Source organism: Protomyctophum parallelum (genome assembly GCF_964188405.1).
Source record: "Protomyctophum parallelum genome assembly, chromosome: 1".
NCBI lineage: Eukaryota > Metazoa > Chordata > Actinopteri > Myctophiformes > Myctophidae > Protomyctophum > Protomyctophum parallelum.
The window spans coordinates 99,658,825-99,722,316 of record NC_139697.1 but is presented as its reverse complement, the minus strand read 5'-3'; the positions used below and the strand labels follow the sequence as shown (position 1 = coordinate 99,722,316).

Here is a 63,492-nt window from a genome sequence, read left to right as displayed (position 1 = left end):
TGGTGACACGCTGCCTTCACAAACCTCCTGTCTGCAGACTGCATCCTTACCGTATATACACTGGGGGTCCTTGACATGAAAATGGTTCAAGGTTCAAGTTTATTTAGTGTCCCCGAAGGGCAAATTGGGTTGCAGCATAGACAGTACATTAAACAATGAATGAAACAGTACAGACAACAAACAGTTCACACAGCGGATACCAGAGTAAAAGGTGCACACAACCATTAAAGTGCAGGTCATAAAAGTGCATGTGCATAGACATAGGCACAAGATAATACAGTAAAAAGTTAAAGTGCTCATCATAAGGTTATATCCTCGATCTACGCACAGCAGCATTCAGTGTGTGAATAGAGACCGGGACAAAGAAATGTTTGTGCCTGTTTTTTGTGGCACAGGGGGCTCGCAAGCGAGAATTACTGCTAGTAAAAAATCTACTCTCATGGGGGTCCCTGGCATATCTCTTCAAATGGGGGTCCACAGGCTAATTAGTGTACATTTGGGGTCCTTGACATGACAAAGTTTGGGAACCACTGTTCTTCAATGTTTAAGTTATTGGACTGCATGGGGTTCCCCAGGGCTCCATGTTTGGCTCTATATGCAGACGCCAAACACAGTCTCTCTCTCTCTCTCTCTCTCTCTCTCTCTCTCTCGCATGCACGCACGCACGTACGCATGCACGCGTGCACACACACACACACACACACACGCCGGTGCACGCGCCCTGGGTATGACTAATGTGCAGTCTAGGATACACACAGAGCCTCGTGCCAAGCTGTCACACACCGTTTCAGCTCGGAACTAATCCTCCCACAGACCGCTTAACGGGGGAGAGAGAGAGAGAGAGAGAGAGAGAGAGAGAGAGAGAGAGAGAGAGAGAGAGAGCAGAAGAGAAGAGAAGAGTGGAGACAGCACTGACCAAGAAAGAAAATAAACCTGGATTTCAACATTTCAACAGCGCGACTGAATACGGACTTGCGATCGAGGGCCCAATCTTAAAACAAACAAAACTAAAAACAAATGGACCTTCAATTTCAATCTTGAGAATCTGTCTTTAAATTGTAACACAGAAGAAGTTGGATTGACTTTCTAACATAACGCAACTAAACACTATGACAGCTTTTATTCATTTAAGTGTTGCGGTTGTCATTCGGAGTGTGAGCTATAGGTTTGTTTATTTGGGTGACTGTTGTTTTATTTCTTCCTTGAGCCACTTTAGATTTTAGAATGGTGCTGAGTCACCGGCGGTGGTGGTGCTGGTGTTGTTGTTTAACCAGAGGCTGACGTGTGTCTCTATGAAACTCCCTGGACCATGAAACACACTGGAGGACTTTACCTCTCATGAGGCTGTTGTGAACAAACACACTGGAGGACTTTACCTCTCATGAGGCTGTTGTGAACAAACACACTGGAGGACTTTACCTCTCATGAGGCTGTTGTGAACAAACACACTGGAGGACTTTACCTCTCATGAGGCTGTTGTGAACAAACACACTGGAGGACTTTACCTCTCATGAGGCTGTTGTGAACAAACACACTGGAGGACTTTACCTCTCATGAGGCTGTTGTGAACAAACACACTGGAGGACTTTACCTCTCAAGAGGCTGTTGTGAACAAACACACTGGAGGACTTTACCGCTCATGAGGCTGTTGTGAACAAACAGAGGACTTTACCTCTCATGAGGCTGTTGTGAACAAACACACTGGAGGACTTTACCTCTCATGACGCTGTTGTGAACAAACACAACGAAGGACACATTTACAATTCAGGCTTTTTATCAGACGCTCTTAATCCAGAGTGATTTACAGCAAGCAAGGACGACACATGGTAACACATCAAAATACATGGAAATAGTCCATCAAGGATATCATATAAGAAAACTAAGAACTTAAACTAACAAACAGTAGAATATCTGTACCAGTGAAGCTACGAGGTTGAAGGACTTTACTTCTCAAAGGACACATTTATAAAACACAAACTAAACCAACGGAGTGGAACGGAGGGAATTCGTTCCTTTTTAAATTCACTGGACGATCTCATCACTTTTAACCACGAGGGGACATCACGTCTCACACGTCCTGTACGACGCTGAGAGGATTATTATAAAGTGTGGTTTTGTTTTGGATTTGTGTGGAACTGGAACGGGATGAACACGTCTCAGTGGAATGTCATCTTCTCCGACTGGATCCACTCCTGTGTGTCTTGAATCTTTCTTATGCCGTGTGACACGATGAGACTAAATGGATTTGTAAACATCCATAGCTTGGTTCCGTGTTCTCTGAGCAGTTCTCGGTCTAGGTATGGTGTCAAGACAACGGGCATGACGTCTCAGCCAGTTAAGCTCTACATATCAGACATAGCTCTACATATCAGACATAGCTCTACATATCAGACATAGCTCTACATATCAGACATAGCTCTACATATCAGACATAGCTCTACATATCAGACATAGCTCAAATAGCCCATCTAGGAGCTTGTATAGATCGGTCATTTAGGTATTTCTGTTCAGTTTTTTTTTTTTTTGTAATAATTTAAAATTCCTTTGACTTTGTTTTTAATGTCCACCTATAAAGACTCACCCCAAAAATGTTGGGATGCCAGGTGATTAAGGAAATTACAGACTCACTGTGAGTCCCATTGGATTGAACATGAATTGACATTGAACTCCCATTGGCTTTCAGTTTCAGTGACAGTTGTTTCTCATTGGCTGTGAGGTTCAGTGACAGTTGTCTCTCATTGGCTGTAAGGTTCATTGACAGTTGTCTGCCGTTGGCTGAGAGTTTCAGTGACAGTTGTCTCCCATTGGCTGAGAGTTCCAGTGACAGTTGTCTGCCATTGGCTGAGAGTTTCAGTGACAGTTGTCTCCCATTGGCTTTGAGGTTGAGTGACAGTTGCCTCCCATTGGCTGTGAGGTTCAGTGACAGTTGTCTCTGATTGGCTGTGAGGTTGAGTGACAGGTGACTGTGGGAGGGTCTTAGGCAGGATGAGAGAGGGAAGGCAGGCGGTCGGCTCCGCCTACCTGTCTAACTCCGCCTACAGGAAGATCAAGAGGGTGCTCAGCTTCAGACGACGTGAGTGCACACACCCACGCACGCACACACACACACACACACACACACACACACACACACACACACACACACACACACACACACACACGCAAGCACTCACGCACGCGACGCGTCATGCCATGACACGCCCGCACACCACACATGAAAAGGCTGCACTGCCCGGAACTGCCTGTCGACTGTTGCAAAAATAAAAAGAACACTCTCGCTACTCACCAATACAAAGGCGGTTTTGTGGAGTGGAAAGCCTACTTTCCATAGTGGACGCCCCGCCACATTTATGGACAGAAAAGAAAATATTTCACCGGAAGAAAAACAATGTTTTAGTTACTCTACTGTGCGCTCTACAGATCTTGTCAATGGAAAAATTCCATTGACCAAATCAATCAATCAATCAATCAATCAACAAATACTTTTCGTCTCCTTTGTTCTCCAGGTGTGTTCGGCCAGCGTCTGGAGGAGACCGTGCTGTACGAGCGTCGCTACGGGGTGCGCGTGGTGCCCCTGGTGGTGGAGCAGTGCGTTGCCTTCATCAGGGAGCGAGGTCTGCAGGAGGTGGGCCTGTTCCGTCAGCCGGGACAGGCCACGCTGGTCAGAGAGCTGCAGGAGGCCTTCGACGCCGGAGAGAAGCCCTCGTTTGACAGGTACGCTACGACACCGGAGAGAAGCCCTCGTTTGACAGGTACGCTACGACACCGGAGAGAAGGCCTCGTTTGACAGGTACGCTACGACACCGGAGAGAAGCCCTCGTTTGACAGGTACGCTACGACACCGGAGAGAAGCCCTCGTTTGACAGGTACGCTACGACACCGGAGAGAAGCCCTCGTTTGACAGGTACGCTACGACGCCGGAGAGAAGCCCTCGTTTGACAGGTACGCTACGACACCGGAGAGAAGCCCTCGTTTGACAGGTACGCTACGACACCGGAGAGAAGGCCTCGTTTGACAGGTACGCTACGACACCGGAGAGAAGGCCTCGTTTGACAGGTACGCTACGACACCGGAGAGAAGGCCTCGTTTGACAGGTACGCTACGACACCGGAGAGAAGCCCTCGTTTGACAGGTACGCTATACGGCTTTGGGGACCACCGTTCAGCCACCGCTGATAGATTATTATATGTAATCTGGGGGACCTCCAAAATAATCGTAATTGAACTGGAGACCCCCTAAAATAATCATAATTGAACTGGGAAACTCTCAAAATGATCACATTTGAACTGCAGGGGATGTCCCAAGATAATCATATTTAATTGGGGACCCCCCGGAAATTATTATATTCTCAAAATAATCATAATTATTAGGGGTGCACGATTATTAAATTATGACCAATCTCATTATTTGCAGGGTCATATCTGCCGATATTATACAGAGGACCACAATGACGGCTTTGGAAACAAGCCCTGCTTGTTTCCAAAACAAAAAACTATAGGGCTTGGCCCAAAGCCTGTTAATAAAGTATTAAATCAATCAATAAATAGCCAAGTATCTTTTCCAAGTATCTGTTTTCACAACTGAATGACTTCTGAATGAGATCAGTACACAAATTAAATGTTTATTTTTACTTAAATCATTGATGATTTTTTACATTTCTTATTTAAAAAAAAAAACGCTTATAAATTATATAATCTGTATTAATTTGAGACCGTTCCGATACCCATATGGCATTTTTATGGCCGATATAGCCAATTCCGATTATCCTATTGATTAATCTTGCATCCCTAATAATAATCATATCAATTTACAATTTAGGCATTTAGCAGACGCTCTTAATCCAGAGCGATTTACATTTAAGCAAGAACAAAAGCATGGGAATACATCACATAAAAGCATTTATCATGAAACATGCGTAAGCTAAGAAAGTAACAGTGGAATATCTATATAATGAAACTATACATACACTATACATATAAACTATACATATTTACTACTATGCTATACATATGTACTATGGCGTGCTATGACTATATACAATACAATTATAGTGCTGTCTACATAACATGCTATAAGTCTGTGTCAAATGCTATCTAAGCCAACAGAAATGCTATCTAAGGGGTTAGGGTAAGTGCTATGGGCCATGATGGAGTCTGAAAAGGTGGGTGTGTTATCTGACTACAATACTCGCATGAGCTTCGGCTATTTTCACATTTCTTACGTCGCTACATGTACATGCAGCATTCAAACTTGGTGTCCCTATAGTAGACGTGTGGGATGTGTCCCTGAGCCATCAGCTGGGGGAGATGGAACAGAATTTCCCCTGTATGGGATTAATAACTTGATCCCTATTACAGTATATTCCTCTACAAATAGCCAATCTGCATGCTATTTTGCTCTTTTAGAATGAATGAATAAACAAGAAAAAAATACATGTTATTGAACAGTTCTGCCTATAATGCCATGGCCAAAATACCTTAAGAGTGCCATGTTTCAAATGGTTAATAAATATCGACTGTAAAATAAATTCTGCTGCTGAACGTTACGTTGTGTTGTTGTTGTTGTTGTTGTTGTTGTTGTTGCAGTAGCACAGATGTCCACACGGTGGCATCGCTCCTGAAGCTGTACCTCAGACAGCTGCCGGAGCCCCTGGTGCCTTACGGACGATACCAGGACTTCCTGCTCTGTGGACACCAGCTGTCCAATCAGAGGACACAGGTAGGCTTTACTTCCTGCTCTGTGGACACCAGCTGTCCAATTAGCTTTACTTCCTTCCTGCTGTGTTGAACTTCCGTTGCAAGTTGTTCTTTTTTTTTCTTTTTCGTTTTCGTCTTCTTCAGGATTTATATTCCTTAATCCATGTTTTGATCCGATATAATGTGCCGCAACCCACACATGGATCCCAGTCCATTGTTTGGGAAACAGTGCCTTATATGGTTATGTCTGAGTCAGAGTGACATGAGCGTGACAACACTGTCCTCCCATTGGACAGTTTAAATGATCTAGGATAGGATAGGACAGAGCCATTGCAAGGACAGTTCACTCTGAAGTCCATAGAATCCAATGCATTCTATAAACTTCACTCTATAGTCCATAGACTCCAATGCATGATGCAAACTTCACTCTAAAGTCCATAGACGCCAATTAATTATGTAAACTTCACTTTAAGTCCATAGACGCCAATGAATTATGTAAACTTCACTTTAAGTCCAAAGAATCCAATGCATTCTATAAACTTCACTCTAAAGTCCATAGACTCCAATGCGTTCCGTAAACGTCACTCTAAATTCCATAGACTCCAATGCATTCCATAAACTTCACTGCAAAGTCCATAGACTTCAATGCATTCCGTGAACTTACGGTTCAGTCCCTTATCACTCTTGGCCAATAGATGTCTATGTAGAAGAGCCGCCATTGGACTGAAGCCCCATGAGGTGAACAGAGTTTTCGTAACTCTCTCATCTATACGACCCTGGAATAGGATAACCACTCAGATTAGTAGCAGGTCAGTCAGTCATCTACGACACACCAACTTGGCCTACATGTGACATCATGTCTACGTCACACGTAGGCCTGCTAACCTATATAAGTGCTGACCCAGACAGTAGGACTGCATTCCTTCAAGTCATTCATTCAAGGTGTTCAGGATTGCATTATTTTACCGGGAGAAACCCATAAACTACTGAGTGAAATGCTTCGTTGGACGGTGCACCTAAAAGGGCTTCCAGAGACACGGTATGATGCTGCTGTAGCAGTGGACCACAAAGTGTACTGCTTTAGAGGAGACTTTATTGAGTCAGAGCGTCGGACTGAAGTGCATGTCTTCAATACACTGTCTTTATGCTGGACCGAGTTGCCCCCAGAGACACATAGAAGAGGACAACGCCCCCTACAGGTTCACCCCATGAAAACCAGCCGCACAGCTGTGCTGATCGACCCTTTCATCTACATCTGGGGGGGAGTGACTGACATAGGGAACTACAGCAAGGTGCTTTATGCATTTGATGTCGACCACCACAGAATGCTCACACCCAAGGTTTCTGGGACCGTTCCACAGGCGAGGTACGACCACTCAGCCTGTGCTGTTTGGAAAGTCATGTTTATCTATGGAAGATCCAACGATCTGACTGGACATACTAATGACATCTACAAGTTGGACACCTCCACAATGGTCTGGTCTTTAATTAACACCAGAGGAACTCTACATCGTGCTTCATCACATCACTCTGCCTTCGTCATCGGGACAAAGATGTTTGTATGTGGGGGCCTTGGGAACGGGGTCCCCTACAACACCATCAGAGTGTTTGACACCGAGACTAACTCTTGGATGAACACTCCTTCTGCACAGCTTGTTCCAGAAGGACGTTATGTTCATTCAGCCTTTTCCTACAATGGAGAGCTGTACATATTTGGTTACAGTAACATATTTGGTGGCTTCAATGATCTGTGGAAATTCAGTCCAGAGACCTTCACCTGGAAGAAGGTTAAGTCCAAAGGGAATATTCCATGTTTAAAAACAACATGGAGTCACAAGGTATTCTGTTGCATGGTGGGAGATCGTATCATCCTATTTGGAGGACAAAGATCATACAACACAGTCAATGATGACCTGTATGTCTTAGACTTGAGTCCTAGTCTGAAGACTTTATGCAAACTGACAGTTATTCAGTACGGTCTGGAGCAGTCTGAACTCCCACACAACATCAGGTGGGAACTGGCAGCCATGACAACCAACAGCCAATAGGAAAAAAAAGAAAAAAGAAAGAAACAGAGGGAAAACCGATAATACAGCAGATTTCAACACTGCTCTCCACAGCCAGAAACTACATCTTTGATCTAAAATTGAGTTTTTACTAAAATATAACTTATTGGGGTCCAATTTAACTTCCGTGAGTTTAAATTAGTTTTGTTTCGAATCGTTAGCTACCGTTCGTTAGCACAACAGTCAAAGTGGGACAGCGGCCGCGGCCATTTTGAAGATGCGTGCGGCCGTGCGCATCCACTTGCATTGTATAGGCTGCATTCAAAGCCCTGTATGATCTCAGAAACAACATTGAAGCGTCCGTTTCTGGGGAAGACAAGGTTTTTCAACGGCCTGTAGCAGGCGCTGTGATACTCGCGGTCAGGTTTTTCCACCACCGGCCGAGAGAACAACAACCGGCCATGACACCACACACAGTTTGTCATTGTAACATGCCATTACGGATATGTGGCTCTTCAAAGTAAGCGTTACGCGCGATAAAACCTTGGCAATACGCTATCGAGGGATACTGTATGAATTAATGCTGGCGGGAATTATTAAGTATTTGGCGGGGGTGGCTCAATGGTAGATCGGCTGGATGGGAACTATAGGGTTCCCGGTTCGATCCCTGTGGGCTCCCCCAGAGTTAGTGTCAAAGTGTCCTTGAGCAAGACACTGAACCCCTAATTGCTCCTGATGTGCTGGTTGGTACCTTGCATGGTTTCCTCCACCATCGGGGTGTGTGTGTGTGTGTGTGTGTGTGTGTGTGTGTGTGTGTGTGTGTGTGTGTGAATGGATGAATGCAATGCACACTCTATCCATGTATAGCGCTTTGGATGAAAGCGCTAAGTGCACCATTTACAATTTATTTGTGTTGATATACTGTATTATATAATGGGGTCGGACACAATGACCATGATGACCAGAAGACACGATGAGTCATAAAAAGAACACAACGTGATATATAAGGATGAGAACATGACCTTCAGAATATAACGGATCAGAAGCACAGATGCATCTCCTATTGAGCTCATATACAGTAGATGTCATTATAGATGAACCGTCATTGACTGAGCCTATATCCATAACACTATGACCTTCATACGTCACTATGACATATCAAGGTCGTTTCAGTCGGGCAGCGAGTGAGACAGGGCGTTGTCGCCTGGCTATAGATCAGCGACAGGTCTGCTCATGAGGGGCGCCGGCCCGGGACGCATAGCGTAATAATAATAAATAAAATACAAATAAAAGCTCCAGGTCTTAGTCGCCCACGTGCTCGTTCAGGTTCAGGTTCAGGTTTATTTGTCATGTGTATAGATACAGAGTATAGGCCTACATACAATGACATTTATTTTGCTCAGAGCACTCTCCGTCTTACATACACAGGACATAAACAAACATCTACAGGGCAATAAAAGACAAAAAAACAGGAAAAGAAAAGTGCAAGTGAAGTGAAGTGCAATACAGTTCAAGGTCAGCTGTTCAGCAGCCTGACTGCCTGGGGGTAAAAACTGTTACTGAGACGGGTGGTACGAGATTTGATGCTCTAGCACTTACCCTAACCCCTTAGATAGCATTTATGTTGGCTTAGATAGCATTTGACACAGACTTATAGCATGTTATGTAGACAGCACTATAATTGTATTGTATATAGTCATAGCACGCCATAGTACATATGTATAGCATAGTAGTGAATATGTATAGTTTATTATGTATAGTGTATGTATAGTTTCATCATATAGATATTCCGCTGTTACCTTCTTAGCTTACGCATGTTTCATGATAAATGCTTTTATGTGATGTATTCCCATGATTTTGTTCTTGCTTAAATGTAAGTCGCTCTGGATTAAGAGCGTCTGCTAAATGCCTAAATTGTAAATTGTAAATTGGTAGCGTTTTTTGGAGGGGAGTAGTTTGAACAGGGTATTTGCGGGAGGGTGGCTGGTGTCTTCCATGATGTTATGGGCTTTTCTCATACAGCGAGTGGTGTAGATGTTATGGAGACTGGGTCATTCTCCATAACAATGACAGTGACAATTTCACGGGACCGTGCCCACGCATATACGCGTGTGCAATCGCCCCCGTCAACTTCTACACGTGTGTCCAAAATATAAACTCACGCCATATCCATCCATCCATCCATACATACATACATACTGTACATACATACATACATACATACATACATACTGTACATACATACATACATACATACATACATACTGTACATACATACATACATACATACATACATACATACATACATACATACATACATACTGTACATACATACATACATCTTCAACCGCTTATCCGTAGCCGGGTCGCAGGGGCAACATCTCCCCCAGAGAGCTCCAGACTTTTTTTCTCCCCAAGTCCGTATATATACGGACGTCGACGGGAATTCTCAAGCCTCCATAAGTCTAGGATCGGCGGATCGCTGTCTGTCCATAGTGGATTCTCTGCCATCCACATTTCGGATTTAATTTGTGCCTTTGTACCGCCATGTAAAAGCTTCTGACGACATGTTAAAGAGTGTGTGCGTGTTCCAATGATACTAAAGTGTGTGTGGCGAGTGTGGGGGTGGGAAAACCCGGTCTTTTTTTTCCTTTTTTTTTTAAGATATATTTTTGCGGCTTACGCCTTTTATTGGTTTTTTGAAGGGACAGACAGTAGGCTGACAGGAAACGGGAGAGAGAGATGGGGGGAAGACATGCAGTAAAGGCCGTGTCGGGCTCGGGAGTTGAACCCGCGGCACACTGCGACTGGATTACCAGTCGGGTGCCCAAACCCGGTCTTTTAAAGTGAACGCGTATGCTGGCACTGTGAACGGGGGTTTATGCTAACAGCTAGCTGTAGAGAGATAGAGTTAATGACGCACATTCTCTCTCTCTCTCTCCCTGCCTCCTCCTCCTCCACGGCGTTCCACAGGGTCTGATGGAGCTGAGGAGTTTACTCCATGACCTGCCGGTGGCCAACTTTAACCTGCTGCACTACATCTGCCAGTGAGTTAGTTTGCACGCACGCACGCACGCACGCACGCACGCACGCACAGAGTCAGTGAGTTAACCCATTCTGACCTGAGATCAGATTCATACGAGGTTTCCACTGGACAAACACTGGGTCTGATTAACCCATTCTGACCTGAGATCAGATACTAGAAATGTCAGTCGCTCTTCGATTTTTCAAAAATAGCAGACCTACAAGCTCGTATCGCGCCACTCGGTGGCGCGATATGAGCTTGTAGATCTGCTATTTTTAAATAGCTAAAGCATAACATGATGCTAACACCAAAATGGGTGCCCGTTCAGAATCGGTTAAGAGAGAAATCATGAATGCATCAAAAGTAATCAACAAGCTATACTAAGAACTGTTTGAATATCGACCACATTGCCAAATTATTATAAGAAAGTGATTATTTCAGTCTTCACTCTGAACACTTTCAACGGAAATAGTCGATCTACAATCTGAACACGCGCTGACAAGCTTGTAAATCTGCTATTTTTGGTTCATATGGTACCCTGTTTCTGTTTATGGAATCTCTCAACTGTGTGTGTACTGTGCGTGCGTGCGTGCGTACTTTGTGTACTGTGTGTGTGTGTGTGTGTGTGTGTGTGTGTGTGTGTGTGTGTGTGTGTGTGTGTGTGTGTGTGTGTGTGTGTGTGTGTGTGTGTGTGTACAGATTTCTCAATGAGGTCCAGAGTTACTCCGGCTACAATAAGATGAGCTGCCAGAACCTGGCGACCGTATTTGGGCCCAACATCCTCCGGGCCAAGGCTGAGGACCCTCACAGCATCATAGGAGGTAATCTGACCCTCACAGCATCATAGGAGGTAATCTGACCCTCACAGCATCATAGGAGGTAATCTGACCCTCACCCTCACAGCATCATAGGAGGTAATCTGACCCTCACAGCATCATAGGAGGTAATCTGACCCTCACAGCATCATAGGAGGTAATCTGACCCTCACCCTCACAGCATCATAGGAGGTAATCTGACCCTCACAGCATCATAGGAGGTAATCTGACCCTCACAGCATCATAGGAGGCAATCTGACCCTCACAGCATCATAGGAGGTAATCTGACCCTCACAGCATCATAGGAGGCAATCTGACCCTCACAGCATCATAGGAGGTAATCTGACCCTCACAGCATCATAGGAGGTAATCTGACCCTCACCCTCACAGCATCATAGGAGGTAATCTGACCCTCACAGCATCATAGGAGGTAATCTGACCCTCACAGCATCATAGGAGGTAATCTGACCCTCACCCTCACAGCATCATAGGAGGTAATCTGACCCTCACCCTCACAGCATCATAGGAGGCAATCCATATCCTGATAGATAGATAGATAGATAGATAGATAGATAGATAGATAGATAGATAGATAGATAGATAGATAGATAGATAGACACAGACAGACACATAGACAGACAGACCAAAACAAAACAAAACACATGGCGCACTATAAAAGCCAGCAACGCATATAGCCCGTCTGGTCATTTCATAGCAGGCATGGTTGTCTATGTTTATTCTGTCATCTCCGGATGACAGATGGTCAGTCAAAGATAGAGTCTGGATCTCACTACTGTATGACATCATGCTTATGTGCAGGCAGGCCTCGTGGCACTTTAGTGAGATTACACACACATAGTGATGATGACTCAGTAACACTCTAAACTTATACATGAAGGGGCGCATTTCTTTGGTCCGACGCACTAACAGCAGTCCCACATGCAATAGTCCGACGCCCAAACCCTAACCTAACCAAAACCGCATGCAGAAGCCACGGGTGTGTCTTAACCGGCCACGCATGTGTCTTAACCGGGACCACGCATGTGTCTTAACCGGCCACACATGTGTCTTAACCGGCCACGCATGTGTCTTAACCGGGACCACGCATGTGTCTTAACCGGCCACACATGTGTCTTAACCGGGACCACGCATGTGTCTTAACCGGCCACGCATGTGTCTTAACCGGCCACACATGTGTCTTAACCGGCCACGCATGTGTCTTAACCGGCAACGCATGTGTCTTAACCGGCCACACATGTGTCTTAACCGGGACCACGCATGTGTCTTAACCGGCCACGCATGTGTCTTAACCGGCCACGTATGTCGGACTAACGTATGTCGGAATATTGGATATCTCAGACTAATGTATGCACCCCTACATGAGCAGGAGTCATCAATATAATGTCTAATGTGTCTGTGACAAATTTTAGATTTTCCGTTTTACACTTACACACCATTATGATTCATGATGTTATTATTTAGTTATTATGTTATTATACCCAATAAGGGCCTTTCTCGGCCCCACCCCTCTCCCACTGTTTATAATTGTGTTTAGTTCCCAAAATGGCCGCAGCACCAGGAAGGGGGTGGGGCGGAGGTGAGCGGGCGGGGTCGACATATGAGCTGCATTCAAGACACTTGCCTTGTGTCTGACACTTGACTTGTGTCTGACACTTGCCTTGTGTCTGACACTTGACTTGTGTCTGACACTTGACTTGTGTCTGACACTTGCCTTGTGTCTGACACTTGCCTTGTGTCTGACACTTGCCTTGTGTCTGACACTTGCCTTGTGTCTGACACTTGACTTGTGTCTGACACTTGACTTGTGTCTGACACTTGCCTTGTGTCTGACACTTGCCTTGTGTCTGACACTTGCCTTGTGTCTGACACTTGCCTTGTGTCTGACACTTGACTTGTGTCTGACACTTGACTTGTGTCTGACACTTGCCTTGTGTCTGACACCTGACTTGTGTCTGACACTTGACTTGTGTCTGACACTTGACTTGTGTCTGACACTTGCCTTGTGTCTGACACTTGCCTTGTGTCTGACACTTGCCTTGTGTCTGACACTTGACTTGTGTCTGACACTTGACTTGTGTCTGACACTTGCCTTGTGTCTGACACCTGCCTTGTGTCTGACACCTGACTTGTGTCTGACACCTGACTTGTGTCTGACACTTGACTTGTGTCTGACACTTGCCTTGTGTCTGACACTTGCCTTGTGTCTGACACTTGCCTTGTGTCTGACACCTGCCTTGTGTCTGACACCTGACTTGTGTCTGACACTTGCCTTGTGTCTGACACCTGACTTGTGTCTGAACACAGCTTTGATGGTGTTCCCCCCATCAAACAAAATGTTTGGTCAAACTATATGGGCTTCCATTGGAAATGCATTTGAGCGGCCATTAAACACAGACACAAACACAAACACAGACCCCCCCCCCCCCCCCTAACATACCTGTTATGGTCATGTAGGACTGTCTCTTATTGTCCGTTAAATGTATAACACTTATTTTGACAGAAATGTCCACCACAAGCCCACATGGCGATGACCGCTGTACATGTGGACTGCATCTAGTGTGACTTACACAACAATCTTAAAGGTATATTCAGTGATTTCACTAAAAAAAACCTTAGGTTTAGTTTTTGGCTGGGACCTAAGCTTTTCATCCAATCAGGATAGAGAGCCAAAAACGAAACCTAAGGTTTTTCGACCCCCCCAGGGGTTAACTGGGGACAGGGAGGAACTCCTTATATGGTCAGCACACTCTATGGTAGAGAGGATTATCACAACTGTCGTCTCTTTTTCCAGTGTACGGCGGTGGATAACAACGGAAACAGGATAGGATGTGACGAGGTTGAAGAAAAGCTTTATTTTTTGTATCCAAAAGCCGTCCAGCAGTCAAGACAAAACGATGAGAACAAAAGGGAATTCTCCGTGGTTCCTCTGGATTTACGCAACACACAGTACAACTCTTAGCCGAATGATGAGTTTTAACCGGACCCAGGACCCCTTCTTCTTGGCAAACCTGGCCTTAAATAGCATAACTAGGTCCTCCTCTCTACTGGACATGCAGCGGGCGTTTCCTGACTTTTGCCAATGAGATCCAATGGGATCTGAGACCCAGCTCCTTCCGGTCTAGAGAGAGGCGGGACTAGTCACAGAGAGGACAAAGGACCTGATCCGGTTCTAACTGGGCGATGCTCTTTAGCTGATAAACCGTTTTTAAACTTTAACAAAACTTGAACGTAACTGTACACAATTTATAAACATGGTTACTCATACCTTAACAGTATATAAAAATGGAATGGAAACACTTGTAGTCAGAAAATGTTACGAAACTATAACGTGAAAACTGAACACTCTAAATGAAATGAATTAAGAACAGTGTGACCAGTGGAATTTAAAACTAAGCACAAACATGACGAAACCCTATGTTTTTTTATCATACCTTTTACAGGAGACTTTAAACTCCCTACAATTAGTTATAGTCTTAGATTTATTATATAATCATTGAGTTTTAACTGTGGCTTTTTTACCAGTACCAAATGGTTTAGCAACTGTTCCCCTTCTTCTTGTGGCAGACAATAGGATCTGGTTTCATTCACACCTATGAGCTGCTTCAAAGGTTTTTTAGAACAATAGATGTTACATTTAGTCAGAAGCCCCGGAGTGAGAAGACCTTTTGGTCTGTGACCACTAAACCAGTTTACTTGACTCAGTAAAAAACAGTACCATAGATATTTAGTTAGTTAATTTATAGAAAATTATACGACATTCCTCCCTTTTATGGTGCTATATGCTCCATAAACAATTTAACTAAATGAACTGTCAGAAAGGTCCTCCCTTTTATGCTTAAAAATCCCACAAAAAGAAAAAGAAAATGAAAAAAAACCTAAATTGATAACACATTTTTTACCCCCCCCCCCTTTTAACCGACCAAAACTTGTCGGTTAAACCAAATAGGAGGAATGAACAGAACATCAACTAATCAATCTAAACCAAAATACACATAAAAAATATACTTAAAGTAGACATTATAATAGAACACTTTTTTTTTTTTTTTTTTTTTTTTTTTTTTTTAACTTTAAAACTCCAATTTCAACAAAATAACTCTGAACCACAGAATGTCTATTTTCTTTTCTTCTCATGCCAAAAAATGCACAAGAGTCGAGGTGGGCCCGGCCGGACCTCAGAGCACAGATAGAGGGACAGATGTTTAGAATAGAGTTGAGTGACAGAAAGGTAGGGCATGCCATAGTGACACAGACGGGGTTTTTGGGTACTTTGGGCCAATATTTCCAAGCACGAAACTGTGCGGGGGAGTGACAGGGTGAATCTTCCTCAGACTTCCTCTGCGTAGTTACACAGCTCCAGATCTGTGTATAATGATACATCCGTTCCATCGTCCATTCTCGCTTCCATGTCTTTGGTACCCTGGGTGAGAACGGACATCTGGATGGCCTGCAGTGCCATCGTTCCGCTCGTTCCCCCCGTGAGCCCTTTGATCACCAACACTCGGATGATTGGTAGACAGCAACATAACACGATCGCTGCGATGACGAGTAATCCTACGATTCCCAGTCCTGCTGTGGCCAAGTATGCCCCCCATCCGCCTAGATGATTTTCCAGCCACCCAGTCAACCCGACAGTGGCTCCGGCGTGTGCATGAAGTTCAGCCCTCAGCTGGTGTAGATGTCCCATTGCCTGAGTGAACGTACCGTTCACCGCTGTAGAATTTGGGATGTATGTACAACAAAAATCGCCAAACATGGCACATACCCCTCCCTGGGCGGCTAGAACTACGTTCAGCACCTGCCGATTTTGCCACGTCATCTGACTGGTGGTTGCCAGTTGTTTGCCAATCGCCCCCATGGCAGAGATAGTAAAATTCAAAAATCTCTGTTGATTGTAGTACATGTAATTAATCCATTCTGCGTCCACCACGATTCCAATTAGCGGGGAAAACAGGCTACCAAAAGCAATTGCCGCTTCATCAATGGCTTTAAATTCCTTTGGTACGCCATGGGGTGTGCCAAATGCATCGAAATATACCTGGGGGGTAGGCCGCGGCCCCTCTTCTCGTCGGACTCTCCTAGAGCCGGACCCTACCCTAGCGTTGACCTTCTCTGTTGGAATGATGACTACTGGTTGAACCACCTGTACCCTGGCGCACCTACCCGTCCAATTTAAAGGCAATGTTTTGTATAAATGATTTTCTCCGCATAGCCAGAACTGATCTGTGACAGCCCTTGTGGCGTAGTAAAGTGGGCATGCTTGGGGAGCTGGGACCGTAACCTTTCCCTTTAGCATCGCCCCTAATTCAAGTCTGGGCAATTTCCCATTCTTGGGCTGGCACAGATGTTCATAAACCTGGGTGTCCTGGGGTGCATATGATAAATCCCAGATTGCTTCACACCGTTCCTCAGTAAAATTCCCCATCTCCACTAGTGATGCTGTCTGTGTCCCCAGTCTACCCCTTTCAAAGCATTCGAACGTACCCACTAGTTTCAGCACTCCACTAGGGATTGTAGAAGGCTCTGTTTGCACCTGTATGTCCAGTTCACTACACATCTTTCCTTGGGTTGGCAGTGACTCGTCATAATGTTCGGCAGATCCCATATATTGTAAGCATTCTGCCAGGCAGGGAGGCACTAAACTTGGGTCAGATTCATTAGTTAATACTCCATTAGAACTTAGTATAGCTTGTTTCTTTTCTCTCTCACAACTTCCCCAACTGAAACGTGTATTTAACACAGTGAGATGAGTCTGATGTGCCTGTGCACAGAAGTAACAGTCTGACTTGCCTATTGCCATAGTAGAAAAGACGCTCCATTGATACCAAGAATTAGCTCGTGCCATGTGATATAATGGTTCCAGAATGTCACCTGGGTTTGTGTTAAACAAACTACCCACATGAAACGAGCCAGTTGCTTTTGCAATCTTTTCATCGTCTGGAGTGACCTTTCTCACAATTCTATGCTTAGCTATTTTTACACTGGGCTTATTGTTGGATTCTGGAGTGTCGTCCGTTCGTACCCTGGAGGCATGAGTGACCGGCGACGTAATTGTGGAGGTGACAAAACTACCTAAAGTACTTTCCATAAGGGGAAACTCAGTTCCAACCGAGTTGGTATATATTAACGCTGGGCTAGGAGAGGTAACGCTACCTGGGGTGACCGTGCTGAGGTTCGGGGTGGGATGATTCCTAGTAGGAGCATTACGGGGAGTATTTGCCGGGCTGAGTAGGTGATGTGTAATGACAATGGAAGTTACAGGTGCATCAGATATTTCCTGAAGGAATGAAACCACTCCAAAAATAGCATTCAACCTAGACAATGGACTTGAGGGATGCCGGCTGCTGCCGCGTGGAATTGGCTTTACAGGAGTCTGGGTCGGCTTAGAGCCTGCTGACTCCCGGTGAGGCTGGATGATTGGTAAAAAATGAGCCTCCTGTACCGGTTGCATGAGTGTGGAGTACTCGGGCTTGGCCGTGGACATGGGCTGCTGGGTACTGGTACTGAATGGACTAGACATTGTACCTTTGTGGCCGACGACGTTCTCGGACTGGTCTTGGGTCCCTGGGGAGAGCAGTCTGTGGTTCTCTCCCCTGGACCGGAACCCCAGTTGGCTCAGCGCTGCTGTCCTGGCTGTTGCCGTCGGCAGGTGGGTTTGGAGGGACGAAGTCGATGTTGATGGTGCTGAAGCGGCCGCCGGTGTCGAGGTTGGTGTCTTCCATGTCTGCTGGAGGAATGTGAGGCCGATCCATATCATCCTCAGTGCCATCATTGTCATCCTGAGAGCGCGCTGCGAGTGGTGGTTCCTTCCGTCGGATGATGAGGTCTGGGCTGTCGTTTGCTGGTGCCTTCACACAATGGTTTAGGTGATACCACGTGGGTGACCCCTCCACCTGTAATGCTGTACCAGTGCACCTGGTTACTAGGAACGGTCCGGATCTCCGCCCATGGAACCACTTCCTGCGGAAAATTTTTACGTACACCTTGTCCCCTGGCAGGATAGTGTTAGATGGTGTGCGCCCGGCTTCCTCCTTCTCCTCCTGTTCCTGTTTGGTACAAACATAAGAATATATGCTTCTATGCAATTTTGACATATACTTTACATATGCCTTCACTTCATCCTCTAATATTGAGAGGCTTGGACCCTTCCCCCCTACATGAATGCCAGGGGTATTCATCCGTCGGCCCATTGCAAGTTCATGCGGGGTCATGTGCAGGTGTCGAATTTCACTCGATCTGCACGCCATCAATGCCAGGGGTAAGCCTTCCATCCAATTAAGACCTGTTTGCTCACAAATCTTAGTAAGTCGATTCTTCAGGACGCCATTCATTGATTCCACCATGCCTTGGGACTGGGCATGATAGACGGCTCCTAAACGCTGCTTTATACATAGTTTCTGCAGAATCAATTTTACTGTTTTATCAACAAATTCTTTTCCATTGTCTGATGAAATCCGAAGTGGTATCCCGAACCGCGGGAACACTTCTCTGCATAAAAAATTTGCGACTGACTGTGCATCCTTTCTCTTAGTGGGTGTGGCCTCCACCCATCTTGAAAACCTGTCAACGACTACAAGCAGATATCGTTTGCCCGAAATGGGTTTGATCATATCCACATAATCTATTACCAGTTCTTGCATTGGGCCCTTTGGCGTGGGTATGTAGCCTGGTGCTGTTAATACCCCCCTTCTCACATTGTTTGTCAAGCAAATCGTGCATCGACCCACAATATGATCAATTTGTTCTAAGAGATATGGGGCCCAAAATCCATATTCTTTTGTGATTTTCCTCTTAACCTCCCCCCTTGATACATGAGCCAGGCCATGCGCGTCCTGTATCAACAATCCCAATAAATCAGGGGGGGCAATCACAAGTCCCTCGTGGTTACGCCACAAACCTTTTTCGTCTTTGACGGCGCCCCTGTCCCGCCATAGAGCCTTGTCCAGCTCACTAGTCTCTTCTTGCATTAAAATCAAATCTTTTAGAGAAATATTCTCTTCGAACTCCACGTCATGTGTTACTAGAAGAATACTTCCCGTTCGGTTGGCACCTGCAATCGCCTTCGCCGCTGTGTCCACCGCGACATTACCTTTTGTAACCTGTGACATGTCCTTTCTGTGTGCTGCACATTTCACAATCGCGATGGCTTTGGGTAACATTACTGCTGATAACAATTTCAAAATTTGTGCATGGTGTTTGATATTCGAGCCGTTAGTCTTCTTAAAATTTCGGCCCTTCCATATAATCCCGAATGAATGACATACCCCCATGGCATATACGCTATCGGTGTAAATCGTTACACGTTTGTCGACAGCCATCAGACATGCCTCGGTCAAACCTATGAGTTCTGCTAACTGGGCGGAGCAGGGCTGGGGTATCACCTCTGCCTTTACAGTGATGAAGTTTGTACCCTGGGCCTGTACCACTGCATAACCAGCACTCAAGGTTTCACCAATGCGATAACACGAACCGTCTGTCCAGAATACTAAATCTGCATTCGGGAGCGGTTTAGCCTGCAAGTCATCTCGTAATTTTGAGTACATCTCTGCTTCTAGCACGCAATCGTGCGGCGTTCCATCCCCTGGTGCGGGCATGGATCTTGCCGGATTTACCACTTCACATCTAACAAAGGTCACATCCTCTAACTCCATCAACCTGTGATAATCTCTGATTCTTGACATAGTCAGGGTGAACTTGCCATAGTTCAGGAGATTTCTCACACTATGATGGGTGAGAATTGTGATGGGGTAGCCCATGGTGATTGCTGAAGCCTTTTCATACATCAAATACACACCTGCCAATATCCGGTAACATGGTGCCAATCCCATTTCCACTGTGCTATATGCCATTGAATAATAAGCTATGGGTTGGGCTGCTGTGCCTATACCTGTGTGCTGTGTAAGGATGGCCCCTACGTGCTTCTCGTCCACTGTTGAAGACACGTACAACAGAAATTGCTTTGTATAGTCCGCTAATGCTAGTGCTGGGGCCCCTATCAAACAGTCGTTACGCACAGTTCAACTAAAACTACCCACCCATGTGTAAGTAGAGCACCTCAGCCTATGTGGGAAAAACGATAAATATTTTTAAACCCTAACATAACCTCCCTCATCGTAGTTTTATCAACACCGGAAGAAATATAACGTCAAAACCAGTATTAACCCATTACGACACACTTTACGACAGCCGGCCGTGGCCGGACGGCAATCGTAAAGAACCAGGAACACGCACGCATCTCAAAACGTAAACAAAGGCTATAACCACCAAGCAGGACGAAAGCACGTCACACAGAAACTACATTATAATCGCCCGGGCAGAAAGTTTAATTCCACCCCGTTTGTTTTGTCCCGACCCAACCGAGGACATACATACCTTGTTTCCGAGTCAATCACCACCGCACACCGCCATTAAAATAACCCTCCCAGGGTCCATTGTTATGATGCAACGGAAAATTGGCCAGCGATAAATGAAACAACTCACCAATTTTCCGCCTCGATCAATTCACTGCTTCAGGCTCCAATCTGTCGTCTCTTTTTCCAGTGTACGGCGGTGGATAACAACGGAAACAGGATAGGATGTGACGAGGTTGAAGAAAAGCTTTATTTTTTGTATCCAAAAGCCGTCCAGCAGTCAAGACAAAACGATGAGAACAAAAGGGAATTCTCCGTGGTTCCTCTGGATTTACGCAACACACAGTACAACTCTTAGCCGAATGATGAGTTTTAACCGGACCCAGGACCCCTTCTTCTTGGCAAACCTGGCCTTAAATAGCATAACTAGGTCCTCCTCTCTACTGGACATGCAGCGGGCGTTTCCTGACTTTTGCCAATGAGATCCAATGGGATCTGAGACCCAGCTCCTTCCGGTCTAGAGAGAGGCGGGACTAGTCACAGAGAGGACAAAGGACCTGATCCGGTTCTAACTGGGCGATGCTCTTTAGCTGATAAACCGTTTTTAAACTTTAACAAAACTTGAACGTAACTGTACACAATTTATAAACATGGTTACTCATACCTTAACAGTATATAAAAATGGAATGGAAACACTTGTAGTCAGAAAATGTTACGAAACTATAACGTGAAAACTGAACACTCTAAATGAAATGAATTAAGAACAGTGTGACCAGTGGAATTTAAAACTAAGCACAAACATGACGAAACCCTATGTTTTTTTATCATACCTTTTACAGGAGACTTTAAACTCCCTACAATTAGTTATAGTCTTAGATTTATTATATAATCATTGAGTTTTAACTGTGGCTTTTTTACCAGTACCAAATGGTTTAGCAACTGTTCCCCTTCTTCTTGTGGCAGACAATAGGATCTGGTTTCATTCACACCTATGAGCTGCTTCAAAGGTTTTTTAGAACAATAGATGTTACATTTAGTCAGAAGCCCCGGAGTGAGAAGACCTTTTGGTCTGTGACCACTAAACCAGTTTACTTGACTCAGTAAAAAACAGTACCATAGATATTTAGTTAGTTAATTTATAGAAAATTATACGACACAACAAAACAAAAAAAGAAGTGATATTTGAATTAAGTGAAATCACTGAATATACCTTTAACTTAAAGGGATACCATAGGCAAGTCTGTGTGTGTACAAACACACTCCCCCCGGCCTCCTCTCTCTGACAGACATCAAACATGTAGCTGTTAATCACTCAACAAAACAATCAACTCAAGTTCAAAGAGGTCTCTGACATGTTTACGTATTCCTTTACGTAACAGCTGATGTATATATGTGTGTGATTGGTGCAGAGTGCAGCTGATGTTATATAACGGTGTGCGATTGGTGCAGAGTGCAGCTGATGTTATATATATATATATATATATATATATATATATATCCCATTCTGAACGGGAACCCATTTTGGTGTTAGCATCATGTTATGCTTTAACTATTTAAAAATAGCAGATCTACAAGCTCATAGCGCGCCACCGAGTGGCGCGCTACGAGCTTGTAGTTCTGCTTTTTTTTTTTTATCGAAGAACGACTGACATTTTTTAGAATCTGATCTCGGGTCAGAATGGGTTAATCAGACCAGTGTGTGTCCAGTGGAAACCTCGTATGAATCTGATCCCAGGTCAGAATGGCTTAATCAGACCAGTGTGTGTCCAGTGGAAACCTCGTATGAATCTGATCCCAGGTCAGAATGGGATATATAACGGCCTGTGATTGGCTGCCCAGGTGCAGCCGTCGTGCAGCAGCTGATGCTGGAGCTGATCAGGGAACAGCGGTCTCTGTTCAGCAGACCCCCTCCTCCTCCTCCAACGCCCACCTCCTGCTCCGCCCACCAGGAGGGAGGCGGGGCCTCCCACCTCCAGCCCCGCCCCTCCGTCTGCTCCCGCCAGCTGTCGCTGCCCCTCATCACAGAGCGGCCGCCGGGAGGCTCCGCCTCCTCTGCTAGCCCGGCGGCGGCAGCAGCAGCGCATCAGTCCAGCAGCACTGCAGACCACCAGCACGACCCCAGGTTTGGTTTTCAGCATTCATCCATTCATCCATTCATTCATTCATCCATTCACTCATTCACTCATTGTGCACTCGAAAAGCCCCTCAGACCCCTTTTTCCTCCGGTTATATTTTACTCATGATTTAGCTTTTCCGTTGCTCCAAAACCGCAAGACGGAAGCATTTGGAAATTTGCGAGAGGCAACAGTCTGGCAACGCGAGACTAAGGTGGTCTTTTACACGAGAATGGTGTTCATATAAAACGGCAAAATAAAGTATCGTTTGCTGATGTCCTTTTACACGAGAACGGTGTTTTCAGGAGGTGAAAACGCAAAACGGTGAATCCGCAAAACGTATGACATCATGGCTCACGTTGGTTCACAGCAGAGCCATACATAGATATGATATAATATAGTTCCTGAACAAGCCTCCCTCCTCGCCTACAAAGTGCTGCTCATCAGCGATGGTGAATGTAAAACCATGATGTAAATAAATGCCTTGCGATAGGCGGCAGCAGCGTTTATGTAGCCTAATGTATTAGTATTAATATATATCCATCCCGTGGCGCGCTCCGCCTGCATGCTCTGTGCTGCCTGTTGCGTGAAGGCGGAGCTGGCTCTTCTTCTTGTATGTAACGTGGGCGACTGGTGTATTTGGCAGCCCGTTACCGCCACCTAGCGACATTATAGCGTTTTCATAAAGTGTGCGTTCTCGTGTAAAGGGTCAAGCAAAAAATGGGACTTTTGGAATGGAAGCTGTTCCATACTCTGTCCTTTAATTGTCCCCAGCTGTGTTCCGTGGGGCGGTGCTGCTGACACTGTGAGCCAGAAGAGAGGGCACCGCTACACCTCGTCCCACCCCGAGAACTGCTTCAGTCCCCTGCCTTCCACCAGCTACCTCCCGCCCCAGCACCACACCTCTACCCCCGCTGCCACCCTACCGGAACCTTCCACCAGCTACCTCCCGCCCCAGAACGACCACCAACACAACACCGGCCTCCTGGAACCTTCCACCAGCTACCTCCCGCCCCAGAACGACCACCAACACAACCCCACCTTACTGGAACCTTCCACCAGCTACCTCCCGCCCCAGAACCACCACCCCAATACCAACACCACCACCACCAAACAGGACCCAAGGTTAAACATTGTTTTGGAATTTTCATTCAGTTTGAGTTAGTTTACATTTCTTTTCTTTTTCGTTTTTGTTAGCTTTTAGAGCGGGTTCGCCTTTTTTTTTTTTTTTTTTCCTTTTTTTGCTTAGTTTTAGCTTAGTTTTTATTAGTTTTTGTGATAGATATATATATATTTTTCATAATACTATCTGTCAGTTGCAGGATTCAAACTAGTCCTATTGTGTAATAAAAACTCAACAAAGGTACCATTTCAAAAATATATATTCAGCTCAGTCAGATACTGTAACTAATGAATAGATTTAACCAATATTGATTATAGAATGAGAATATAGAGTATGCGCATGCATAAAGTGAATGGCAGATCGAGTGGCAAAGTTAATTTAATGTTCAATCAAAATAAAATAGGACTTTTCTGTTTGGATGTATGAGCTGTCAAGGCCAGAAAGTAGTTTTTTGTCACTCAATACAATAGGCATTCCCGCATAACTTCCGGGTATGATGATGATGTCACGCGCATACCCTCTATACAAGTGTGCATATAAAATTGTAACTTGGCGTTCGGCTCGTCACAATTAAACACCATCATTAAACATTAAACTTTTACCGCCACTTCGGCAATTGAAGCCTAATTTTGATACTAACGCTTGCCGCCATTGCCGAAAGCCCTTCGGCAATTGCTTTTTATAGTGCATTCGATCAAGCGACCCATAATGCTACTCACGTTAGGTCCATGGCAAAATGACCGGAAACGGCGGCTTTTCAAAATAAGAGCTCAAATTAAAACAATGCTGGCGTGAATTAGGTCCTAATTTTTCAATAAATTATAGTAGTAAATGTGTTAAGAGCAGGGAGACAGATACAATAACAACCCCCCATGGGGAACACACACCGGTGGTGCTGGGGTGGTGGATGGAACCAGGAACCATATGCAGAGGGAAGGCAGGAAGAAGCATGCAGTCTAGGTGAGATTAAATACCCCGTGCAAATGGTCAGCTGACTGCCACGTCAGCATATGACATGCGGGTCTTTCAAACACTGATACACCCACATAGTATTAACCCCTTGAGTATATGTATGCGCCCTTGAGCACAGCATGAAGCCGCTCAAGTATATCTGACTATAACAAAATACACACATAAATGGATGCACCTGGGACGTATCCTCAGTGATGTATCCCAAGGTCATCGGGGGTTCGGGTCTCGCAACATCATACCCCTCACTCAGGTGACCCAGCCGGGAGTGATCAAGTCCCAACTTACGTCCCAGTAGCTACCCTCGATAAGTCCCATTAGGGAAAAACCAGGGCCACACAATCCGTTCCTCCTGAACTACTCTGCCGGGACTGGGAGGTACCATTCTGGCACATGGAAGGACTAGGCTCTGTGGGTTGACACCTGTCCGGGCCCCTCCTACGTCTCACCAGGTCCACTCCTGCTCTCACCAGGTCAGGCCCTGTGCTAACTCCGCAAGCTATACGTATCATTTGCTGTCAGTAACAAGAAAAACGAAGGGCGTTCTGTGTACAGTTTCAGTTCGTTGTTCGTTTTGTAAACACACAATTCAGTTTCATGCTAGCTATCTCGTTTTATTTTTATTATAGTTTTTGTTTAGTTCAGTTCACGAAAATGTTTTTTTTTCAAAATCAGTTTTTGTTATTTCGTAACGTTTTCCTTAACTATAATATCTTGCAGACTGGACCCTTCGACCAGCTACCTCCACCACACCACCACCACCACCACCAAACTGGACTACCAGCACCACCTGCCCTCCAGTCATCCCGCCTTCCCTGCGGTTCCGACCGCGGCCCCGGCGACACCCGGCGGCCTCCAGTCCCGAGAGGACCCAGCGGTGCCGCTGGACCGCTCCAGGCCCAGAGCGGCGCTCCGCGGCTGGGCAGAGGCATCGAGGCCCAAGCCCGGGGAGGAGCAGGAGGAGGAGGAGGAGGAGGGCGAGGCCGCTGGTTTCTGGGCCTCCGCGGCGAGAAGGGGGGCGTCCGCGGCGGTCGACGGTGCAATGCGAGAGACGGCCAGTGGGGGCAGCAGCAGCGACGCCCTGGACGACAGTACGCTGTCCGTCTACGACAACTTGGAGGTGGGCGTGGCGCAGAGAGGGCGCTACTCGGAGTCGAGCACGGCGGGTTGCGACCCGGGCGACGCCCCCGCCCCCTCCGTGGAGGAGGCGGGGCAGACTATAGACTCCGCCTCTTCCTGGTCGTCCTGCGAGATAATCCCATTGGACGAGAGCGGCGGCGGCGGGGAGAGTCCCGCCTCGCCATCGCTGTTGAGGTCGCCGGGGTTTCCGTCGAACCGGGGATCGGAAGACGACGACGACGACGATGAGGAAGACGAAGAGGACGATATGTTTCATCCGAACACTCCGGAGTCGTCCTCGGCTCCCACCGACGAGCGTCTGAGCACGGGCAGCTCCGAGGTGTTCCTCCCCTCCGGAACCTCCGACCTCCAGGAGAACTCCGACCTCCGGGAGAACTCGGAGCTCCGGGAAAACTCGGAGCTCCGGGAGGAACTCCGGCAGCCCAGGATGGAGGAGGAGGAGGAGGAGGAGGATGAGCACCCCGAGGACATGCACTCTCTGGTGGCTGAGCTCCGGCAGCAGATGGCCAAGCAGGAGATGGACTATCAGGCCAGGGTACACAGGTGAGAGAGCAAAGAGTTAACTCTATAATTGCGGCTAGCTGTTAGCATAAACCCCAGTTCCCAGTGCCAGCATACGCGTTCACTTTACACACACACTTGTTACACATTGGAACAAGCGGACACCGTTTACCTTTCGTCAGAAGCTTTTACATGGCGGCGGCGTCGCGGTACAAAGGCACAAATTAAATCCGAAATGTGGATGGTAGAAGATCCACCGAGGACAGCGATCCTGGAGTCCGACTTATCAACTGCGTTCAACTGCTTTGCACTGTGACTACTTTTTCAATCCCATAGTTGGAACGTTGGGGTGTTGCCATAGGAACTGGACTAATGTTAAAAGCTTCCGTAGGCCTCAATCATTGGGGTACGTATATATATATACGGACATGGGATATGACGCCACCTAGCGTCGACGTTCGTATACGTATCTTGGGGAAAAAAGAGTTAAAGCCGCACTATATGTAACTTACCTCCTATTACCTTTTCTTATTTGATAAGACGAGATAGATAGATAGATAGATAGATAGATAGATAGATAGATAGATAGATAGATAGATAGATAGATAGATAGATAGATAGATAGATAGATAGATAGATCAATGAATAAAATAAAACATTGTGGAGTGTGCGCAATGTAAAACAATAAGATGAATACAATGAATCAGCAGAATGTCAAATGGTCTAGTATAGTCAGTGGTTGATTATGAAGAAAAAACGATGTTCTCTTTTTTTCCCTGGCTTCATCCTCTCCAGGCTGGAGAGGTGCAACGACGCCCTCCAGGGGCAGGTGAGGGTGCTGCGCGCCAGCCTGGAGCAGCAGAAGCGCTGGCACAGCGTGGCCGAGATCAAGATCCGCAACGTGGAGCGAGCGCGCGCCGACGCCGACCGGCGCAACGCCACGCTGCAGCGCGAGATGGAGCACTTCTTCAGGATGTTCGGGGAGATCAGCGGCGGCGGAGAGGGAGGCCGCGCGGGAGAGCGCTTCGTACAGAGTTTCTGAACGAGAGAGACGGGAGAGAGTCGAGTGGTTTCAGGCCAAGGGGCGGCCATAGCTGAGTGGTTAGTGAGGGGGAGCCAGAGCATAGACATAAAAAGGTAGTTTGCCTCCTTCGGCTCCAGGGAATGTGTATCTCTCTCGAGAGGAGGCAAGCTTTTCCTCGAGATTCCTCAAGCTTTCCCATAATAGGAAGCATGAGTGGCGAAGCTCGCCAAGTAAGCTCCCGCGTGGGGTCGTTAATCGGTAGATGGGCCAATCAGACAGGCAATGTAAACCAAGCGTTTGTTTTCTCATGCCAATAAAGCATCCTTTGGATTTGACTGATAAGTCGACTATACTGGCCAATCACAGCGTGCCTTCCTCGTTACGCTGGACACACGTGGCTACAACGAACTGCAGCGGCCAATGAGGCATGTATTTTATATATATATATATACAGGTATATGTATGGGTGAGTGGTTAGTCAGCCTGCCCTCAGGAGTAGCCAGAGCCCCTGGTTGTCCCAGGTACGATTACAGGCCGGTCGATGTGTGTCCCCGAGCAAGACTCTTAACCCTGAATTGCTCCCTGGGCGCCAAAATGGCTGCTCACTGCTCCTAGTTGTTACAGGATGGGTAGCCTGACCTAAGCAGAGACATTTCTGGTCTAGAGGGGCGGGTCGCGCCTCAGAAATGCGCGCACCCTGATTGGATCTCATCGATCTGTCCGTCACCCCCGGCCCCTCCTCTCCCCCCTAGTGCAGCGCTACGTCACATCATTTAGAGCGACGCCCACCCGGAAGGGTTGACTCCCACTTTTAGACTGGTTCAGCCCACGGCTTTTTCCAGGCTTTCATCTTTCGCGCAGACGAAATGAAAGCCTGGGTATCGAGGCTACAGGATGGGTAAAAAGCAGAGGACTAATTTCACATATGTGTGCATAGTAGTATATACAATATACACGTGACAGAGTGTGGACTATTCACATAGACTTCAGCCTCTGTTCTTTTACCCGTCTGTAAAGAAAATCACACCTGTGTGAACTGAGTGGTGCAACTCCCCTCTCCCCTCCTCTCTCTCTCTCTCTCTCTCTCTCTCTCTCTCTCTGTCATTAGCGGGCACTGTCTCTCTCTCTGTTTCTGGCACAACAGCGCCCCTACTGGTACTAATAGTCATACTCGTGCTCACAGTCACATGGGTGCATGGGTGGGTTAACGTCACATAGATAGGCGGACACGGACATTGCTGTTCCTTGGAGTGGTTGCACCACTCAAAAAGCTCTCTCCATACCATGAACGCAGCATTTACTATGGTAAAAAAAAAACACTAATATGCAAATCCCCCCCCCCCCCCCCCCCTTCACAGCATTTAGGAGAATTGCCTTTTTCCGAACTCTCTCCTGAACTTGAACGCAACATTTTACCTTGAAAGAATGTGTGTCCTGCTGTGTGTAGAAATCCATGTCGTACGGTGCAGCATCTCCAGTAGATAAAGAGCGCAGGGTCGTGCGCAGAAAATAGCTGATCTACAAGCTCGCAGTGCGTGTGTATATGCCTTACCGGCAGTATAGGCCTACTGGGAAACGTGCTTTTCTATAAAGGCCTTCAGACACGAAAGTCAGTGGAGAAAGCGTGGGGAAATGACCACCGGACGAGTACCGGCGCTGGACAATGTGGTGCGTCTATGAAATGGACTGAAATGTGACACTTGGTCGGCCAGATAACCAGTCTTTGGACGTGGCACTGTCTTCTAACTAGAGCCCAGTTTGTCTGGAGAAATAGAACAAAATAAAGGGCCGGTGGACTTTGGATTCCAGCAGCCTTCCGAGAAAAGAGATTGTCCTGTGTCTCCTATAGCTGTGATGGAAGTAGACTTATTGAATGAATGGAAGTAGACTTATTGAATGCAATTCAAACATAATGATGGTGACAGACACCAATATCATTTTTCCCCCCGAATAGTTATATGTCCCATTCCGTAAAAAAAAGAAAGAAAAAAAAAAAGATTTGTGTTGGAATGCCAGCCATTATTAGATTATTTGATCGGTCGGTTAAAGCAAATTTAAGGTTAAGCTATTTTATTTGTTGTACTCCAATGCAATGCATGAGGGAAAGAGATTCCTAATGAGTGAAACCACTGGAAATGTGGAGGGAAAAAAAAAACATGTGGAGAATTGATACGATTATTATTAGCTTGATAACTTTGTTTTGTTTTGCCTGAGTATGGCCATCGACAGTTATTTGGATCAGACTGATTCCGCTGCCAATCTCTCAGTCAAATCGTGCAATAAATAAATGAATACTATTTTTTTTTTGTTTTCCCTGTAGTTGCCTAATATACTCAACTACCAGTCGACTATAGAGGGTATATGCGCGTGACATCATTATCAAACCCGGAAGTTATGCAGGAATGCCTTCTGAGTGGCGAAAAACTACTTTCTGGCCTTGACAGCCCATACATCCAAACAGAAAAGTCCTATCTGATTGCATTAAACAACGTTAAACAATGTTAACCTCACTTTGTATGTTGCTTTGCCACTCGATTTGCCACTCGATGTGCCATGATTCACTTTAAGCATGCGCATACCCTCTATATAGACAACATTTGGCCAATCGTAGTCGACTATACAAATCCGTAGTCGGGGACAGCCCTGCACTGCCTGCTCATGTTTTTTGCCTGACACATTGATGCCATAAAGGTTGGATGAATGGAGAACGCGGCCCGGTCCATTTTCTACTGGACAATGATTAAATGCCCAGTGTGTGCATGTCGTCGTTACCAGAGGTGGTGGAGGTCAAAGCTGTGGACGTCTGATCCACTGGATTGATCAAGATCATAAATGAACAGACTTGTTTTTGCATTTGGGATCACTTTGCAATGCATAAAATAAATCAAGAGAGGGTATATGCGCATGACATCATCATCACATACCCGGAAGTAATGCGGGAACGCCTACTGAGTGGCAAAACAAACTACACTTTCTGGCCTTGACTAGCCCATATACATCCAAACAGAGAAGTCCTATCTGATAGCATTAAACCACGTTGAACTCACTGTGCTACTCGATTTGACACTCACTTTATGCATGTGCATACCTTGCAGGGTTCCCCAATTCATTATCCTCAAGGGCCATATTTTGACTAGGGTACCAGGCTGGGGGCCGAGTCCGCACGCGCGAGGTCGAGGTCTTGCCTCATTTTCAGGGCAAGACCCCATTTGAAAAGGATGCCCAGTTTGACATGCACAGGCCCCCATTTAATGCCATTCATATCTGGGACCCCCCCCCCCCCCCCCAAAAAAAAAAAAAAAAAGATGATAAAAAATGAAATAAAAAAAACGTATTTTTATTATTTATTGCAAGGGGGCGCTCCGCGGGCCGCAAATGGCCCGCGGGCCGCCTATTGGGAACCCTACTTAGAGTATATACATAGAGAAGGCACCCGGAGGAAACCCTGAGGTGAAATGGACATAGTGGCCGAATTTGGTATTGCAGCGCTGGGCCCAAACACATGAACGCGCTGGTCCGTTGACTATCATTGCACACGTTCATGATGACACGTGAACGCTGTTTCAGTGCAATGATGATAGTCAACGGCACAGCATGTTCATGAGTTTGGCCCAATCAATCCCAGAATGCACTCTGTTCCTACCCGGAAGGAGGAGTGAAATCGCCTCATGCGCTTTTGAGCAACTTAATGCAAGTGGATGGGAGGAAATCCCATGCCGACTATTCATATATTCTCTAAGGTGCATACCCTCTATATCCTAAATAAAGGTTGTGTCATTCTCCCTCGTAGAGGGATTGGAGGAACAATGGAATGTCGACAATGGAGCAGGAAAAAATTATAGAAATCTGATCAGATATATTGAGATTTATAGGACTTATATGTCACATTATAAACGAGTAAGAACAGGTTGTTGACACTCTCTAAATCTATACTTACAGACAAACATTTGTATGGCACTTAAACAACCAAGTGTGATTTTCTGAATTTTGCTAAACTGATGCTAAAGCATTATTGCCTGATATAATTATCATTGTACAAATGAAGTGGTTTTCTCCTTGATCAGGGGACTGGCGTCCTCTACTGGCCATTGTAGTGTACTGCCCAGATCAAAACATTGGCAATAAATAACTATGAACTCATCAAGAGTCCTTTTATTTGGAGATGTTTTTAATGAAACTCCAATATTTTACATTATGAGTCACCTGTGTTGTGAACAGTGGTAGATAATGTCTCCATCTAGTGGTACTTCTCTGTTCCTGCGTGTGTGTGTGTGTGTGTGTGTGTGCGTGTGTGTGTGTGTGTGTGTGTGTGTGTGTGTGTGTGTGTGTGTGTGTGTGTGTGTGTGTGTGTGTGTGTGTGTGTGTGTGTGTGTGTGTGTGTGTGTGTGTGTGTGTGTGTGTGTGTGTGTCCATTCATGACTTTCACATCACTCTCAGAACATTATATTGTGTAATCTACTGCAGGGGTGTTCAACAGGGGGTCTGGGACCCCTAGGGGGTCCGCCAAATGTGGTACTTTGGTGACTTGGGTGTTGAAAGAAATATCCGGATCGAAGAAAACACCTAGGTTGCGGGCTGAGTGTGTGATTTTTGCGAATAGGGTGTCAAGTTCAGAGTGAAATGAGTGTGTTGAGTTTGGGGGGCCAAATATGATTATTTCTTTGTCAGAGAGACATGTAAGAAGGCGTGGTACATTTCCTGCAACACCATGTTTAAGGGGGATATACAGCTGAGTATCGTCCGCGTAACTATGAAATTGGATTCCATGGTTCCTAATAATGTTGCCAATTGACAGCATATAAATTGTAAAAAGTAATGGACCAAGGATAGAACCTTGTGGAACGCCACATTTAAAAGGAGCTCGTGATGAGGAGGCTTCCCCAATCACAATCGAGAAGCTTCTGTCTGTTAAGTACGATCGGAACCACTCTAATCGTCGTTTATGCCGACCAGGTTCTTCAGGCGTTCGATTAAAATGGCGTGATCGACAGTGTCAAAGGCAGAGCAAACGTCTAAAAGGAATAAAATTGAACAGTCTGCATTTAAAAGAAGGTCGTTCGTAACTTTTAAAAGTGCTGTTTCCGTGCTGTGCAAGGCCCTAAAGCCAGACTGAAACGTTTCAAAAGCAGAATTGAAATTCATAAAAGTAGATACAGTTTTTTCTAAGATCTTTGATAAAAACGGTAGTTTAGAGATTGGTCTAAAATTGTTTAAAACTAAGGGGTCCAATGAAGGTTTCTTTTTAACCCATTCTGACCGGGCACCCATTTTGGTGTCGGCATCATGTTATGCTTTAGCTATTGAAAAATAGCAGATCTACAAGCTCATATCGCGCCACCGAGTGGCGCGATACGAGCTTGTAGGTCTGCTATTTTTTGAAAAATCGAAGAACGACTGACATTTTTTTAATCTGATCTCAGGTCAGAATGGGTTCATCAGACCCAGTGTGTGTCCAGCGGAAACCTCGTATGAATCTGATCTCAGGTCAGAATGGGTTAATAATAGACCACAGTCATTATGTTCGCCTTCAGAAACCTGGTGGGAGTTATGTCAAGAGGGCATGATGAAGAATTCATGTGTGTGATAGTTTCCATGAATGTAATTCATGTAATTGGGTTGAATGAGGTTAATTGGGAGGGCGGTACGTATACCGGACAAACTCCAGAAACTGTACGTACTGCAGGAAGCTGCATGCTGTCTAATCCCTTCGATATTGCCAATGAAGTGTTGCAGGAACGCCTCACACTGTTCTGGAGAAGCTTCTAGGCGGGGTTGAGTGGGTGGTTGGATTTATAACAGATTGTATAGCTTGAAACATAATCCTGGAGTTATGAGAGTGGGCGGAAATTAGTTTGGAGAACTAATCATTTCTCGTAGCCTTAACGTCTGACTGATATTTGTTCATCAGATCTCTGAGGTTGTTGTGTGGCAACACAGCTCGTCTCTGAGTTGTTTTTTTCTGTATACTCTCTCTGTGGTGCTGCTCTCCTCGGCGACATGACACAAACGCAATAACGAATGCGCATGTGGGGGTGGAACGTTGAGGTTGTAGATAGGTGGAACAAGTCTTGGGACGCCCCAGTGTCCGTGACGCGAGGATTGTGAGGAGTCAAATGTAGTCCGGAAGGAATACGGAAGAGTGTCTCTGACATCAGCGTCAGCTAATATAAAATATCTCTAACCAGAGATTACACAAAAAATAACGCCAGGAAAGTGTTCTAAATCTTATAAAGGTCATTGATATATATACAGTATATTTTTTGCAAAAAGGGTGAAGTGTCTCTTTACGGCCGATTCATACGTCCGCCGGACAAACAGGCGAATCATGTCACACCCAATTCAGACCTGAGATCAGATTGTAAAAACATCTTCTAAATCCTGACAGTTTTCTGAAAAACCTCATGTTTCTATATCAGTCGTTCTCAAACATTTTCATGTCAAGGACTCCCAAAAATATATGTATTTGACCGCCGACCCCCATCTGAATATTTGATGGTCCAGGCACCCCCCCCCCCCCCCCAGAAGCAAAGATTTGAGTTAAAAACTTTCGCTCTGAAAGAATATATATATTCAAAGATGTGCGCCACGTTTTCGCGATTTAAAAAAGAATAGCAGATCTACAACTACAAGCTCGTAGCGCGGCACTACAAGCTTGTAGATCTGCATTTTTTTCCAATAGCTACATAATGCTTTAAAAAATAAAAAAACACCAAACGGGGCAAAACTGTGTACATTGTGGGAGGATTGGCACACCGATGAAATGACACAAGGATAGTCAGGGGAAAACACAATGGATACTGTATTAAGTAACAGGAAAGTGTGTCTATTGAGCGGACCATTATTCACATTGAAATATGATCATGAGATCCTTCACTTAGATGAACTAGAACTTAGATGAACTAGAGAGATGGCGAGGTGTATTTCCCGACATGCTGTATCTAAACATCGCAAACACAATAGACGTATAAACGTATGTAAGCAGTGATCAATGGCGACAAGACACATGATCCTGGTGAAGGTGAGGCGCGTGTGAGATGCGCGTGCAATCATTTTGCTACTGTACGTGTGGAGATTCCCAGGTTTTTGGCTCATCCAATGGGTCCCCCAGTGCAGGGGCCGCTATGGTTTATCTGTCTAGCTCATACTGTACGTGGGCCACTGGCCACATGCGGCCCCCACCTTCACTTAATGATGTGGCCCCGCAGGGTAATATCAGAATATGGATATACATTATTGATTTCAACTGTCCAAACATGACCCGCTTTAATTACTTCAGTTAGAATGTAGTATTAGAATTTTATTCTCTTTTTTTTTTTTTTTTTTTTACGTCTAATGTATTAGGATTTAAGTTCATAAAGTTATCATAACCTTTAACTAAATTCATATATACTTTTCAGGATTCCAAAATAAAAATCTGGTTTTCAATTCAATTATAGCAAAAAAAAACGTGTCAAAACGCGTCACGCTGCCACACGTTTTGAGCTGATAGATCTGCTATTTTTGATACGACAGTATACATTCACTCCAGAGGGACACATTGCATAATACTATAATGTGTCCCTCTGGAGTGAAAGTGTAAATATAGACTGGCCCTGTCCTTTATACCCACCCCTAGCTGGAGAGCTCATGAAAACAGATTCCTTCTTTGTTAGAGGCTGATTATTACGTTTTTAAGTATCTAAGGAGAATGAGTGAGAGTGAGAGTGAGAGAGTATGTGTGTGTGTGTGTGTGTGTGTGTGTGTGTGTGTGTGTGTGTGTGTGTGTGTGTGTGTGTGTTTATGTAATCCTTGGCGCCACACTTCCTCTGCCAACCTGGGGAGGGCAGCGTACAAACCTCATGCTTCCTTCTATGCATGATGAGTCCAAGCTGCTTCTTATCACCTGACAGTGGTACGTGGAAGGAACGCGTTGTTCTGACCAGTTCCTTTCCCCTCCATCAGGCGCATCCATTTATATCTTAAGGTGCGGTCACAAAGGAGAGAGAGCAGGTATTCTGAATTTCTCCAGGGAACACCGGGCCATCTTTTCTTAGTGGCCAGTGGCTATATTTAATAGGTTGAATGGACCCTTGGGGTTTTGTTTGAGCATCTCCAGTTGGTCAGCAGCGAGTATAACCACTCTGCAAGGTCAGGCTCCAAAATCTTATACTGACCTTGTCCAGCGTTATGAGCACATTTCACCCAGACTCATGTCTGGTGGCTCTTCAGAGGTCTGTCCAACAAGGTGCCCTGATGACAGTGTACGTATCTGGGGTTAGACCTCTGCCCACCAGGGACCTGCCTCTATGGGTATAGGCCTGTGGTTTACCCTCCAAACACAATGTGTGACGAAACTTGACACACAGTAAGCCATTGGATTTTATTTTCATGACTGGCAAAATAATACACCCTAACTGCCCTAAACACACATTAAAGTCCATAGACTTGGGGGCACGGTGGCACAGTTGGTATAGTGCTGTCGCCTCACAGCAGGTCCTGGGTTCGATTCCCGCTATAGGGACCCTGTGGGCGCCGGGGGCGTGCTCCCTCCCCCGCGTCATCAGTGCCCATACCAGAGCATGTGAGCGGAGCGGAGCGGCCGATAATTCCGCTCTTCGCTCTTGACGGCTTTTGTTACGCTCGCTCCGCGCTCACGTTCATCTCCCCCCACGCCGCTCCTCGCTCGCTCAGCGCTCACCTTCATTTACGCACGGAGCGCTCCCCGCTCCGTGCTCGCTCCGAGGCTACACTCAGATGCCCGCTCCGCTCAGCAGAAAGAAATGACGGGGGGGGAAAATAAAATGCTGTTTTCCTGAAATTGGCTAATTAAACCTGAAGGCCTTCGTTTCAGACCGCATGTTGCAGCAACATGCGGTCTTTTTTGGAGCATGATGTAAATTAGCCGTGCCGTGTGCATTGAGCGGCTCGGAGCGGCTGGGAGCGGAGGACAGTTCTCGCTCCGGAAGTCAATCTGACACATTTAAAAACCCGCTCCGCGCTCACGTCAAAATCCCCTCGCTCCGCTCCTCGCTCGCTCCGCGCTCCGCTCCGCTCACATGCTCTGGCCCATACCCGAGGCGGTGTTGGCGAAAGGGCCTTTCTGTGTGGAGTTTGCATGTTCTCCCCGTGTCCCCTAGGGTAGGTACCCTCACATGTTCTCCCCGTGTCCCCTAGGGTAGGTACCCTCACATGTTCTCCCCGTGTCCCCTAGGGTAGGTACCCTCACATGTTCTCCCCGTGTCCCCTAGGGTAGGTACCCTCACATGTTCTCCCCGTGTCCCTTAGGGTAGGTACCCTCACATGTTCTCCCCGTGTCCCCTAGGGTAGGTACCCTCACATGTTCTCCCCGTGTCCCCTAGGGTAGGTACCCTCACATGTTCTCCCCGTGTCCCCTATGGGAGGTACCCTCACAAAAACCATGCAGTAATCCTGGTCTCTAAGCTACCTCATGTCTTACAGAAAGCAGTGAGTTTAGAAAACAGGCTTGAAAGGTTCACTTGTGGTCTCTAACATTACACCTAGCTACATGTTTAAGCATGAATATAATATTATATAATTATTGTCAATTTCATTATGTGACATTCATTTCAGACATGCTCTATAGTAGGCTATGTGAAGAGTCTGCCTGTGCTATTAACTCATTTTGGAAAAGACAAAAGTCAGTTTTTCTCCTCTGCTGAGCAGTTATTTTCCGATACTATCTCTGTATAAAAAAGAGTCACATATTTTTTTAACTTGCCTAAACCTGTCTTCTTTCATACATATTATGTATGAAAGAAGACAGGTTTAGGCAAGTTAAAAAAAAAAAAAAAAACTTGCCTAAACCTTCTAGCAGTATTATTTATTTATTTAAAGCCAGTCTGTTTGCTTTGTTTTAATGTTTGAATACTGATAAGATTATGCCACGTATCTGGTTCAGAATTGACCTACCTTACCTATAGCTGAAGTTGAGCTGTTCTCTGCACTAAATGACATCATTGTGAGCTGTTGTGGTAGGTCATTGTCAGTTGAATGGATGCAGCAGGAGTGTTTACTTAATTTAGCTATGCATTGTGAATTTGTGATATGAATACATAGTTTTTGTTGTTTTTTTCCATTGTCAGGATACTGTATCCTGACAATGGATACAGTATCCATTCATCTTTTCCCCTGACTATCCCACATGTAAAGTATTATTTACTCAGTGTGCCAATCCAACACAATGTAACTTATAGTTACATTGTTACAGTTCTAACACCCCGTGGAATATGTGTCGGCCGAGGTGTGAATGTGTGGAGGCATGCGAGGACACAGTAATAAGACTCTCATCGGGGGGCATTTATCATTTCAGGGTCTTACACTGACTCTCATCAGGGGCATGTAGGGGTTCAGTGTCTTACACTGACTCTCATCAGGGGCATGTAGGGGTTCAGTGTCTTACACTGACTCTCATCAGGGGCATGTAGGGGTTCAGTGTCTTACACTGACTCTCATCAGGGGGCATGTAGGGGTTCAGTGTCTTACACTGACTCTCATCAGGGGCATGTAGGGGTTCAGTGTCTTACACTGACTCTCATCTGGGGGCATGTAGGGGTTCAGTGTCTTACACTGACTCTCATCGGGGGGCATTTAGGGGTTCAGTGTCTTACACTGACTCTCATCAGGGGGCATTTAGGGGTTCAGTGTCTTACACTGACTCATCAGGGGCATGTAGGGGTTCAGTGTCTTACACTGACTCTCATCCGGGGGCATGTAGGGGTTCAGTGTCTTACAATGACTCATCAGGGGCATGTAGGGGTTCAGTGTCTTACACTGACTCTCATCAGGGGGCATTTAGGGGTTCAGTGTCTTACAATGACTCTCATCCGGGGGCATGTAGGGGTTCAGTGTCTTACAATGACTCTCATCCGGGGGCATGTAGGGGTTCAGTGTCTTACAATGACTCTCATCCGGGGGCATGTAGGGGTTCAGTGTCTTACACTGACTCTCATCAGGGGCATGTAGGGGTTCAGTGTCTTACACTGACTCTCATCAGGGGCATGTAGGGGTTCAGTGTCTTACACTGACTCTCATCAGGGGCATGTAGGGGTTCAGTGTCTTACACTGACTCTCATCAGGGGCATGTAGGGGTTCAGTGTCTTACACTGACTCTCATCAGGGGGCATGTAGGGGTTCAGTGTCTTACACTGACTCTCATCAGGGGCATGTAGGGGTTCAGTGTCTTACACTGACTCTCATCAGGGGGCATGTAGGGGTTCAGTGTCTTACACTGACTCTCATCAGGGGGCATGTAGGGGTTCAGTGTCTTACACTGACTCTCATCAGGGGCATGTAGGGGTTCAGTGTCTTACACTGACTCTCATCAGGGGCATGTAGGGGTTCAGTGTCTTACACTGACTCTCATCAGGGGCATGTAGGGGTTCAGTGTCTTACACTGACTCTCATCAGGGGGCATGTAGGGGTTCAGTGTCTTACACTGACTCTCATCAGGGGGCATGTAGGGGTTCAGGGTCTTACACTGACTCTCATCAGGGGGCATGTAGGGGTTCAGTGTCTTACACTGACTCTCATCAGGGGCATGTAGGGGTTCAGTGTCTTACACTGACTCTCATCAGGGGCATTTAGGGGTTCAGTGTCTTACACTGACTCTCATCAGGGGCATTTAGGGGTTCAGTGTCTTACACTGACTCTCATCTGGGGCATGTAGGGGTTCAGGGTCTTACACTGACTCTCATCAGGGGGCATGTAGGGGTTCAGTGTCTTACACTGACTCTCATCAGGGGGCATTTAGGGGTTCAGTGTCTTACAATGACTCTCATCAGGGGGCATGTAGGGGTTCAGTGTCTTACACTGACTCTCATCAGGGGGCATGTAGGGGTTCAGTGTCTTACACTGACTCTCATCAGGGGGCATGTAGGGGTTCAGTGTCTTACACTGACTCTCATCAGGGGGCATTTAGGGGTTCAGTGTCTTACACTGACTCTCATCAGGGGGCATGTAGGGGTTCAGTGTCTTACACTGACTCTCATCAGGGGGCATTTAGGGGTTCAGTGTCTTACACTGACTCATCAGGGGCATGTAGGGGTTCAGTGTCTTACAATGACTCTCATCGGGGGGCATTTAGGGGTTCAGTGTCTTACACTGACTCTCATCTGGGGGCATTTAGGGGCATTTAAGGGTTGAGTGTTTCGTTCAAAGATGCTTCACCACAAAGCCAGTAGGAGCTGTGGTGGGAATAAAACCGGAAAGCTTCCAGTTCCCAAACAGATGCATAATGTCGAATGGCTTCACTAAGACACAGGCTTCATCACTGTGTCCATATACTCTTCTAAGACACAGAGGTCATCACTGTGTCCATATACTCTTCTAAGACACAGAGGTCATCAATGTGTCCATATACTCTTCTAAGGCACAGAGGTCATCACTGTGTCCATATACTCTTCTAAGACACAGAGGTCATCAATGTGTCCATATACTCTTCTAAGACACAGAGGTCATCAATGTGTCCATATACTCTTCTAAGGCACAGAGGTCATCACTGTGTCCATATACTATTCTAAGACACAGAGGTCATCAATGTGTCCGTACCTTTTTACATCTTTTTACACAATGTTCTTAGTACTAAGACCCACTTATTGAATGTCTGTCTCCACTAGGACGACACGTGGTTCTCTAACTTTCCATTTCCAAAAGTACCAACATAATAACCGTGAGAGCGTACTGTACAAATGCAACGAAATGGACCAGAGAGGCACGTGGCACATACTCACTCATATTTCTGGAGCACACTATTGTGAGGATGCGAGGAAATGAGCATTATGGATTACACGGAAACCTTGCCATTTACTGTAACAGGTGGGGGGTCATTTCATGGATCAGTTACACCCATATGGGATGACTCTGCACAATGGGGTCGGTTAGGCTATATAAACTCACATTGACATGGGATGGATACTCAAACACAAGCCACTTCAGGTAAGAGAGGCATTTGCATTATTGGTTGGTTTGAATTGATGTGTTGAGGAGGTTTTGTTGCTTTTTATCACTGCGTGATTTAAGATGCTTTTATCTTGAATGTGTGCAACATTGTGTGAATGCTCTGTGTTTTTGCATCTAAGGCTACTGTACATCCGATCTCAATTGGATATATACTGTATGCTTCGCTGTAGTCTGTCTATAGATGTTGTTTTTTCTTCCCCCCTGATCTCCAGGATGGGGATCATAGTGACCGTTTCCGGTGTCCTGCTAGTCCTGTTCATACAGACTGCTACTGGCAGGCCAGGTAAGCTGCCTACAATTCTCCTCATATTAGGGTTTACGGTATTATTATTATTATTATTATTCAAAAAAGTGTTGGGTCATTTTATCGTATATTCAGGCTTTCGTGAAGACTGGCCCTGGGCAGTTTTTAATTCAGTAATTAGATATTTGATATTATATTAATTTGATCAGACCCCCGTATACAAGCCCATAGAGACACACGGGAACTACACATTTTCATGCCACCAAATGAGACAGCGGCTCCACTTCTGCTCCGTTAGAGCAATCTCTAGGTATCATAAAATACCGACTTTTCACTAGTCGATTTTTACTGAGCCCGTAGCAATTGTTTGGGTCCCATATGTTTGATTTCTCCTTTTTAATGTCACATTAACTTACATACCTGCCATCTTGATATACAACCCACTTGTAGGCTACTATAATATACTCCATCAGTGTGTCCAAAGTGCTAGCATCGTACTGTAAATCTCAAGTTAAAGTGGTCGCATGGTCACATCCCTTGAGGTTTTCAGAACCCAGATACATTTGCATTTAGTTTTATAGGCTATTTATTTGTGGAAAATTATCCAAACAGCATCTTGCAAGGGGACCAATTATCAATAATCTTTCACTAGAAAATGTCGGGATGTCACTCCTACATTTAGCTGGGTTATTCCCCTAACTACATTCAGCCAAGTTAAGTTAAAGGACAACTTTAGTTTTTTTCAACCAAGGTTCATGTTTTAGGTTGTTATTAGAGAAAGTAAAAGGTGAGTGTATTTTTTTTCCATTTGCTGCTTTCTTTCGTTTTAGGGATTTTAGCTGTTTTTGACAGGGGGGCGGGGGCATTGGAGCATAGGGCTAAATATGTATTTATTTACAAAGTTTTATAGCGATTTATTTTATTATTTACTATAGTCCTACTAGACTCCAATAAATTACATCTGGCCATATTTGGTGTATAGGCTATATAATGATTCTGACCTTCAAATGCAAGATGGCTGCCAATTTTGAGCTCCAAAATGGATTTTTACAAAGCAAGGGTGAATACCAACCATTTGATTAGGGCAAAATAAAATTGGAGGCGCTACCCACACATTTAGCTGTGTTGCTCATTCATTACACATGGAGGCACTACCCACACATTTAGCTGTGTTGCTCATTCCACGAACACCCGATCCTTACAAGCTATACCTCATTGTAAAGGTAACTAATCAACGATAAAACTATATGAAATACAAAACTAACTAGGTATCATTAAAGGGGAGAAATAACCAACCAATTTAAGTTTCCGAACCTTTTTTAATGAGTAAAATGGCAGAATATCAAATAGGCACCTCCGTCTCTTTGATGGGTCACAGTGAGAAATTGTTGCTCATGAGGAGACATATAATTATGTGCAATGATGTTTCAGGTCAAATGGAACAAGAGTTATGCCTGTTCAAAAGTTATTGTTACGTAAAGTTAATGATGTTTCAGGTCAAATGGAACAAGATAAGCCTGTTCAAAAGTTGTGTTATTCAGCTGATTGATTACTAGCACCTCGCATCTGGCTGGCGGATCTGCCATCCACTCTTGAAATGAGATATGTCCATTGTGTTTTGTTTAGTGAAATGAGATATGTCCATTTTGTTTAGTGAAATGTGCTTTGAATAGAATCACATTGTTCAAATTCATTCATTAATCTGAAAAAACAATTATTATTCTTGTTTTCTTTCTTTTTTCTCATGAATACAGACCAAACACTTCGTGAGCTGCAGAACAATGTGACTAATAACGACCAACCCAACTTGAACCCACCAGGTTCCATCAGCTCTAATAACGACCGACCCAGTCCAGGTCCTATCAGCTCTAATAACGACCAACCCAGTCCAGGTCCTATCAGCTCTAATAACGACCAACCCAACTTGAACCCACCAGGTTCCATCAGCTCTAATAACGACCGACCCAACTTGAACCCACCAGGTTCCATCAGCTCTAATAACGACCAACCCAACTTGAACCCACCAGGTTCCATCAGCTCTAATAACGACCAACCCAACTTGAACCCACCAGGTTCCATCAGCTCTAATAACGACCGACCCAGTCCAGGTCCTATCAGCTCTAATGAAGACCGACCCAATTCGGACCCAGCAGGTCAAAACATGTCTCGCGGGTTTTTCTCTGATCTAATGGACAGTCCATTAGGAGATGTAGTGTACACTGTTTCAGATGTAGTGGACACTGTTTCAGATGTAGCAGTAGATGTAGCAGAAGATGTAGTGGACACTTTTTCAGATGTATCAGTATATGTACGAGAATGTGAGCCACCAGTGGAGCCTGCCAACTACACAGTCCCTAGTCCCTATGACTATGTCACTTATGCTGTGGATGCCTCTACCCTGGCCTTTGTGATCGACGTGACCGGCTCCATGTCCGGCGATTTGTTTCAGGTGAAAATGGCCACCTCTCAGATCCTGGAGAATACGCTCAGGCGGAGGCCCATACCTGTCCGAAACTTTGTGCTGGTCCCGTTCAATGATCCAGGTAGGCTTCCATTAAACATGGGGAAAAAAAGTTTTCCCTGTCCCACACACATTATCTGCATTTCTTTCCACACAGGCCCCAAAATACCTGTATTTGTGTCTCAATATAAGAATCAATATGTACCTATTATAGTGCATACGCAGATAGAAAAGGAATTCTAGACCAACTGACAGACCATAATCGAACAAAATGATGTATGTACAATACCATGCCTCATCAACTTAATGCTTTCTCCTAGATATTGGCCCCGTGTCCATCACGACAGACCCTGAGCAATTCCAGCAGGACCTCCAGGAGTTGTCTGTAGGGGTGAGTACCATGTTTCAGATGTAGCAGTAGATGTAGTGGACACTGTTTCAGATGTAGTGGACAAAGGGCTATGGACGGCTGCAATTTGAATCCCCCACCCACCCCTTTTCCCCCTCACTGTATATGTTTTTTCCCCATTTTTACCTGATTTCCTATTTTTTCCCCCTTTTTACCTTCTCTATGATGATTTCCTATTGTTTGGCTATAGTGTATATTTGTACATCTCTAAATGTGATGATGAATTGAACATGGTGGACCCTATTGTAAACAAGTGTAATGCTTTATGGTGTCGTCCACAGTTAACAGTCTTGTATTGAGTTGTGCTTGAAATGTAGGCCTACTGTAATTCTCCAAAACTGTTAATAAATTCTTCAATCAATCAATCAATCAATCAATCAATCAATCAATCAATCAATCAATCAATCAAACCCATATCGTCCCAGAACAGCTGCTTTATCAATGTGTTTTTTGCCTGAATCTGACAGGGTGGAGGGGACTGTCCTGAGATGAGTATGGGAGCCATAAAGAAGGCTCTGGAGGTTTCCCTTCCTCGGTCCTTCATCTTTGTGTTCTCCGACGCCAGCGCCAAGGACTTTCACCTCCTACCAGATGTTCTGCAGCTGGTGCAGATACGACAGTCACAGGTTTGTACAGCACAAGGCGTTATCCACTGGAACCTTAGCATTATCCCTATTCTGGGAACAGGGTTTCACACGGTCATCAAATTCATGACAATATTTTGAAATTAGTCCTGAAATTAGTCCTGGAAAAGATTTTGAATTTATCAAGGATCCTGGAATTTACCAAGGGTCCTGGAATTTATTCATCAACGGTCCTGGAAAAACATTTGGCACAAACCTTTTCCAAAACATGTATAACAATATATATAAGTCGTTATTCGCCAAACGGGCAGCGGTCATTGTAAGCTAATGTGTACCCAGTACGTGACAAAAAATACCAGATCTACAAGCTATCCTATCCACAATCCTATGCCCTAGGATAGGTGGTGTAGCAAAACATTTGGCACACATTTGGAATAGAATTATAGCATTCTATATTCTATGCTTTATTGTTGCTACACTGCCTGTCTTTGTGCATTGCACACATAGGAATGAGAAACTCATTGTTGCGCTGAATGATTGTTATAGGTGGCTGAGAGCCTCAGCCTGATGGCCTCAAAAGGCTAACATCTTCCCCAGTCCATATAGGGGTATCCCTTTGGTCCAGTGTTACATCAACATGTGTATGAAATATGATAATAAGCTCAAGTTTAGACTGGAACTCACCCATGCTTTTTATGGCATAGGCAGCTCCGGGCAGGATCCGCCGGGAGAAACTATAGGCACAGCTGCTGGACATGATACTAATTAATTAGAGCGACAGAGAGAGAGAGAGAGAGAGAGAGGAGTGTCTGTGTGTGTGTACGACTGTACGTGTGTGCGTCAATTTAACAAAGGTGCAGACGATCAGAAATCAGCAGAGAGTGATCTTTGACTTTATGTTTCTGTGTCTGTACAAGCGTAGGCCAGGAGCTAGACCTGTGTGGAGCCCCTGAGCTGATTCTGTGACATTGTGCTAAAGATACAACTGATTATAATTATATATCTATATGTAGAGATATAGATTATATAATATACGGCGTATGGGAGCGTACCTTTTTGTAAATCTTTGTTAGGCAGTAGCTAGGGTAGACAGCTTAGATAGTTTGAACTTGTGTAACCCCTCTTTTCCTTTTTATTGGTTAGAGTTAGGTCAGAGTGTTGTGTGACTTTAGGGCTAGATAGTTTTGATTGTTTTATTAGTTGCCCCATACAGCCTGCATGTCTTTGTGTTGAATTTGAAAGCTACTGTTATTATATACCTTTATCATTCTACCGTTGAATAAACAACAACTCTTATGCCAGCTGTGTTGCATCCTCTTCTTATACCCCTAGACATACAAAGGGGAATGTAACAGTTGGTAACAGTGATCGATTTTTTTTCTTCCTGGAAATAAAAACGTCTGGGTTTCCGAGGCTATACGCTCAAGCAAACACTGGAGGTTTGTAAGACTCCGTCCTAATCGTCTTCTGTTCACTGTGTGGTTCTTAAGGTGGTGTTTGTGCTGACTGGGGACTGCGTGAGCCGCGCTGATCCTGGTTACACAGCCTACGAGGACGTCGCAGCCACGTCCTCTGGACAGGTCTTTCACCTGGACAGCAAAGACAAAGTCAGCGAGGTGAGAGGAATTCATGCTTGAGGAGGGTGCAGAAAACTGTACCTTATCATTTTGACAGTGGTGTGGTTTCACTTTCCTGGAGGCGAAGCTGTGTACAGTATAGGGTACAGTACCTGACAGGACTTTGTCTTTGACCATTGCATGGTGTTTTTCCCACCCCCCACTTCCCATGTAGTCTTTGACCATGATATGGTGTTTCCCATGCACCCCCACCTTCCCATGCAGGTTCTGAAGTTTGTGGAGGAGTCCCTTCAGGCCCACAAGGTTCATCTGCATTCCTCCAACCACGACGGTGCTCAGGAGAACACGTGGGAGGTGCTCTTTGACCCCAGCCTGAGAGAGGTCACCGTGTCGCTCAGTGGACCGGCGCCGCAGATCGAGCTCACAGATCCTCTCGGTAGACAAAAAAATAATTGATTCATGGCAAAGTTTCTCTTCGTGTTTGACTAAAGAATGTCAACTGTATGCATGGAGCCATGCATACAGTTGCTGCATGGCCACTTTTACTGCATGGGCTATGTTCGCTTTCGCTGGTCTGCTGTTAATGCTTTTGGGTCTTATGATGTCTTATAAACATAACATATACATAAACATTATGGTGATTATTGTCACCATAATGGATAATTATGGCATGCTGTAACACCTTTATCACTTTTTAATCACTTTACCAAACTAGAATAAACGTTTTCTTAATGTTGTCTGTTGTTATTTCGCAGGTCGTACTGTCGGTGTGGAGGAAGGTCTCACCGAGCTGCTGAACATCCCCAACTCGGTTCGTGTAGTCAATCTGAAGTGCCCCAGAGCTGGAACGTGGGTTCTGAAGGTATAAATGATTTAAAACGAAGAAAAGAAACATCCCCAAACTGAAAACTACGGAGCCCCTGAATGGCCATGTAAATATATGGCCTATATGGCCATCTAAATATATTTTATCTCGTCCCTACAAGATATTATCTTGTACGTACAAGATAAAATATATTTTGAATGCATGGCCATTCAGGGGCTCCGTAGGCGTCAGTGTTCAAATGCCCTAATAGTTAGTCCCCTAAGATGCTTCTGTCCCTCCAAATGAACAGTTTGGATCTGGTCATGCCAGTGGCGTGCACAGATAGACACTAGGGGGTGCTAGAGCACCCCCTGCCCTTTTGGCAATGTGCTCTTCTTTTTTTTTTCTTAATTTGTAGTGTGTGGACCATGCGGTGACATTGATCAAATCTTTTTTTTTTTTTTTAAGATATTTTTTTTGCGGCTTACGCCTTTTATTGATTTTTGAAGGGACAGACAGTAGGCTGACAGGAAACGGGAGAGAGATGGGGGGGGGAAGACATGCAGTAAAGGCCGTGTCGGGTCCGGGAGTCGAACCCGCGGCACACTGCGACTGGATTACCAGTCCGGTGCCCAGACCGTTACGCTACGGCCTGGGCCCATTGATCAAATCTTGATAAAAAACACTTCTTATTATTTAGGCCCCCACAATCTAAAGCTATGTTTCTATGTCAGTGGTTCTTCGATAAAAAAAAAAAAAAGACCTACAAGCTCGTAGCACGCCACTATGAGCTTGTAGATCTGCTATTTTTCAATAGCTAAAGCACCAAAATGGGTTCCCGCCCCAAAATGCGCTGCACAAGGTGTCCTTTTTTCACTTGAGCACCTGCCCCTCTAAATGTCTGTGCACGCCACTGAGTCATGCCACAGTAGACCAACTGATGACGACAGGGCCAGTGAATATCCAAGCTTTCTTTCTCCAGGTCAGCTCCAGTGGACGACACACTCTGAGAGTGACGGCCCGCAGCCATCTAGACTTCCGCGTTGGCTTCTCCAGCGCGCCCACTTCTGACTTCAGCTCCACCAGGGAGAGGCCTATGGAAGGTAGGCCTATAGCCTACTGTGCGTGTTGTGTGTTCCTCTGTTCTTGTGTTTGGCAAATCTCATTTAGCTGAGATCCTGGAACGACTTGCAGACTATAGACTCAAATTGGCCTTGAAAGTTCCACTGAGAAACGTTTCAAAAGGATCATCTCAGATCGATGTACACTCAAATGTATGCACATTTTCTAATGGCCTCTGTAGCCTATAGACCTATATATTTATCATTTCTAAATTGTACATTGTGTATTTTTTCTACGCACAACTTTGCACCCTGTCATTTAAAGTGTATCACTTTGGAGATTGTTGTATATTTTATAGGTATATTTTATAGGTGTATCGTGGATGTATTATTGTTTGTTCTGTAACTTGTCATTTTCGAATTAGTACAATGTAGCATTGAAGTTTAATTTGATGTCTGCCTCTTGGCCACTTCCCACATGAAAAAGAGACTTTGTCTCAATGTGTTTTTAATGGTTAAATAAATACCAAAATAACTCATATCATGTTCTTTGGTCCCCCTCCTCCCAGGAGTTCCAGCACATGTTCTGTTGAAGGTCACGGGCTTAAGGCCTCCGGGCCAGCTCAACTGCGTGGATCTGCTGTCCACTTCAGGAGGCTACCTCCTCTCCTTTCTCCGGCCTTCTGACCTGGGCGGACCTGACCTGTGGAGCCTCCCCGGGTTCCACACGCCCTCCCAGAGCTTCTTCGTCAAGGTGACCGGGGAGGACGAGAAGGGACACCGCTTCCAGAGGCTGTCCAGTGTCAGTTACACCGACACCGTTGTTACCACTACAAGGTCTCCAAGCACAACCTCTGTGGTGTGTGAAGGTAACTCCATCTGTCCTGCTATCTGTAAACATAATACATACATGATAGTTTTCCAGGTCAGTCAGTACCCCCAGATATACGGCGCCACGAAAAGCTGCTCGTGGCAGGAGTATCTTCCTGGTTTTTAGACAGCTGGTGGATGGAAATGAAGCTCCACCCAGACAGACAGCAGAGAGCTCTACAGGGACTCAGAGCAGCAGTCGTACCCAGACAGCAGAGAGCTCTACAGGGACTCAGAGCAGCAGTCGTACCCAGACAGACAGCAGAGAGCTCTAGGACTCAGAGCAGCAGTCGTATCCAGACAGACAGCAGAGAGCTCTAGGACTCAGAGCAGCAGTCGTATACACAGACAGAGAGCAGAGAGCTCTAGGACTCAGAGCAGCAGTCGTATACACAGACAGACAGCAGAGAGCTCTAGGACTCAGAGCAGCAGTCGTATACCCAGACAGAAAGCAGAGATCTCTAGGACTCAGAGCAGCAGTCGTATACCCAGACAGAAAGCAGAGATCTCTAGGACTCAGAGCAGCAGTCGTACCCAGACAGAAAGCAGAGAGCTCTAGGACTCAGAGCAGCAGTCGTACCCAGACAGAGAGCAGAGAGCTCTAGGACTCAGAGCAGCAGTCGTACCCAGACAGAGAGCAGAGAGCTCTAGGACTCAGAGCAGCAGTCGTATCCAGACAGAAAGCAGAGAGCTCTAGGACTCAGAGCAGCAGTCGTATACCCAGACAGAAAGCAGAGAGCTCTAGGACTCAGAGCAGCAGTCGTACCCAGACAGAAAGCAGAGAGCTCTAGGACTCAGAGCAGCAGTCGTACCCAGACAGAAAGCAGAGAGCTCTAGGACTCAGAGCAGCAGTCGTACCCAGACAGAAAGCAGAGAGCTCTAGGACTCAGAGCAGCAGTCGTACCCAGACAGAAAGCAGAGAGCTCTAGGACTCAGAGCAGCAGTCGTACCCAGACAGAGAGCAGAGAGCTCTAGGACTCAGAGCAGCAGTCGTATACCCAGACAGAGAGCAGAGAGCTCTAGGACTCAGAGCAGCAGTCGTACCCAGACAGAAAGCAGCAGAGGTTTAGGACTCAGCAGTCGTACCAGCAGTGGTGAGCGCGCTCTGCTTGCACACAAGTAGGCCTACACAAGGCATAGTCATTTTTCTCATTGAGAGTAAATCTTTCTTCTTTTCAGCCGATCCACTAGAAATTGCTGAACTTGTATGTGGCCCGAGGCAAATCCGAGTTGGCCTGCGGCTGGCTAGCTTCGTGTCCTACAGGCTGGATGCGTTCTCCGGTCACCTGGACGAACGCGGCTGCTCAAATTCCACAGAGCATGACGGGATGGTGTGGTACGGAGTGGACCGTCTGGAAGGCGCCTGTGGAAACGCACTGACTGTGAGGATCTGTTTGCTAAGTCTTACGGCAATACTTCTATTCTATATCCTCCATTTCTCTCCTGTCTTCTCCTGTTGCAGGGACTTTTGTATTGCTGATTTGAGTTCCACTCAGATGCGGCTACTGTTGGCCACAGGTAAAGAAATGAAGATGCTCGCACACTGTGGGCTCCGATGCTATTGAAGTGCCTTTTTTTTTGCATAAAAACATTGACTGTGACGTTTTGACCGCAATGCTCTTCCTTTCTTTTCTTTTCTTTATTCGTTTATTTGGTCGGGACAGTGTATATTGATGAACATTACATTACAAATGCAGTGTAAATACACCAGATTTAGCAAGACTTGCTAATTTCCATCTGCAGTCCCCAGACATCAAACATCAAACAATACAAACAGGACTGACATACAGGACATAGCATACAAATACCTAGTACATTTCAAAGGTAATAAGACTAGTAAGAATACGTTTCCTCAGAGTTTCCTCAGAGTTTCCATAAGTTTCCATAACGTTTCCATAAGTTTGCTCAGTCGACTTTTCGACAGTCGACTTTTTTGTGCAAATAAAGGCACTTCACTAGCATCGGAGCCCTCAGCCCACAGTGTGAATAAATAAAGGCACTTCACTAGCATCGGAGCCCTCACAGTGTGGAGCCCTCAGCAGTGAGCCCTCACAGTGTGGAGCCCTCAGCCCACAGTGTGGAGCCCTCAGCCCACAGTGTGGAGCCCTCAGCAGTGAGCCCTCACAGTGTGGAGCCCTCAGCCCACAGTGTGGAGCCCTCAGCCCACAGTGTGGAGCCCTCAGCAGTGAGCCCTCACAGTGTGGAGCCCTCAGCAGTGAGCCCTCACAGTGTGGAGCCCTCAGCCCACAGTGTGCGAGTATCTTCATGTCTTTACCTGTGTGTATACTACTCACCACTCGGCACCTGCCCAAGTTTGGGTTGGATGTGCATGTCTTTAATTGTACTTTTTCGTGTACTGTTGGCCACAGAACAGTCTAGAGAATGATGCCCATGTTTGCGTTTGTTTCATTACAGGTTGATCTACGGACTTTTAGATTAATAATAATTAATTTGATTGTAGTATATTTAAATAATGTATAATGAGGTGTAATATACTAGTCCCCTGCTCCTGAGGAGATTGCTCAGGTTGTCCATCTAACTTGTCTTTCAGACAAACAGCACTCATGCCACCTACTACAACACTTTATATGTCTACCCTGCCTCCCTGGGAGACAGTCTTCCGATGAGTTTCCCCTTCTCCTGTGCCTATCCTCTGGACACAGAGACCAGCCTAAATGTGTTTTTCGGTCGGTAAGTAACTTAATAGTCGGTTTCATTTAACAATGTGTTTTGTAAAATTACATTTGTGTTCATCTGCCATTTGATGTAATGCCTTTGTTGTTGCTATATACTATACAGGGCATATTTAAGATGTTGACTTCTTAATTTAAGACATGACGTCAAGTGTTCTTTTTTCAAGGGTCATGATATCCTGAAATATAATGATTTGATTCAGTACTACACATGAGTAGATAACAGACAAATGTCATGTTTTCACTTCCAGGGTCCGAGCCCTTACGGGCCTGGGTCGAGAAGCCAGAGCCTCCATGTATTTGTTCCACTACTCCAACTACACCATGCGTTACCCAGCAGGCCCGGTGGTTCTGCCACATGGTGCCGACTGCATGCATGTAGGGCTGTCTGTGGAGTGGACCGACACGGACCGCTTTGTGCTCCTCCTGGACAACTGCTATGCCACTCCCTCGTACAGCCATAATGCCTCCGTGCCACACTTCCTCATCCAGAACAAGTATGTCCTACCGGTCCTCAATCAAAAAGAGAGCGAAATGAAACGCAATGACAGACCAGCGCGTCTTTCTTCCAGGCAGTGCTAATACTGTGGACTAAGATTAAAAGACTAATACTTTGATATGTGTCTGGTTAGCTCAGTCGGTAGAGCTCTTGCCTTTGCACCATAAGGTCATGGGTTCGATCCCCCCCGGGCACCGCCAACTCAGCGTATGAGTAGCACGGCTTGGCTGCAGCAAGTCGTGCAGGAAGTACTGGGTGCTGATGGTTGGTGTGGCGCTCCACCGCTGGCCTCGCGTTGCGATAAATCTGCCTGGGGCAGATTTAAATCTTAATTTAAATGTAAGAAGGCTGGCTGCGCGAGGCTACGCCACCTCAGCAATCGATCTCCCAGGGGTCTAGCACGTTGTAAAGGGCACAGACTCCATCTCCCAGGGGTCTAGCACGTTGTAAAGGGGACAGACTCCATCTCCCAGGGGTCTAGCACGTTGTAACAGGGACAGACTCCATCTCCCAGGGGTCTAGCACGTTGTAACAGGGACAGACTCCATCTCCCAGGGGTCTAGCACGTTGTAACAGGGACAGACTCCATCTCCCAGGGGTCTAGCACGTTGTAACGGGGACAGACTCCATCTCCCAGGGGTCTAGCACGTTGTAACAGGGACAGACTCCATCTCCCAGGGGTCTATAGTGCATTGTAACGGGGACAGACTCCATCTCCCAGGGGTCTATAGCGCATTGTAACATGGACAGACTCCATCTCCCAGGGGTCTATAGTGCATTGTAACGGGGACAGACTCCATCTCCCAGGGGTCTATAGTGCATTGTAACGGGGACAGACTCCATCTCCCAGGGGTCTATAGTGCATTGTAACATGGACAGACTCCATCTCCCAGGGGTCTATAGTGCATTGTAACGGGGACAGACTCCATCTCCCAGGGGTCCACAGCATTGTAACGGGGGCAGACTATTGTGTTACCAGCTGATACCGACACTCCTGGCCTACTTCTTCTTTTCTGTCAAAAATGAACACTCCATTAAGACTAGGTCTAGTCAAAATTAACACTAACACAAAAATTTAGTCGACTACAGACTATGGGCTGTATTCTGCGTGTCTTAAGTACCATGTCTTATCACTTAACTTAAGACCTGGAGGCGTGGTCAATGCTTTTTGGCCACTCAGAATAGCCAAATGGCATTGATCACGCCTCCAGGTCTTAAGTTAAGTAATAAGACCTGGTACTTAAGACACGCAAAATACAGCCGTAAGACTACAAAATTTCAGATGACTAAAATAGGACTAAAACTAAATGGTCTTAATCAAAATACCAAATCACAATTTGCTTGTCATAATTAACACTGATTCCAGGTGTCCTAGCAACCGCGAGGTGAGAGTTGATGAGAACGGCTCGTCCCTCCAGGCTCGTTTCTCTGCTCGGCTCGAGTTCTCCTACCTGCCCCTCTACCTGCACTGCAGCCTCAGCCTGTGTGACCTCACGGTCTCATCCTGCTCTCCTGTGAGTCTCACACTGCCTCACTTCATGAACGTTACACAGCATGTCACTTTGTGACCTCACGGTCTCATCCTGCTCTCCTGTGAGTCTCACACTGCCTCACTTCATGAACGTTACACAGCATGTCACTTTGTGACCTCACGGTCTCATCCTGCTCTCCTGTGAGTCTCACACTGCCTCACTTCATGAACGTTACGCAGCATGTCACTTTGTGACCTTACTTTATACCGACACTCGGCTCACTTCCATCTCTGCATCTTTACCGACACTCGGCTCACTTCCATCTCTGCATCTTTACCGACACTCGGCTCACTTCCATCTCTGCATCTTTACAGACACTCTGCTCACTTCCATCTCTACATCTTTACAGACACTCTGCTCACTTCCATCTCTACATCTTTACAGACACTCTGCTCACTTCCATCTCTGCATCTTTACAGACACTCTGCTCACTTCCATCTCTGCATCTTTACAGACACTCTGCTCACTTCCATCTCTGCATCTTTACCGACACTCTGCTCACTTCCATCTCTACATCTTTACAGACACTCTGCTCACTTCCATCTCTGCATCTTTACAGACACTCTGCTCACTTCCATCTCTACATCTTTACCGACACTCTGCTCACTTCCATCTCTACATCTTTACCGACACTCTGCTCACTTCCATCTCTACATCTTTACCGACACTCTGCTCACTTCCATCTCTACATCTTTACAGACACTCTGCTCACTTCCATCTCTACATCTTTACAGACACTCTGCTCACTTCCATCTCTACATCTTTACAGACACTCTGCTCACTTCCATCTCTGCATCTTTACAGACACTCTGCTCACTTCCATCTCTACATCTTTACAGACACTCGGCTCACTTCCATCTCTACATCTTTACAGACACTCTGCTCACTTCCATCTCTACATCTTTACAGACACTCGGCTCACTTCCATCTCTACATCTTTACAGACACTCTGCTCACTTCCATCTCTACATCTTTACCGACACTCTGCTCACTTCCATCTCTACATCTTTACCGACACTCTGCTCACTTCCATCTCTACATCTTTACCGACACTCTGCTCACTTCCATCTCTACATCTTTACCGACACTCTGCTCACTTCCATCTCTACATCTTTACAGACACTCTGCTCACTTCCATCTCTACATCTTTACAGACACTCTGCTCACTTCCATCTCTACATCTTTACAGACACTCGGCTCACTTCCATCTCTACATCTTTACAGACACTCTGCTCACTTCCATCTCTACATCTTTACCGACACTCTGCTCACTTCCATCTCTACATCTTTACCGACACTCTGCTCACTTCCATCTCTGCATCTTTACCGACACTCTGCTCACTTCCATCTCTACATCTTTTGCAGGCTTGCTCGGCGAGGGTGGCTCGTTCCGTGTCCAGCACCATGGACATCCAGCCTCTCACCATCGGACCAATCACCTGTGAGTGTTATAAAAAGCTACAATTCTGTGTGGAGTTTGCATGTTCTCCCCGTGTCCCCTAGGGTAGGTACCCTCACATGTTCTCCCCGTGTCCCTTAGGGTAGGTACCCTCACATGTTCTCCCCGTGTCCCCTAGGGTAGGTACCCTCACATGTTCTCCCCGTGTCCCTTAGGGTAGGTACCCTCACATGTTCTCCCCGTGTCCCCTAGGGTAGGTACCCTCACATGTTCTCCCCGTGTCCCTTAGGGTAGGTACCCTCACATGTTCTCCCCGTGTCCCTTAGGGTAGGTACCCTCACATGTTCTCCCCGTGTCCCCTAGGGTAGGTACCCTCACATGTTCTCCCCGTGTCCCTTAGGGTAGGTACCCTCACATGTTCTCCCCGTGTCCCTTAGGGTAGGTACCCTCACATGTTCTCCCCGTGTCCCTTAGGGTAGGTACCCTCACATGTTCTCCCCGTGTCCCCTAGGGTAGGTACCCTCACATGTTCTCCCCGTGTCCCCTAGGGTAGGTACCCTCACATGTTCTCCCCGTGTCCCTTAGGGTAGGTACCCTCACATGTTCTCCCCGTGTCCCTTAGGGTAGGTACCCTCACATGTTCTCCCCGTGTCCCCTAGGGTAGGTACCCTCACATGTTCTCCCCGTGTCCCCTAGGGTAGGTACCCTCACATGTTCTCCCCGTGTCCCCTATAGGGTAGGTACCCTCACATGTTCTCCCCGTGTCCCCTAGGGTAGGTACCCTCACATGTTCTCCCCGTGTCCCCTAGGGTAGGTACCCTCACAAAAAACATGCAGTAATCCTGGTCTCTAAACTGCCTCCCCCTGGCCAGCCGGGGCGCCTGATGGAGGGGAAAGGAACTGGTTGGAATAACTTGTTCCTTCCATGCGCTACGTCCAACCAGGTTGGACCCCCTGTCAGGTGTAAAGGAGCAACTTGGACAACTTGCATGAAGGAAGCATGCTCTCCCCAGTTTGGCGGAGGGTGTGTAGAGCCCAGGATCACATTAGATAATTGACACAGGGGTTACAAAATCATGGGATTCAAAAAAAAAAAGAAAGCTACAATTATGACCTTTTATGTCCTACCAGGGCCTCACAATAGAATATGTGCATAACTGTACAGGCCCGGAGGCAGGAGACAACGGTGTAGGGGGTCATTTCCATGAGTAGAGGGGGCGGCCATACATTTGCATACTCATGGGCGCTCGGCACCTGTCTGTCTGTCTGTGTGCTGCGGTGCGTTCTGTGCTACTCTACTGTAAGTGACGTGCGCCCTTTGAAAAACAAATCTTGGCTAGCGGGTCAAGGTGGTACGTTTTAAATAAATTCCAGGTTGCAGCTTTAAGTGTATTTTTTTCTCACTGGGAACATTAACCATTTCCTTTTTTTGTTCTTGTTTGTTCCCCGGATCTTCAGGGGAACATGTGGCGGACTGAAACGGAGGGGATTCTTCAGCGATGCAAGGAGTCCCATATTATATTACTACGATTTTAGATTCCTGTGATTTCTGTGATTCATATATTAACCCATTCTGACCGGGCACCCATTTTGGTGTTAGCATCATGTTATGCTTTAGCTATTGAAAAATAGCAGATCTACAAGCTCATATCGCGCCACTCGGTGGCGCGATATGAGCTTGTAGATCTGCTATTTTTGAAAAAATCGAAGAACGACTGACATTTTTAGAATCTGATCTCAGGTCAGAATGGGTTCATCAGGCCAGTGTGTGTCCGGCGGAAACCTCGTATGAATCTGATCTCAGGTCAGAATGGAATAATATGCAACAATCAAATCCTCATCAATCACTCGTTCATTATCCGTATTGAAGCCTCATGGTGTCATATACTGTACCACAAGTGCCTTCCACTTCATTACCTTAAAGGGACACTTCACCCTTTTTGCCAAAAAATATATGTTAATGACGTTTAGAAGCTTTAGATCACTTTCCTGGGGGTATTTATGTGTGTAATATGTGGTTTTAGTTATTTTAGATTGTAGCAGTGAGCCTGTTGTCTCTGATGTCATGGACACTGGTCTCACTACCTTCCTGGACTACAATTCCCATAATTCTTTGGTGCACTGCTCCTCCTTGTGGATAGGGGGAGAGCTGTCTTACTGAGACAACATGTAGTCCAGGAAGGAAGTGAGCCCAGTGTCCATGACATCAGAGACACTGGGCTCACTGCTACAACCTAAAATATCTAAAACCACATATTACACACATAAAGACCCCCAGGAAAGTGTTCTAAAGCTTCTAAACGTCAATAACATATATATTTTTGCAAAAAGGGTGAAGTGTTCCTTTAATTACATAGAGCAGCATGTCAATTAAATGAAGGACAGCTGCTGTGTATATAAGGAAGCTAATGTGCTTGTTTTCTCTTCTCTGTTGCAGTGCAGAGGCTGGGTCCAGACTAGAGAGACACACAAAACTCCACATTCCTGCCTGTCATAGTTGTATGTTTAATGTCACACGGTGACCGTTTAGACACTCTGTGACTTGTTACGTTTTAGTTTTGGCTCCTGATGACTGTCTGAGATAGTTTGTTTGTTGACCAATTCCCAGCTGGCTTAAGAGGAATAAACAGCCTACTTGAGAACAACTGCCTGTGTCGTGTCCTTCTGTGCCCTGCGTTGTGACCCGCTTGGTCACAACTTACATTAACATTACACGTAAAACTCCATGAATGGACAGTGAACAATTAAGGAATGACTGCTTTCATCTTTTACGCTCCAGACCAGGGGTGGGCAACTGGCGGCCCGGGGGCCACATGCGGCCCCCACCTTCACCTAATGTGGCCCTCAGGTTAAAGGAGAATTCCATACTAAAAGGCTTTCTTACCTTTCTTTGCAGTTGTTACGTCCCCATCAAAGAGGTCCAGGTGTCATTTTGTGCAAAAGCTCCTTATTGGCTATTTCCCCTACCATAAGCCCTAAATGAATTGCATTGCATTGAATGGGATGTATGGGGTGTTGTGCTAATTCACTTATTTCCATCGAAATAAGTAGTAAAGTGTGCCGCTTGGGTTATTATTTACATTATGAAGAGAGGATATATATAAAAAATATATAATTTTGAGCGATGGAAATAAGCAAATTAGCACAACACCCCATACATCCCATTCAATTCAATGCAATTCATTTAGGGCTTATGGTAGGGGAAATAGCCAATAAGGAGCTTTTGCACAAAATAACACCTGGACCTCTTTGATGGGGACGTAACAACTGCAAAGAAAGGTAAGAAAGCCTTTTAGTATGGAATTCTCCTTTAATGTCAGAATACTGATATAATATTGGTTTCAGCTGTTACAATTCCACAACATGCAAACATGACCCGCTTTAATTACTTCAGTCTAAATTAGTATAGCTCATTGATGCTCAACACAAGTATAATTAAGGAGTTAAAGGCATTTGAAATGACATAAAAATGTTAATTTTCAGGATTCCAATAAAAAAATAGCAAAAAACTAATTCAAGATTTAAATTTCGAATATAGCAAAAATAGCTGATCTACAAGCTCAAAACGCACTGCGACACGTTTTGAGCTTGTAGATCGGCTATTTTTGCTATGACAGTAATACAGTATATGGCCCAATAGAGTGAGTGTGGAAATATAGTGGCTCTCTCCATCGTCAAAGTTGCCCACCTCTGCTCCAGACAAATGGCAGAAACTCCAGGACTCTCTGAAACTGGACAGACTGGTCTCCGTATTATAGAGTCATTTAACCCATTCTGACCTGAGATCAGATTAATACGAGGTTTCCGCCGGACACACACTGGTCTGATGAACCCATTCTGACCTGAGATCAGATTCTAAAAATGTCAGTCGCTCTTCGATTTTTCAAAAATAGCAGACCTACAAGCTCGTATCGCGACACTCGGTGGCGCGATATGAGCTTGTAGATCTGCTATTTTTAAATAGCTAAAGCATAACATGATGCTGACACCAAAATGGGTGCCCGGTCAGGGTTAAGGCACTACTTGATGATGCAACACATAACGTGTATTAGCATCATAACGTCCACTATATTAAATCTCATGTAAAATTGTGTTATTTGTTGAGCATGCTCTCAAGGCTCTTCCCTAATAAATTAAGCTACGGTTAAAAAAAGGGGAAAAATCAATAAAATACTTGAGCATTGATGCGTTTTTGTGTTTCCTCTTGAGTGATGATAGTGTGTATTAGGCCTGACCTCCATTAGTCCATTAGTCTAATTACTTTAGTCTCCATTATTCCATTAGTCGACTAATCAATCGAGGGAGTCTTACTCAACTACCAATTTCTTAGTCGATTAGTTTATATATTTTTGCATGTTTCAACTTAGAGATTGGCCTAATTTGTTATATTAATTAACACATTGTTTGACAAAAATAGGATATGATTTATTGGGAGAAATCACACAAGTATATGTTAAATCTGACATTAAGCACCCCCCCTCTCCCCACAGCCCAATTGGAATGGTTCGCTATTGCATTTATATCTTATGCAAACAGACTGATTCGGCTGCCAATCTCTGTCAAATCATGCACAAATAATTATAAATACAAATCCCATTTTTATGCAAATTAGAGCCTCATTATTTTCACTATATCTCAGCTAATGTTGCACTTAAATGAACAAATAGGGTGTCTTACTCTAGACCTATGTTTTGAGAGTCAAGGATCTCAGTGGAACTATTCTTAAAGTTACCACATGTGCCCGTGACATGCTGGTGTACAAATCAGTGCCACCATTACAATACAATCACATTTGACCAAGTAAGAGATACCAATATTGCATAGGAATTTGCATTCCTTTACAAGATTACATACACATAGATGTCATTCAAGTATTAGGGCTGTCCCAGACTAAGGATTTGTATAGTCGACTATGAGTGCGTGCGTGCGATAAAAAACATAAAAGTTCATCACGAGTAAACACAAAAACACAGATATGTTGCATGCTTGTACTTTATTGAATGATTGGGTTGTGATCGTTCAAAATCAAAAATAACATTTATTTTTTAACAAAACAGATGCTGGATAGATGAGATATAATTAAATTCCCCTTGATTTCTGAATAATTAGTCTTAAACAAGTGCTCTGATTTGCCTGTGGACTGTGATGTAACAATACTTTTTTTTATATTACTCCTCCATATTTGGTCCAAAAATCCTGCAAATCATTACACAGTATCTCTATAGTCATGTGCTCAAGGCAGATCTGTCCGATAGTCCATCCTGATTGGCTAACATTGGCTCTCAAAGTTTACAGGACTGGCCCGTTTTGAACAAAAAGCCTCAAATCGCAGTGTGCAATTTACGTGACATCTTTCACAGATGTTCCTACTAGTCTGAGGAATATATCCCACCCTTTTCACATTGGCCTGTTATAGCGCCACCAACAGGTGGAATTTAGCAAAACACATTTTTGGAACAAAACCCCTTATATCATCCAATTGCCATCCAAGCGTAAGAAGAAATTGCACCCTTTTCACATTGGCTTATTATAGCGCCACCAGGAGGCCACAGCCTGACCTGCCCTGGTGGAGACCTGTCCTATTATAGCGCTACCAGGAGGCCACAGCCTGACCTGCCCTGGTGGAGACCTGTCCTATTATAGCGCCACCAGGAGGCCACAGCCTGACCTGCCCTGGTGGAGACCTGTCCTATTATAGCGCCACCAGGAGGCCACAACCTGACCTGCCCTGGTGGAGACCTGTCCTATTATAGCGCCACCAGGAGGCCACAGCCTGACCTGCCCTGGTGGAGACCTGTCCTATTATAGCGCCACCAGGAGGCCACAGCCTGACCTGCCCTGGTGGAGACCTGTCCTATTATAGCGCCACCAGGAGGCCACAGCCTGACCTGCCCTGGTGGAGACCTGTCCTATTATAGCGCCACCAGGAGGCCACAGCCTGACCTGCCCTGGTGGAGACCTGTCCTATTATAGCGCCACCAGGAGGCCACAACCTGACCTGGTCTGGTGGAGACCTGTTCCCCCGAGGGGCACTTTTCTAGTTTCATAGAGTCCCTTTCATGACATAAAAGGCAGCGCAAAGTGCTTTACAGAGCAAATTAAAGGCAGCAAAATAGGCAAAACAGTGAGTACATGGATAGAGATTACACAGAGATTTAAAAAACTCAGGGTGGAAAAAAACGGCCATGATAGTTTATTCCAGGCCGTTGGCCCATAAATCTCTGTCCGTATTTTTTAAGGCAGAAAACACCAATTAAATTTGTACAAATGGCAGCACACATACAAACACTGCCGTTATAATTATTCTGCTGGGTTGAAAGCTTGATTAAGACTACGAATGAGCCTTTTGAATTATGTACACACGCACACATAGAGCAAAAATAATATGGGGAAATCAAATTATTTTATTTATTTTTCATTTTAATTTTTTTTTAACTTTCAACGTGAATTTTAATCTATACTTGTGTTAATGCAATTGATGCATCGATGCATCGATGTATTAATGAATGCCCTATGATGCACCGTTAAAAGTAATAAACTGCAAAGATTAAAGGATAAATGAGGGGGGACCACACCGAATCGTGAAGTGCACCTCCTGCCTTGTTCAAAATGTTCATAGCTGATTCCAGTCCACCCAGAAAAAATGCCTCACCTGGCCCTGTCGCCTCCTCCTTGGCCCAGTCCAGTACAACGCGAAGTATCTTTGGCCCCTTCTTCTTAGTCCAGTCCAGTACAGCGCAAAGTATCTTTGGCCCCTTCTTCTTAGTCCAGTCCAGTACAGCGCGAAGTATCTTTGTCCCCTTCTTCTTCTCAGCCCGGTCCAGTTCAACGTGCAGTGTCTTCTCTGTCCCCAGCTTCTTCTCAGCCCAGTCCAGTACCACGTGAAGTGCACCATCCCCCTTGTCCATAGCGAAGTCCAGGGCAGCTTCAAACGCGTCCGTCCCCAACTCCTCTGCCCTGTCGAGTGCGGCCTCTGCACCGGCGAGTGCACCCGCCACCCCATGCTCGACCGCATCCAGGGCATCACCGAGTACGTCTTCTGCTACATCTAGCAAGCCGTCTAAAAAGCCCCGGGGAGACCTGATAGGACCTGGTGGAGACCTGATAGGACCTGGTGGAGACCTGATAGGACCTGGTGGAGACCTGATAGGACCTGGTGGAGACCTGATAGGACCTGGTGGGTCCCAGTTGGTTCGGTCTTCATCCATCGCATATTTCTGTGGCTCACGAAGTGTTTGGTCTGTATTCATGAAAAAAAGAGAAAGAAAACAAGAATAATAGTTTTTCAGATGAATTAATGAATTTGAACAATGCCATTATATTCAAAACACATTTCTCTAAATAAAATGGACATATCTCTTTTCAAGAGAGTGGATGACAGATCCATTAGCCAGATAGGTAGTAAGCAGCAGAATACCTTATAACTTTACGTAACAATAACTTATGAACAGGCATAACTCTTGTTCCATTTGACCTGAAACATCATTAACTTTACGTAACAATAACTTATGAACAGGCATAACTCTTGTTCCATTTGACCTGAAACATCATTAACTTTACGTAACAATAACTTATGAACAGGCATAACTCTTTTTCCATTTGACCTGAAACATCATTCACTTTACGTAACAATAACTTATGAACAGGCATAACTCTTTTTCCATTTGACCTGAAACATCATTAACTTTACGTAACAATAACTTATGAACAGGCATAACTCTTTTTCCATTTGACCTGAAACATCATTCACTTTACGTAACAATAACTTATGAACAGGCATAACTCTTTTTCCATTTGACCTGAAACATCATTCACTTTACGTAACAATAACTTATGAACAGGCATAACTCTTTTTCAATTTGACCTGAAACATCATTCACTTTACGTAACAATAACTTATGAACAGGCATAACTCTTTTTCCATTTGACCTGAAACATCATTCACTTTACGTAACAATAACTTATGAACAGGCATAACTCTTTTTCCATTTGACCTGAAACATCATTGCACATAATTATAATATTATGTCTCCTCATGAGGAACAATTTCTCACTGTGACCCATCAAAGAGACGGAGGTGCCTATTTGATGTTCTGCCATTCACCCATTCTGACCTGAGATCAGATTCATACGAGGTTTCCACTGGACACACACTGGTCTGATGAACCCATTCTGACCTGAGATCAGATTCTAAAAAAATGTCAGTCGTTCTTCGATTTTTCAAAAATAGCAGACCTACAAGCTCGTATCGCGCCACTCGGTGGCGCGATATGAGCTTGTAGATCTGCTATTTTTCAATAGCTAAAGCATAACATGATGCTGACACCAAAATGGGTTCCCGTTCAGAATGGGTTAAAAAATAAACTTAGCACAAAAGGTTCAGAAACTTAAATTGGTCTGTTATTTATCTCCTTTAATAATACCTTAGTATTGTATTTTCTATTGTTTTTATCGTTGATTAGTCACCTTTACATCTAGCCCGGCGAGCCAGAACCCAATGGTACGTAAGGTTTCTGACATTAATTTTGGATAACTTTACTTCCCATAGGGTCCGGTCCCAGCTACATAGCGTATAATGGCCGAGACAGACGAACATACCGTTGTCAACGCCATTGCTGCG

At 45.4% G+C, this 63,492-nt stretch overlaps 2 protein-coding genes across 2 annotated transcripts; both read left to right on the top strand.

Moving 5' to 3' along the window:
* Positions 1 to 2,783: 2,783 nt before the first annotated feature.
* Positions 2,784 to 28,165, top strand: LOC310861707 (uncharacterized protein). The gene is made up of 10 exons (XM_083769290.1): positions 2,784 to 2,919; positions 2,960 to 3,073; positions 3,507 to 3,714; positions 5,586 to 5,718; positions 10,676 to 10,749; positions 11,427 to 11,548; positions 22,750 to 23,032; positions 23,799 to 24,149; positions 25,837 to 26,799; positions 27,553 to 28,165. Exons 2-10 carry the CDS (start codon positions 2,986 to 2,988, stop codon positions 27,797 to 27,799), a joined length of 2,469 nt encoding a protein of 822 aa, XP_083625416.1. The 5' UTR covers positions 2,784 to 2,919; positions 2,960 to 2,985; the 3' UTR covers positions 27,800 to 28,165.
* Positions 28,166 to 40,951: 12,786 nt separating this feature from the next.
* Positions 40,952 to 57,332, top strand: LOC310856026 (uncharacterized protein; the record flags this gene model as incomplete). Its single annotated transcript, XM_083761244.1, has 15 exons — positions 40,952 to 41,021; positions 42,803 to 43,525; positions 43,764 to 43,834; positions 44,320 to 44,478; positions 45,927 to 46,052; positions 46,278 to 46,449; positions 46,769 to 46,875; positions 47,801 to 47,921; positions 48,449 to 48,748; positions 49,929 to 50,131; positions 51,301 to 51,440; positions 51,694 to 51,939; positions 53,308 to 53,455; positions 54,839 to 54,914; positions 57,310 to 57,332. 15 exons carry the CDS (start codon positions 40,952 to 40,954, stop codon positions 57,330 to 57,332), a joined length of 2,685 nt encoding a protein of 894 aa, XP_083617370.1.
* Between the last annotated feature and the right edge of the window lie 6,160 nt (positions 57,333 to 63,492).

Bases quoted from the DNA above. Each gene is read 5' to 3' on its own strand.
- LOC310861707 (XM_083769290.1), top strand. From the start codon at position 2,986: ATGAGAGAGGGAAGGCAGGCGGTCGGCTCCGCCTACCTGTCTAACTCC. The intron at 3,074-3,506 runs GTGAGTGCACAC...TTTGTTCTCCAG, and splicing joins GGTGCTCAGCTTCAGACGAC to GTGTGTTCGGCCAGCGTCTG. The intron at 24,150-25,836 runs GTTAAACATTGT...AATATCTTGCAG, and splicing joins ACCACCAAACAGGACCCAAG to ACTGGACCCTTCGACCAGCT.